At 38.2% G+C, this 52,450-nt stretch overlaps 1 long non-coding RNA gene across 1 annotated transcript; it reads left to right on the plus strand.

Moving 5' to 3' along the window:
* The first annotated feature begins 4,265 nt into the window (after positions 1 to 4,265).
* Positions 4,266 to 19,101, plus strand: LOC125122247 (uncharacterized). The gene is made up of 3 exons (XR_007133741.1): positions 4,266 to 4,507; positions 17,786 to 17,977; positions 18,497 to 19,101. It is a non-coding gene; the product is annotated as an uncharacterized LOC125122247 (long non-coding RNA).
* Positions 19,102 to 52,450: the final 33,349 nt, after the last annotated feature.

Here is a 52,450-nt window from a genome sequence, read left to right on the forward strand (position 1 = left end):
TAGTCGGATTTGTTAACCACTGCACCACGACGGGAACTTCTTGTTGGCGTTTTTTTAAAGCTGGTATCAACACTTTATTTTTCCAGGTGAATCTTAGAATCGTTTAGACAAGTTAAAAAATTTCTTGGGTATTTAAATTTGAAATTTGCAATAAATCTCTAAATTAATTTGGAAAGAATGGCATCTTTTTAATATAAGCTCTTATCAGAGAAGAACATAATATGTTTTTGCATTTATAAAAATTAAAAATATTTCTATAGCATTTTCTAGATTGGAGTTCCCATTGTGGCTCAGCAGTAACAAACCTGGCTAATATCCATGAGGATGTGGGTTCGATCCCTGGCCTCGCTCAGTGGGTTAAGGATCTGGCATTGCCATGAGCTGTGGTGTAGGTTACAGACACTGCTTGGATCCCACGCTGCTGTAGCTGTGGCCAGCAGCTGCAGCTCCAGTTCAACCCCTAGCCTTGGAACTTTCATATGCCACATGTGCAGCCCTAAAAAGCAAAAACAACAACCCAAGAAAAGGTTTATAGATTTATTGATGTAATCTCAGATGTTAGTAAATAAAATTAGTTTTTGGCATTTTGTATGTTTTGTTTCTTTGAGAATTAGAATGTTTTTTCCATGGTACTTACTGATTGTAGCTGATGTAGTGGGAAGCTCTCTGTTTTTGAATATATATCTTCTTTATTGAACTTTACTAATTATGAATTTTTCAGTTGATTCTTTTTGTTTTTTTTAGGTATCTAATTTTATCATGTGAAAATGCTGTTGATTTTATTTCCTACATCCTAAAAATCAACTTTTTTGATTTCTGATTTTTAAAGTATTGACCAGACCTTCCAGAACCATGTTGTATGTTAACAGTAACAGGATGTGTCTTCAACTTACTCATACCTTAAATAATAATGTCTCAAGTAGTTCATATTCAGTATGGCTTCCACTATTAAAAATTTAAAAGCAGCCTTATTTTTCTTGTTAAAGTAGTATTCTCTTCCTAGGCAAAAGCATGGATCGAATTTGTTTCACTTTTCTAACTGAATCTATTGAATTAATATATTATATGAATTATTTTCTGAATAATAAACTCAGTTTGTGTTTCTAGGATATACTCTGTTTTGCTTGGGCATTCTTTGCAATATGCTGTAGAATTTAGTTGGCTAGATTGTTTATTAGGATTATTGAATCTATATTTACAAATGAGACAAGGCTATAGTTTTAATATTTTTCTCTATCAGATTTGGCATTGGGGTGGGATATAGTTTCCTAAAGTATTTTTGGTGCTTTAAGTTTCTTTTCTATTTCCTGAAGCATATGATTGCATGGAGATTTGAAAGAACTCAGATGTCCATCTAATGGCTTTGGATCATTTTGGAGGTCATTTTTAAAGCTTTTCAATTTCTTTTACTATTTCTTCTAAACAATTTCTTCTGCTTATGTCATCTTCAGTAATTTATATTTTTTCACGGAATTGTCCTTTCGCTGAAATCTTAATGATTTAGTTTTCCAAAGAATTATTTATGTTTTCAGTTCTTCCATGGTGGTACATAATTACTACCATTCCAACTACATAGGAAAAAAGTTAATTCATTATATGCAATGGATGCCTTAGGGCTTAATTCTCTCCTGTAACTGGTTGAAAAGGGCTGGAATAGAGTTATACATAATACTTTAAAATAATTATAAATTTTTCCTTATTTGTTTTTATATTCTCTCCTTCATATATTTACTTAACATAAGGATTAAAATTTTTTTAGATTTGTATTTTTTTTTCCAAAGAACCAGCTCTTGATTCTCATTTACAATTTTAATATAATTCTGTTTACTAATTTGGTTATATTTGGTTTTATTTTTATTTTTTCCTTCTTTCAGATTTTGGTGGGTTTCTTTTGTTGAGTTTTTTTTTTTTTTTTTTTTTTAGGGCCACACATGCAGCATATGGAAGTTCCTAGGCTAGGGGTTGAATTGGAGCTACAGCTACCAGCCTAAACCACAGCACAACTTGGGATTGGAGCCACGTCTGTGACCTACACCACAGCTTATAGCAATGTCAGATCCTTAACCCACTGAGTGAAGCCAGGGAACCTGCATCCCCATGGATACTAGGTAGGTTTGTAACCTGCTGAGCCACAACCAGATCTCCCTGTTGAACTCTTTTTAATGGTTTGATTTGAGTAGCTAATAGGAACACTCTTGAGTAGAACTAAATGGCTAAGGTAAAGGACAGGGAGGAGGGAAAAGGAGGGCCAGGGATAGACAGAAATATCAGCTTGAAAGGCTGGTTTAGGTAGAATCAGGGAGGGCCATAAATGCAAAAACAAATGGCAGAATTGAGTATTAGTGGTTATAGATCTAGGAAAAAGTTATTTACCCTGTGGACAGTTTTACTCAAGAGGCTGCCCAAAGTCCACTCTCTCATAAAGACAGCCTGCGTTGATTAACCCATTTCTTGGTTATAAGGTATTTGTGGAGGGTCTACTATGAGTGCTACATATAGAGCACTGTCTTGGAGCAACACAAAGCATGAAAAAAAAGAAGAGCGAGTGTGACATTTTTGAGCATTTTGTTGCAAAAGCAAACTAAGTCTGTAATACCCATTCAAAGAAGGAAGGTCATAGTCAGGATCTAGAATAAACAGAGAAGACTTTCTGAAAAGGCAGAATTTGAACTGGATTTTAAAGAAGGAAAGTCAAGAATTTAAATATCACTGTTGGAGTGCAGTGCGAAAAGAACCTGATGGAGATTATCATGTGAATAGCGGATGAATAGAGAATGGGTTGCTAATCGCCAGAGCATACTGACTTTAGGGAGAATCTTTACAAGCCAGTGGAGTTGGTGTCTTAGTGCAGTAAAGGGTAGGGAGCCATTGAAGTTTCTTGCATAGGCAATATTATTTAGGCTGAAGGAGAGAGACCTGACCGACAATCAGGGAGGAAGTTACATAGTTCATGTGTACAGAGTTAAGGGTGTGAATTTAGTGTCCACTGGAATGCAGAAAAAGTGATTCTGAGAAGTGACGGAAAATTAGGAAAAACAAGGAAAGATTAATGACATCTCTCAGCTTTTGAGTCTTAAGTATTTGAAAGTGGATGGTTGTAAAGGGATTATATTTGAGGATGAATGTGTTACATTTTGGACTTTTTGAGTTGAGGTTATGGCTGGACATTCACTTGGATGGTGGCTGTACTTGGTTGGGAATATGAAACTAGTGTGCAGAGGTATAGGGGATTAGAGGTTTGGCCAGACCATGGACTTGGATAAGTCCATCAAAGGTTAAGTGCAAATAAAGACCAGAGGACAGAGACTTGTGGAGCTACAGCATAGTTTGGATATTGCTGGAAAATAAATTTAAGGTGTGTAAGTAAGCTGCAAAGGGGGTGGAAGGAGTTACGTGGAAATTGAAGCCAGTAGGTATCAAATAACATGTTGGATATATTGGACAGCAAAAGGAGAAACATGTGCTACTTAAAAGAAGGGAAAAAGTCAAGTGAGTAATAACATTAAAAATAAAAATAATAATGCTAGGAGAGATTTTATATAGTATAAACAATCAGATTATGCTTGAAGATATGCAGGGAAAGGCAGAAAAAAGTTTTACAGAGAAAAAGGATTAAGCACAGGAGCAAATCTCTGAACTATGTTAGCTATACTGATCCAAATACATTAATCAAATTGAACAAAAGATAGTTATCTTAGTAGAAGTTCGGATAGACTAAACTGGAGGTAGTCTAATCCCAGAAGAGTATGTTCAAGTCAGTGATAAAGAATAAAATACTATTCAATATTAGTTAGCATATAATATCTAAGAGCAAAGGAATTGACAATTGACAAATATGAGTGAAGTTCATGCTAAGAAGTTGTAGGAGAGTTAAAATTCAGGGTTAATCTATTAAAGAATGACTGGATGGTTTTATCAGTGTTGCTACTACTTGGCCCTTAAGTAAATGGATTCTGTGTCTTTGAAGTTTATAAATCAAAGTGACTTTGATATGAGCTTCTTTGGAATAATTGGAAAAAATACTTTTTTTTTCATTTTTCATTTCTCTTGAGCTGTTACTTGGAATTCGCATACTTCTCTCAGAGTAATAAAATTTAAAGTTCAAGGCAGCTATTTATATTTTATTCAACTCTTAAATTTAAGATAATATTTCTTGGAATAATGATTTACATATGCCTGAAAACTTTACAGGGGAAGGATTTGGTACATTTTTTTTTTTTTTTCTAAAGAGAAGGGTAGAAAGCCCTGAGAGTAACAAAGTAAAAAATAATTTTTGTTTCTGATCAGGGAAAGAAGATAAAAATGTGTATTTCAAGGTGTGACTTAAAAGACCTTTCTATTGCTTATGTTGAGGAGGAAGAAGAGAAGAATTGAGCTGGAAGATTGAAGTTGGAAACAAGGAGAGGATGCTTGGAAATGGGTCATCCAGCAGGGGACCAGTGTAAAGATCAGAGTGTACCGGGATGCCTAGATGAAAATGGAGAAGGTCTTGGCAAGAAAGAAAGAGGTGGGACGTAGGGAAAGTCTGCAGGAGCCCCCTGAACTGGTCTGAGAGTGTTCTTTTTGTGCACAACTGCCTCTGAAGTCCCAAGGTCTTGTCCTTACAGTTACCCTTCTGTAGAGTTAAAGACCCACCATGTTGAAGCCAGGATCTTTCTCTAGTTGCCAAAGAAACATGTTTTTTTCTTCCAGTAGAAATGTAGTTCCTCTTAAACACAGCATCACATTTTTTCTCTAAAAACCATTCCTATCAGGTTTAATTTTGCTCTCCACTCTGGAAGAAGTCCGTGCAGAAAATGATTTTGTTGGACTCCATACATATTCAGACAAACTCTCCCTATGCTGCTGGGAAGTTGGTTAGGGTAAGACTGTGCCAGAAAACTGGGGGGGCATATGTGCTGCTCCTCCAGTTCTGGGATATTCTCAAGTGAATCAAGGATCTGAGATTTGCTGCCCACTGTAGTTCCAATATGGTCATGAATCAGTAGGGAGAGGCATTTTCTACCATCTGTGGAAATCTGCAGAGAACTTTCTTAATGGATTTAGCCACTCCATTATCCTGACAATGAAAAGAGTTTGGCTTGCTTTAGATGAATAGAATATTTTGGAAAAACTAAAGAACCAACTGGAGAGGAAGGAGAGTGGAGTGGTTGTGGGCATGGACTCTGGAGCCAGAATGACTGAATTTACATCCCAGAGCTACCACCAACCAGCTGGGTGACCTTGGGCAAGGACTGGGTCTTTCTGTGCCTCATTTCCTCATCCATTAAGTGGAGATGATGGTAATAGGATAATATCTATCTCATAAAGTGATATATGATGATATATTAAAATGATAATACCTATAATCACTCTACTGATTAAATGAATTGGCATGTGTAAAGGATTTAGAACTGTATCTGGCACATGTGAAGCAGTTTGTGATTTAGTTGTTGTTATTAAATAATGCATTCAGTGTCAGAGACTGATCCTATGTTTTCTATAACAAGTAGATTATGCTTTGAGTCCAAGTTGTCTTACAAAGTATCCTCCCTCCCTAATATTGCCTTTGTTTTTGTAGAAACCAAATCATACTTTTCCTACTTTAAAATGACAGTAATCTTGTTTACTTACCATCTTGGTATTGTGTCCCATATTTTTGTTCTAGTGCCAAGATGAAACGAAGATCTTTGACTAACTGCTTCAATATAGCTCAATTGACTTAGTTCAGTGAGTTGCCGTTGGCTGCAGGTTTTTCCTTTTTTAAGGATATTGTGACAGTTTTAATGAGTCACTTGCTAATTTTTTTGAAAAAGAATTTCCTTATTAGAACTAGAACATGAAAACTTACTGTCTTATAAAGCAATCAAAATTATAAGTAAGGTGACTAATGTCAATAATAGAAAACTTCCAAAGGAACTGTTTATATTATCAGTCTTCCAAGAAAATACTGAGGATTGCCCATCCATTTGTCTGAAAAGAACCTTGAAGTTTGGGTTTCTTTTTCATTTCTCATAGTATATTTCTAGTGGTATAAATTTATAGATATATTTTTCATTCATTCAATTTGTTATAAAACTTAAGTCAAGTGTCCACTTCATGTCAGACAAACTGCTGTTCTAGGTGCTAGAAGTACAAAGATAAATGAGAAACAATTCTAGTCCTTTAACCATTTTATGGTGGGGATAAAATGACATATGGATAACCAAAATATATGAAATAATTTTCTAAATGGCATATCCAAAAAATGAAAGGAATGCCAGAAAGATTTGGAAGAGGGAAGCAGCAAAATTAATTTGAAAGATTAGCAAAATTTTCATAAATTAAATGATATTTGAGTTAGATATGGAAGGATAGATAGAATTCCAACGATAAATGGAACAGGGAAGTTTTGGCTCAGAGAAGAGCATGAGTAAATGTGGAGAGATGGGACAGAGTAGTGCACATTTTTAGGGAGATAACATTTTACCCAGTTTGGTAAGTAAGGTGTAAGTTGCAAACTTTATTTATTGTTTGTTTATTTATATTACATTTAAGACATTTATTGAATACATACCACGGGTGAAGCACTATGCTGCATATTTGAAAGCACAATATATACATACAATTATATATATATGAATACAATTTTATATTAAATATATACAATTTTATTTTTCACTTCTACTTTAATAAAGCTGGAAAAAATTTAAAAAATAAGGTCAGAATTGCTCTGGTAGATAGTACAAATCCATACTCACTCAAGAATTACAAAAGTGCTATGTGTCTTCTAACATGGACATGTACACAGGTATCTTTCCTGCACTGTCTTCCTAAATGTACAACAGAGATAATAATATAATAATTGGTTCTTTTGTTGAGTTCATGTTCTTTTTTTTTTGTTACTCAAATGAATTTATCATATCTGTAGTTGTATAACGATCATAACAATCTGATTTCACAGGATTTCCATCCCACAGCCCAAGCACATCCCCCCCACTCCCCAAACTGTCTCCTCTGGAGACCATAAGTTTTTCAATGTCTGTGAGTCAGTATCTGTTCTGCAAAGAAGTTCCGTCTGTCATTTTTTCAGATTCCACATGTCAATGAAAGCATTTGATGTTGGTGTCTCATTGTATGGCTGACTTCACTTAGCATGATAGTTTCTAGGTCCATCCATGTTGCAAAAAATGCTGGTATTTTGTTCTTTTTAATGTCTGAGTAATATTCCATTGTGTATATGTACCACCTCTTCTGGATCCACCCCTCTGTCGATGGACATTTAGGTTGTTTCCATGTCTTGGCTCTTGTAAATAGTGCTGCAATGAACATTGGAGTACATGTGTCTTTGCAAGTTGTGGTTTTCTCTGGGTAGATGCCCAGGAGTGGGATTGCTGAATCAAATGGTAGTTCTATTTTGAGTTTTCTGAGGCATCTCCGTACTGCTTTCCACAGTGGTTGCACCAGTTTACAATCCCACCAACAGTGTACTAGGGTTCCTTTTTCTCCACACCCTCTCCAGCACTTGTTGTTTGTAGACTTTTGGATGATGGCCATTCTGGCTGGTGTAAGGTGGTACCTCAGAGTGGTTTTGATTTGCATTTCTCTAGTAATGAGTGATGTTGAACATCTTTTCATGTGTTTCTCGGCCATCTGTATGTCTTCTTGGGAGAACTGTCTGTTTAGATCTTCTGCCCATTTTTGGATGGGGTCGTTTGTTTTTTTGGTATGGAGCTGCAGAAGTTGTTTATAAATTTTAGAGATGAATCCCTTGTCAGTCGATTCACTTGCAAATATTTTCTCCCATTCTGTGGGTTGTCTTTTCGTTTTGTTTAGGGTTTCCTTTGCTATGCAGAAACTTTGAAGTTTGATTAGGTCCCATTTGTTTATTTTTGTTTTTATTGTCAATACTCTAAGAGGTGGCTCTGAGAGGATGTTGCAGTCGTTTATGTCAGAGAGTGTTTGGCCTGTGTTTTCCTCTAGGAATTTGATAGTGTCTGGTCTTATATCTAGGTCTTTAATCCATTTGGAGTTTATTTTTGTGTATGGTGTTAGGGAGTGTTCTAATTTCATTCTTTTCCATGTGGCTGTCCAGTTTTCCCAGCACCACTTATTGAACAAGCTGTCCTTTCTTCATTGTATAGTCTTGCTTCCTTTTTAATAGATTAGTTGGCTGTAAGTGCATGGGTTTAATTCTGGGCTTTCTATCCTGTTCCACTGATCTATATGTCTGTCTTTGTGCCAGTACCATGCAGTTTTGACGACTGTTGCTTTGTAGTATAGTCTGAAGTCCGGGAGCCTGATTCCTCCAGCTCCATTTTTCTTTTTCAGGATGTCTTTGGCTATTCTGGGTCTTTTTTGCTTCCAAGCAAACTTTAAAATATTTTGTTCAAGTTCTGTGAAAAGTGTCCTTGGTAATTTGAGAGGGATTGCATTGAATCTGTAGATTGCCTTAGGTAATATAGTCATTTTGATAATATTAACTCTTCCAATCCACGAGCATGGTATGTCATTCCATCTCTTTGTGTCATCTTTGATTTCTTTCATCAGTGGCTTGTAGTTTTCAGAGTACAGGTCTTTTGTCTCTCTAGGTAGGTTAACTCCTAGGTATTTTATTCTTTTGGATGCGATGGTAAATGGGATTGCTTCCCTAATTCCTCTTTCTGCTCTTTCATCATTAGTGTATAGAGATGTCATCGATTTCTGTGTATTAATTTTGTATCCTGCAACTTTGCCAAATTCGTGGAATGAGCTGCAACAGTTTTCTGATAGAGTCTTTAGGATTCTTTAGATATAATATCATGTCATCTGCAAATAGGGATAGTTTTAATTCTTCCTTTCCAATTTGGATTCCTTTTATTTCTTTTACTTCTATGATTGCCATGGCTAGGACTTCCAAATCTATGTTGAAGAGTTGTGACGAGATAGGGCACCCTTGTCTTGTTCCCAATCTCAGCGGGAATTCTTTCAGCTTTTCACCATTGAGAGTGATGTTTGCTGTGGGTTTGTCATACATGGCCTTTATCATGTTGAGGTAGCTTTCCATTATTCCCACTTTCTGAAGGGTTTTTATCAGAAATGGGTGTTGGATTTTGTCAAAGGCTTTTTCCTCTTCTGTTGAGAGGATCATATGGTTTTTATTCTTCAGTTTGTTAATGTGGTGTATCACACTGATGGATTTGCGGATATTGAAGAACCCTTGCATCCCTGGGATAAATCCCACTTGATCATGATGTACAATCCTTTTAATGTATTGTTGGATGCAATTTGCTAGTATTTTGTTGAGGATTTTTGCATCAATGTTCATCAGTGAAATTGGCCTATAGTTTTCTTTTTTGTGGAATCTTTGTCTGGTTTTGGTACCAGGGTGATGGTGGCCTCATAGAATGAGTTTGGGAGTATCCCTTCCTCTGCAATTTTTTGAAATAGTTTCATAAGGAGAGGTGCTAGCTCTTCTCTAAATGTTTGATAGAATTTGCCTGTGAAGCCATCTGGTCCTGGACTTTTGTTTATTGGAACTTTTTTAATCACAGTTTCAATTTCAGTTCTTGTGACTGGTCCATTCATCTTTTCTATTTCATCTTCGTCTCATCTTGGAAGATTGTACTTTTCTAAGAATTTGTCCATTTCTTCTAGGTTTTCCATTTTATTGGCATGTAGTTGCATATAGTAGTCTCTTAAGATCCTTTGTATTTCTGTGATGTCCTTTGTTACTTCTCCTTTTTCATTTCTAATTTATTGATTTGAATCCTCTCTCTTTTTTGCTTGGTAAGTCTGGCTAGGGGTTTATCAATTTTGTTGATCTTTTCAAAGAACAAGCTTTTCATTTCATTGATACTTTCTATGGTTTTCTTTGTTTCTATTTCATTGATTTCTGCTCTGATTTTTATGATTTCTTTCCTTCTACTAACTTTAGGTCTTCTCTGTTCTTGTCTCTCAAGCTGCTCTAGATGTAAAGTTAGCTTGATTATTTGAACTTTTTCTTGTTTCCCGAGGTGGGCTTGTATTGCTATAAACTTTCCTCTTTGAATGGCTTTTGCGGCATCCCATAGGTTTTGGAGTGTCGTGTCTTTGTTGTCATTTGCTTCTAGGTATTTTTTAATTTCCTCTTTGATTTCTTCAGTGATCCATTGGTTGTTTAGTAGCATGTTGTTTAGTCTCCATGTGTTTGTGTGTTTTTCAGTTTTTTCTTGTTATTGATTTCCAGTCATATAGTGGTGTGGTCAGAAAAGATACTTGATATGATTTCAATTTTCTTAAAGTTAATGAGGTTGGATTTGTAGCCCAGGATATGATCAATCCTAGAGAATGTTCCATGTGCACTTGAGAAGAATGTGTATTCTGTTGCTTTTGGATGGAATGTCCTATAAATGTCTTATTAAGTCCATCTTTTCTAATGCATCATTCAGGGCCTGTGTCTAGTTACTGATTTTCTGTCTGGTTGATCTGTCCATTGCTGTAAGTGGGGTGTTAAAGTCCCTGACTATGATTGTGTTATTGTCGATTTCTCCTTTTAAGGTTGTTAGCATTTGCCTTATATATTGTGGAGAACCTATGTTGGGTGTGTAGATATTTAAAATTGTTATATCTTCTTCTTGGATTGATCCTTTGATCATTAGGTAATGTCCTTCTTTGTCCCTTAAAGTATTCTTCATTTTAAAGTCTGTTTTGTCAGATATGAGTATTGCTATTCCAGCTTTCTTTTGATCCCCGTTTGCACGAAATATTTTCTTCCATCCTCTCACTTTCAATTTGTATGTGTCCCTAGAAGTGAAGTGGGTCTCTTGAAGACAGCATATATATGGGTCTTGTTTTTGTATCCATTCAGCCAGTCTATGTCTTTTGGTTGGGGCATTTAGTCCATTAATATTTAAGGTAATTATTGATATGTATGTTCTTATTGCCATTTTATTAATTGCTTTGGATTTGTTTTTGTTGCTCTTTTTTCTTTCCTTCCTCTCTTGTTCTTTTCTGCCTAGAGAAGTTCCTTTAGTATTTGTTGTAAGGCTGGTTTAGTGTTGCTGAATTCTCTCAGCTTTTGCTTATCTGTGAAGCTTTTGATTTCTCCTTCAAATCTGAATGAGAGCCTTGCTGGGTAGAATAATCTTGGTTGGAGGTTTTTTTCCTTTCGTCACGTTAAGTATATCATGCCACTCCCTTCTGGCCTGCAGAGTATCTGCTGAAAAATCTGCCGATAGCCTTATTGGGGTTCCCTTGTGTGTTACTTGTTTCTTTTCCCTAGCTACTTTCAAGATTTTCTGTTTGTCTTTAATTTTGGTCAGTTTGATTAATATGTGTCTCGGGGTGTTCCTCCTTGGGTTTTTTTTTTTTTTGTCTTTTGTCTTTTGTTGTTGTTGTTGTTGCTATTTCTTGGGCCGCTCCCGTGGCATATGGAGGTTCCCAGGCTAGGGGTTGAATTGGAGCTGTAGCCACTGGCCTACGCCAGAGCCACAGCAACGCGGGATCCGAGCCGCGTCTGCAACCTACACCACAGCTCACGGCAACGCCGGATCGTTAACCCACTGAGCAAGGGCAGGGACCGAACCTGCAAACTCATGGTTCCTAGTCGGATTCGTTAACCACTGCGCCATGACGGGAACTCCGGTTTTTTTTTTATATGGTACTCGTTGTGCTTCCTGAATTTGAATGAGTGGTTCCCTTCCCATGTTAGAGAATTTTTTGGCTATTATCTCTTCAGTATTTCTCTGATTCCTTCTCTCTCTCTTCTCCTTCTGGCACCCCTATAATACAGGTGTTGGTGCATTTAACGTTGTCCCAGAGTTCTCTGAGACTCTCTTCATTTCTTTTCCATCTTTTTTCTCTTTTCTGTTCCACATCCGTAATTTCCGCTAATCTGTCCTCCACCTCGCTTATTCGTTCTTCTGCCTCCTGTATTCTGCTGTTGGCTGCTTCTAGTGAATTTTTTTTTTTTTTTTTTTGCTATTTCTTGGGCTGCTCCTGCGGCATGTGGAGGTTCCCAGGCTAGGGGTCGAGTCGGAGCTGTAGCTGCCAGTCTACACCAGAGCCACAGGAACGCGGGATCCAAGCCACGTCTGCAACCTACACCACAGCTCACGGCAATGCCGGACCGTTAACCCACTGAGCAAGGGCAGGGACCGAACCCGCAACCTCATGGTTCCTAGTCGGATTCATTAACCACTGTGCCACGACGGGAACTCCTCTAGTGAATTTTTTATTTCAGTTATTGTATTTTGCATCTCTTCTTGTTTGAGTTTTATATCCTGTATCTCTTTGGTCAGTGTTTCCTGTAAGTTATCCATTTTTGCCTCCAGTTTATTTCCAGTGTCTTGCATTATCTTCAGCATCAACAGTCTAAAGTCTTCTTCCTCAAGGCTAAGAATATCCTCCTCGCTTAGCTGTTTTTCTGGGTTTTTTCCTTTCTCCCTCATCTGAGTTATAGTTCTCTGTCTTTTCCTTTTTATAGGTTTTTGGTGTGGTGACCTTTTTACAGATAACAGAGTTGTAGTCTCTCTTACTTCTGATGTCTGCCCCCCTGTGGCTGAAGTCGGTATGGGGGGTTTGCTGTAGGCTTCCTGATTGGAGGGGCTGATGCTTGCCCACTGGTAGGTGGAGCTGATTCTAATCTCGCTGGTGGGTGGGGCTTAGTCTCTGGCTGGGATTAGAGGCAGCTGTGTGCCTGAGGGGTCTTTAGGTAGCCTGTTTACTGAGGGGCGGGGCTGTGATCCCACCTGGGTTCTTGTTTGCCCTGGAGCTTCTCAGCAGCTGACTGACAGGTGGGGCCAGATTTTCCCAAAATGGTCACCTTCAGAGAAAGGCATGGCTGCTGAATATTCCTGAGAGCTTTGCTTTCAATGTCCTTCCCTCACAGCAAGCCACGTTCACCCCTGTTTTCCCAGGATGTCTTCAAAGAACTGCAGTCAGATTTGACCCAGATTCCCATGGAGACTTTGCTTTGCCCTGGGACCCAGTGCACGTGAAAGTCTGTGTACGCCTTTTAAGAATGGGGTCTCCATTTCCCCTAGTCCTGTGGAGCTCCTGCACACAAGCCCCAATGGCCTTCAATGCCAGATGCTCTCGGGCTCTTTCTCCCCATGCCAGATCCCCACACGTGAGAGTTTGATGTGGGGCTCAGAACTCTCACTCCTGTAGGTGAGTTTCTGTGAACCAGTTAGTTTCCAGTCTGTGGAGCATCCCACCCTGGAGGTATGGGGTTGTTTATATCGTGAAATCTCCCCTCCTCCCTCTTGATGTGTCCTCCTCTTTTTCTTCTGGAGTAGGATTTCTTTTTTAAGATTTCCAGTCCATTTGGGTGAAGAGTGCTCAGTCTTTAGTTGTGAATTTTGTTGTTTTTAGGAGAGAAGTTGAGCTCCAGTCCTTCTATTCTGCCATCTTAATCCTGTCCTGCAAACTTTATAAAATGAACTTCTACTATGTGCCTTGACCTGCTCTAGTGCCTGGAGATACTGACCTGAATGAACAGACTAGGTACCCAAGCTCAATAGAGCAAGCATATTAGTGAGTGGTGGCAGATAATATATAAATTAAAAAAATAAGATAATCTAATAGTGAAAGATGCTATAAAATAAAAATGAAATAACTAAAGACAGTTGGCAAGGCTGAGAGGAGAAGTTAATTTAGAATGGGTATGACAGAGAAGACTTTTCTTAAGAGGTGATATTTGCTGTGAGACCAGAATAATGAGAAGGGTCCAGGCTTTCTGAGGCTTAAAGTTAGGGAACTGCCAGAGTTAGTGATAAAACAAGCTTGTTTGATGAACAAAAAGGCCAGTGTGTTTGGAGAATCATGACCAGTGATGAGAATAATAAATGATGAGGCCAGAGAATTAAGTGAGATCTCATAGGATCTTAAATATTGTGGAAACTATTTTGAGTTTTATTCTAGATGCAGTTGGACACCATTGGGGGATTTCATGCAGATGAAGGATGCTGACTGAATTACATTTTAGAAAGAACATTAAGGCTGATGAGTAAAGAGTGGACTGTGGAGTATGGAGGGACAAGATGGAAATTAGGGAGTTTTCTTGGAGTTATTGCAGTACACAGGCAGCAGGCGCTGCTGCCTTACACTAGGGTGATAGCAGGGAGATGAGAGCTCATTCTGGAAAGATAGGGAGTCATAGCATGATGGCCTTTGAATCCTCTCAGTCTAAAGACTTGGAATTGATTCTGAAGGCAGAAAGGATAGTAAAATTATTTATAGATTTAGATTTTTTTGAGTGTCTGAACTTTGATTTTTTTTTCTGTGAAAGTTGCATTTTAAAAAATACTCATTAGTAATTGATCAGTACATTACATACTAACTACTGTGGTACCTTAGTGATCTGACAAAAATAACTGTCTTAAAAAGTTGTCTGGAGTTCCCATTGTGGCTCAGCAGGTTAAAAACCTGACATAGTATCCATGAGGATATAGGTTCAATCCTGGGCCTCACTCAGTGGGTTAAGGATCTGGCGCTGCTGTGAGCTGTGATGTAGGTCGCAGATGCAACTGGGATCCCACATTGCTGTGGCTGCGGTATAAACTGGCAGCTATAGCTCTGATTCAACCCCTAACCTGTGAATTTCCATATGCCACGAACGTGGCCATAAAAAGAAAAGAAAAGAAAAAAAAAGTTGTTCACTTTATAACTGTTGTAGAATCAAATTTCCTTGGGGACATCTTTAGGAAGACAGAATAGAGACACAGGTTTGTTCCTTTTTGGCTTTTGTTTGTTTTGAAGTCTAATGAATTCATATTATACTATGAAAAGTGGTCAGTAGTAAAAAGTTTTGCTGCTCTCATAGGTGCTCTAACCTGAGGAATCTGGACGTTCTAAGGCAGGAATGCCCAATACAGATGTTTAAAAAGACTGGAAGGGAAATGTAAATGATTTAAGTGGGGAGCTGTGTGGAATGGGGAAAACGGAAAAGCTTATCTTCGTCTAAAAGTGAGCAATGATTCCTCAACTATGGAAATGCGGATATTCTAATTTTTAAGGGAAGAATCCAGAAAGTTGACTTTTAAAAGGTGACAGCCAATTAAAAGAAATTAAGACACTGTGCGGGCCGCAGTTTGTGGACTTGTTTCAGCCTGAGAGCCACTAAATTGCAAGTTCCAAAATGAAGTCTTCTTTAGCCACTCACAAAGCTCTGCTTTGGCTCATATATGATGGAGCCAGAAACAAAGCTCAGTGCCTTGAGAATGGGGGCCCAATGAGGAGGGAATAGAGGCAGTAAAACACCCCCGAAATGTGTCCTATTTACAAGATAACAAAATATTGAGTTGAAGAGCAGAAAATAAAAGCCAACCACACTGCCTGAGATTTACCAAAAAAACAAGCAAACAAAAAAGCCACCTTTTTTTCCCCTCCCTCACTAGATTGATAATTGATTTTTTAAAAAATGTGTTCTGGAGGAGTTCCCATTGTGGCGCAGTGGTTAACAAATCCAACTAGGAACCATGAGGTTGTGGGTTCGATCCCTGGCCTCGCTCAGTGGGTTAAGGATCCGGCGTTGCCGTGAGCTGTGGTGTAGGTTGCAAACGCAGCTTGGATCCCTCTTTGCTGTGGCTCTGGCATAGGCCAGTGGCTACAGTTCCGATTAGGCCCCTAGCCTGGGAATCTCCATATGGCGAGAGAGTGACCCTAGAAAAGGCAAAAAGACAAGTAACAAAATCAAAAACAAAACAACACAAAACAAAAAATCTGTTATGGAGCCCAGGAGTACCTCTATCCAAAGCAGAAGATGGTAACAGTTCATGAAACTGGAGTTTACCCAGTCTGTTTAATTAGCAAACATTTAATGAGGTTTTGTTTTTTCTGTTTTTTTCTTTTTTTGTTTTTGCCAATTTTTAGAATTGTGGCTGCTTTGTGGCTCAGTGTCTACCATTGTTACAGCATTGCCATTTGGATTTTGGATCAAGGATTATCAGAGAAAGGCATAGCCAAGGAAATCTGCAGTTGCAGAGCACATTAGAGAAAAGGGGTATTGTCTTTCTTTCCCCACTGTATGGTGCTAACTGAAGGAATTGCCTTGCAGTCTGGTTAGAGAAGCCATGAAAACTTCCATGAGCGTTTGAAAATAAATCTTCATATCATATGGAAAACAATGCCAGCAAATTAAAAAAAAAAAAAAAAAGAGGCAGTACATCAGGTACCACTTTGTTTAGGTTCTATTATAAAGCATTTGCATATTACCAAATATTCCTTGGGGAAGGATGTGGAGGAAGAAAACTTCTAAAAGAAGAAGACCAGCCGAGCAACAATGCAGAGGTAGCAGAGTGTTGTGAACCTGTAGGATTGTGGATTGTCCTGAATGGTTGGAGGAGAGGATTTCTGCCAAGACTGTGTTTGGGATAAAAGGTGGCATGCATGGGGCAATTGAAAGTAGAATAGAACTAGCCCCTTCTTCAGGATTTACTTGTGTGTCTGCCTCCCAGGTTGATGAGAACTTCTAAAGAGAACCATATTTTTTTTTTCTCTGAAGACAAATAAATGCTTAATATTCTTGCTACTTTCTGTAACCTCAGTATTTACATGAATGCCTGGTAATTGAGGCCCTTTATGAACGCTGAATCTGGTAATCATGGGACTCAGCTATGTATGGTTTTAAAAGCTGAGTGAGGAAGTTCAGGTTTGGTTCTATGTGCGGTGAGGAGTCTTTGAAACTTTTTGAGAAAGGAAATCATATGATCAAAGCTGTGCTTTCTGAAGGTAACATAAACAATGGTCTGAAAGAGAACAAATTAGAGAGAGGAAAAACCCAAGGCGAGAAGACCTGTCAGCAGTTGTCACAAAAATATAGGTGAGGGGGGCAGAACCCTGACCAAGGGGTAGAAGCCGTAAGAGTGGAACAGAGAAATAAACTCAGATTTGGCAATATTTTGATGTAGAGAATGCACAAAATGAAAGTGAGGGCCTGGAGTTATAGTTACCTGTCAAACTCAAGTTACTTAAAAACCTTTCAACCCTTCTACATGATTCAGTGGGCTGCCTCTGTTCTCTTATTTCGCTCTCGTTGGTGAAGTTCAGCATGAAATGTTAGCCTTCAGAAACAAAAGCTGGATGGAGCCAACAGCTGAATAATATCCCTAAATTATTGCAGCTGATGAAAACTTTCGAGGAACCTTGAATGCAGGAGCCATTCACATAAAATATGAGGGGCTCCCGAGAAAGGATTAGGGGTTAGTGAACACGGTGGTTCCTGTCAAATTTGTCAGATAAGGGATAAAAGTGTCAGTTATGCCTCAGAGATTTTGCTTAATGATTCGGAGGTGTCTTCAATATGACAGGTTCATGCAGCTAGATTCAGTTGTTTCTTGAAAGCATTTGCCTAGTTGAAGATTGTGATGATGAGGAATATGCTGTCTACTTTTGGAACATCCTATTTTATTGACTTGAAAAAGTTTGTATGAAATCAATAAAATGTTCTTCACAATAAATTGTTTTTTTCTAGTGGGGCAATATTTTGGCTGCTGTCTTCAGCATCATGTTTATATGAACTGAAAGAAAACATTCATAGCAAATGTATGCCATCACTTGTCAAATTGAGAATGGCTTCCAAAACAATAAATGTAAAGAAACCCATGAATTTACCAAGGTTTTCATGTTTGTTCATGAAATGATAAAATTTCAAGAAAGCACCTTCTGACAGCCTTTGAAAGTTGGGTAGAATTATTCAGTACCCACAGGTAAGCTACTAGTTAAAAGAATTGCCACAGATGTCAACAGCTGAGGCATCAAAACAACAATACCCATTACCTGTGGAGTGTCAAAATCCAGTGATGTCAGAAAGAAGGAAATATGCAATTTATCACTTACAAGGTAGTTTTTTTTTTTTTTTTTAAAGGATGGATGTATCAGGAGCATCATGAAGGACTTCTAAAGTGAAATATGCAGTAGCAAAGTAGCAGGCATCGTCTACCAGAGAGAAAAGAGTATTCTTGAGTCCTTGGTGTTTGCAACCCAAAACAAGGATGTGGCCACTCTTTCTTGGACTGAATATTGAGTAGACTGTGGAGGAGGAATTGGCATAAAACTGGTAAGAATCAATATTCATTAGATGAGAGATGTCCTATTATCAGAGAGCGGCAAAAATTAATTCATTCCAAATGATGCTAATTGAACATTTGCTTTATAAAAGATTAAAATAACACAAAAATTTACTTATTTTATTTTTTAAAAACTCACGGCATATGGAAGTTCCCAGGCTAGGGGTTGAATCGGCGCTACAGATGCTGGCCCATGCCACAGCCATAGCAATGTCAGATCCCAGCCACATCTGTGACCTACACCACAGCTCATAGCAATGCTGGATCCTTAACACACTGAGCGAGGCCAGGGATTGAACCCACCTCCTCATGGATACTAGTCGGTTTGTTACTGCTAAGCCACAACAGGAACTCCTAAAATAATACAGAAATTTAAAAGAACAAATGTGCTTTCCAAGAGTCACTAGTAATAACTAAATCAGTATTGATTAGAGGCAGCCTATCCTTTGGCAAAATTGCAGTGGAATGGCTTTTAATGTCCTTTGTTTCCTGCTTCTTTCTCTTTTCAGTTCCTTCCTTTTCTTGTCCTGCATCTGCTCCTATCTGTTTTCCCAGACCTGTAAGAGAGGAATGTAAGAGAAAAAGCTAATTCACCCTATGGCAGTGGTTCTCAACTCTGGCTCATGTGAGTATCATGAGGGTGAGTGGGGTAGGGAAGATACTCCTAGAGTTCTGACTTCATTTTTTCTGGATGGGTTCTGGGCATTTATGGCTTCGATTCAAGCAGAGTTGAGAACCAACTGGTCTACATACTTTCCCCCTCACATCATACACTTGACATTTTGAAAAATTCTGTATCACTTCACATTTTTAGGTTGCCATATAAAATATTTCGGCATAAGTTTAAGTAGCTTCAATAATGTACTCTTCTACGTATTACAAATGTCGATATTTTAAAATAAAGCAAATAAATAATCACATGAGTCTGTGAAACCAGAGACTAGGGGATTGGATACCTGTCTACCGTTACCCATTTAAGAAATAGATGAATAAGCCTTCTTTTAACTCTTGGACATTTTACATTATTCCTTTTCCTCCTCGAACTCCTACTTCTATTCAGTTTCTCTCACAGAACTTTTGGTTTATTGATTATTTCATCATTTTTCTCTGTAACAAAAATATGTTTACCAATAGAAATTTACCATTAAAACTTTTTCCATAAAGCTCCAAGTTAAAATTATTCCCTTTCTCAGCTGCATTACCATTAGAAATACTATTAGCATGGACTTGACATAAATATATGACAAATTTTGATAACTGTGAAACTTGAAAAGTATAGTTTTGTTGGAAATGAATTTTTAATGAGATGTATGGGGCTTTAAAAAATAAGTTGGTATTCTTTAATGCATAATACCTAGTGGTAAAATGAAACAGGGTTCAGCATCAGTAATACCCCCTTTTTCATTTTTGTAGTTGCAAATGCTGACAAACATCATTCATGTAAATAGATTGGCCTTGGAAAGAACAATGTTATCATGCTGTTACTCATTATTTTAAGACTTCTTCTGAATTGTGTGCAGAAAAAAAGATGTTTACCTAGTAATTTCTCCTTAAAAGCATTTAAAAATATCAGTGAAAAACTAGATTTGATTATTCCTTCAATTTTGTTAGGAAGCAAAAAAAAAAAAAACCAAAAACAAAAACTGAGTAACTTGCAAAAGAATTTCATATCTGTTTCTTAAACTATTTACTTTCTTAGCACCAACACCAAATGGACCCACTATTAGATATCCCCCCAATGCCACACTAAGAAATGTTCCACTGTAATATTTGTATGCTATTTACTTATTTTAAAGTGGTTGGAGTACTATTACAGAAAGAAAAGTGAGGAGTTCCCATTGTGGCTCAGTGAAAACGAATCTGACTAGGAACCATGAGGTTGCAGGTTTGATCCCTGGCCTTGCTCAGTGGGTTAAGGATCTGGCATTGTCGTGAGCTGTGGTGTAGGTCGAAGACACGGCTCGGATTCTGTGTGGCTCTGGCTGTGGCTGTGGCCAGCCACTACAGCTCCAGTTAGACCCCTACCCAGGGAACTTCCATGTGCCACAGTTGTGGCCCGAAAAAGCAAAAAAACAAAAAAAAACAAAAACAAAAAAACCCACAAAAACCTGAGAACCTGGAACTGGGTTAACATCTTGACTGCACTTGATCTTGAGCAAAAGATTTTTTTTTAGGAAAGGGAAGAAATGGAAATTGGAGATCTTGGAAAGTATTTTCCAGTCCCCATGTTAGGTATATTTATGTTAGTCCCATCAAGAGAATACTTACATTATAAGCTCTTACATTGTAAGAGTATACTTAAATATTATAACCTTTGGGAAGAATGGTTAATTTGAAGACATTGATTCTTGGAGGTAATAAAGAACTTATGGATGGGATTATTTTCCCACAAGACTCTCTCAAATCCTATGTCATTTGCAACCACAAATCTTTCTTTTTTTTTTTTGGTCTTTTCTAGGGTCGCACCCATGGCATATGGAGGTTCCTAGGCTAGGGGTCTAATCGAAGCTGCAGCTGCTGGCCTACGCTACTGCCACAGCAATGCCAGATCCAAGCTGCGTCTGCGACCTACACCATGGCTCATGGCAACGCCGGATCCTCAGCCCACTGAGCAAGGCCAGGGATTGAACCCGCAACCTCATGGTTACTAGTCGGTTTCGTTAATCACTGTGCCACGATGGGAACTCCTGCAACCATAAATCTTACCTGTTTCTTTTTTACTTCATTGGTATTTTTCAAAGTTCTCATGTCCAATTGAAGTAGATTTGCTACATCAAATATATAAACTATCAGCGTTATTTAATAGAAATATAATGAAAACCACATGTAATTTTATTTTATTTTATTTTATTTCTGTCTTTTTAGGGTCCCACTTGCAGCTATGGAGGTTCCCAGGCTAGGGGTAGAACTGTAACTGTTGGCCTACATCACAGCCACAGCCACAAGGGATCCCAGCCATGTCTGAGTCCTATACCACAGCTCACGGCAACACCAGGTCCTTAACCCACTGAGCAAGGCCAGGATTCGAACCTGTGTCCTAATGGATACTGATCATATTCGTTTCCACTGAGCCACAATGGGAACTCCCCACATGTAATTTTAAATGTAGTAGCAGCACAAAAAAGGAAAAAGAAAAAAGGAGAAAATAATTTTAATATTTTTTAGCCCAGTATATCACAATGATATCATTTCAATGTTATCAATATGAAAATGTTTAGTGGTATATTTTACATTCTTATTTTTGTGCCGAGTCTTTGAAACCCAGTGTCTATTTCATACTTATAGCACAGCTCAGTTAGCACTAGTCACAGGTCATATGCTCAATAGCCACATGTTCCTAGTGGCTACAATATGGGCATCAAGGCTTTAGAAAGTAATCGGTGCACATTCTCTAATACTGTTTCGAAGATATAAAATAAATTCTTCAAAAGTAGGAAGAAATGCAAACCCACTAAATTGCATTTTGTTAAACGACATTCTTTACCCCATCTCACACTCCCTATGAAATCTGGCACTTTACTGAAGTTCTAATTAACTACTGATTTTTGCAGCATGTATCATTTATTGGCAAATGTGCATGGTATAGTACTTATCACACTCTAAAGTACATTTGAAGTAGAATAATCAAGTCTGTTTTTCATTAGAAAACTTATTTCTTCCAGCTTTTTATTGTATTGGTTCCCTTTAAACAGCAAAAGTCAATAATTTTAGATACTTCTCAAGAAATAAACTCAGTCCAAGTTGAGATCTACTTCTAGGGTGATTGGGGCCCCCTTGCTCCTACTTTTCCTCTTCCTCCTCTTTTTTTTTCCCATTTCCACTCCTCACCTCTGCTTTCCTCTCTTCCCTTTCTGCCCTCAGAAACTCAATTTTAATACAAGCCCCCTGTCCCCCTATAGAACAGTGGATGAATAATGATTGGTAAATGATCTGGTTTTCCTTTGTCACTGATTGGGGCAGTGGATCTTAAGCCTTAGCATGAATCAGAATCACCTGGAGAACTTGTTACAACCCAGAAGTCTGGGCCCTAACTCTGGAGTTTTTGATTCAGTAGTCTGGGATAGGACCTAGAATTCATATTTTTAATGAGTTTGCAGGTGGCATTGCTGCTGCTGGTCTGAGGAATACACTTTAAGAAGGTATAGGCATGTGATCCATTTTGGTCAATAAGCTGTAAGGACAACTGGGAAACTTTGTCCTTTCTAATGAGAAACCATCCAGGAAAAAAAAGGCATTATTTTTTTCTCTCCCTTCCTCTATCTCTTCACTTTCTGCTTTGGATGCTGTCATGTAAGGTCAAAGTTGTTAGAGCTACTGCAGCCATCCTGTTGCAATTAAAGGGAACCAAGAGAATTTCAAGGATGCCTTCCACATTCTGACATTATAAAACCCTGAAACACCTAATTCCATGGTCTTGTGTGAAAAAAATAAAATCTTTATTTTCAAGCCACAGTCTATCATTTTTCTGTCGTTTGCAGCCAAAAGCATACCCCGCAGTTACATTGACTACTCCTCTCAAACCACTATGTATGAGTGAAATGGTGACATAGACTCAAAATGATATCATCATAGAATTATGGCACTAAAACCATAATGTCTTTTCCTAAAATAACACCAAGTGTCTTTTTGTTTTTGTTTTTGTTTTTAGGGCCTCACCTGCGGCTTATGGAGGTTTCCAGGTTAGGGGTTGAATTGGAGCTGTAGCTGCCAGCCTACGCCACAGCAACAAGGGATCTGAGCCACGACTGCAACTATACCACAGCTCACAGCAACGCCGGATCCTTAACCTATTGAGTGAGGCCAGGGATTGATTCCACAACCTCGTGGTTCCTAGTTGGATTTGTTTCCATTGCACCACCATGGGAAATCCCAAGTCTTTTTTTGATAAACATGTACCTCTGGGTGTAGTATCTCTGGGCTGGGGTTAGAGGAAGCTATGTACACTGTCTCTGTGTAGGTTGGGTCTCAAAAGTCGAAATACAGTATCTAGAGTGCTGTTTCATGGATAAAGTATGGCAACTGTCCTAATCAGAAAGACTGGAGAATGTGTGCGATGTCCAGGACTTTGGTGGGAGGGGGAGATGACTTACTTTGGGTAGCTTCAGAGAGAACTAGTTCAAATGGGTTGAATTTATAAAAAGGCACATCTTGGCTCTCTGTAAGGAGATAATAAATTTCCCAATGCCTAGAGCATGTACATAAAGAAACTTGCACTATGCAGTGGTAAGTTCTGTTCATTGAGAGGTTGAGAAACCACTTGCAGTCCTGTGGTTTTATCTTTCAGCAAAAAGCATCAGAACAAACTGAAAATTTCCCATAACATACATTAGGTTTAATCATACAAAACTTCTGGTATTCAGTCGTTCTTGAGTTATAAAAATGGCAATTTCATATGATTCTATCTGATGGAAATACAGTAATGCCCTGGGATAGAATATGAAGTCTGTTTTAGGTCATTGATTAGAAGGGCAACATTAAGCCACTGACCTTCACCTTCATAAAGGGAGTTTGGCTTGAGTAAACCACAAAGTTGTATTGAGTTCCTGGAACCTGCTAATTTGATAAAAAGAGTTACTGACTGAAGGAACCCTTGCTGTAACTAGCCCAGAGGTGTTTTTGTTTTTTTTTGTTTTTGCAGTAGTAGGGAAGGTGGCACCAGCTTTAGAAGTAGGGCTATATCTCCAGAATATCCCAGACTTTTCCAAGAAGCCACTTCATGTTGAATCTGTGTCACTTCATTGGAAAATTAACTTCAAAAATTTACAGAGAATTGGCAGCACTTCTTTTTATTAGTGGTATATTTACTTTTCCAAATATCTAAGGAATCTTCTGAATTTTAATATTTTAGGATATTCTGTTTTATTCATGTTTATAATTTTCTACATTATCATTGTTATATAACCTCTTTGGTAGGTGGCAGTTTTTTTAAAAATGATTTTTATTTTTTCCATTATAGTTGGTTTACAGTGTTCTGTCAGTTTTCTGCTGTACAGCAAAGTGACCGAGTCACACATACATAATACATTCTTTTTCTCACATTATCCTCCATCACGCTCCATCATAAATGACTAAATATAGTTCTCAGTGCTATACACCAGGATCTCATTGCTTATCCATTCCAAAGCAATAGTTTGCATCCATTAACCTCAGATTCTCAGTCCATCTCACTCCCTCCCACTTCCCCTTGGCAACCACAAGTCTGTTCTCCAAGTCCACGAGTATCTTTTCTGTGGAAAGGTTCATTTGTGCCGTATATTAGATTCCAGATATGTCATATCATGTGGTATTTGTCTTCCTATTTCTGACTTACTTCACTTAGTATGAGAGCCTCTAGTTCCATCCATGTTGCTGCAAATGTCATTATCTTGTTCTTTTTATGGCTGAGTGGTATTCCATTGTGTATATATACCACATCTTCTTAATCCATTCATTTGTCAGTGGACATTTAGGTTGTTTCCATGTCTAGGCTGTAGTGAATAGTGTTGCAGTGAACATACTGGTGCATGTATCTTTTTCAAGGGGAGTTTTGTCCAGATGTATGCCCAAAAGGGGGATTGAGGAGGATTGCTGGGTCATATGGTAGTTCTATATACAGTTTTCTAAGGTACCTCCATACTGTTTTCCATAGTGGTTGTACCAATTTACATCCCCACCAACAGCGTAGGAGGGTTGTATTTTCTCCACACCCTCTCCAGCATTTGTTATTTGTGGACTTATTAATGATGGTCATTCTGACTGGTGTGAGTTGCTATCTCATAATAGTTTTGATTTGCATTTCTCCAATAATCAGTGATGTATAGCATCTTTTCATGTGCTTGTTGGCCATCTGTATATCTTCTTTGGAGAAATGTCTATTGAAGTCTTTTGCCCATTTTTTCAATTGGTTTGTTGGTTTTTTTTTTTTTTGCTGTTGAGTTGTATGAGTTGTTTGTATATTTTAGAGATTAAGCCCTTGTCATTTGCATCGCTTGAAACTCTTTTCTCCCATTCTGTAGGTTATCTTTTTGGTCTTTTTTTAATGGTTTCCTTTTCCCTGCAAAAGTTTGTCAGTTTGATTAGATCCCTTTGGTTTATTTTTGCTTTTATTTCTGTTGCCTTGGGTGACTGACCTAAGAAAACATTTGTAATGTTGATGTCAGAGAATGTTTTGCCTATGTTCTCTTCTAGGAGTTTGATGGTGACTTGTCTTACATTTAAGTCTTCAAGCCATTTGTGTATAATGTAACCTTCTTGATTTCTGGCTTTCTGGAAGTCAAAGTTCAGATTGGTTATTAAACTGTTAACCTTAATATTTTTAGTTGTCTTTTTTTTTTTGTCTTTTTTCCATTTCTTGGGCCGCTCCTGCGGCATATGGAGGTTCCCAGGGTAGGGGTCTAATCGGGGCTGTAGCCGCCAGCCTACGCCAGAGCCATAGCAATATGGGATCCGAGCCGTGTCTGCAACCTACACCACAGCTCATGGCAACGCCAGATCCTTAACCCACTGAGCAAGGCCAGGGACTGAACCCGCAACCTCATGGTTCCTAGTCGGATAACCACTGCGCCACAATGGGAACTCCTTTTTAGTTGTCTTTAATTGAATTTTTTTTTTTTTTTTTTGGTCATGCCAGCCACATGTGGAAGATCCCGGGCTAGGAATCAAGCCCACACCACAGCAGTGACCTGAGCCGCTGCAGTGACAATGCTGGATCCTTAACCTACTGTGCCACCAGAAAACTCCTTTAATTGACTTATTTAGGTTCTTTCTATAAAGATACCACTCTAGTTCCTTTCTGTTAACCTTTTCTGTGGTTAGTCCTACTCCTTCTTCAGATCTCAGCTTCTTCTAAGTGTTCTGTGACTTCTCCTGAACTAGCTTAACACACCTGCAGTCATCTCACCAAGCAGTAGGTACTACTTGCCACATCACAGTGCTGCCCTACAATGTGTTATTTATATTTAATTTTCTGAATAGTTCTGTAGTACTTTTTGTGTGCCAGACGTTGTTTTAAGTGATTAATTTATTTGATCTTCATAGTAAGACTTGGAGATACAACTATTACTGCTGCCACTTATGGATGAGACAAATGAGGCACAGCGAGATTAAGTAACTTGCCCATGGACATATCTAGTCAGTGATGGAGCAGGATTTGAACCATACTGTCTGGCTCCTGCATCCATCCTCTTTAACACCATGCTATGCTGCCTCTCATTTTATTATTATTCTTTGTTTAATGGTAATATTGTAACTCCCCCACTCCTCACCACAGCAATCACGTCTATCTTGTTAACCATAGTATGTCCCCACAAATGGTAAGCCCTTCAGAAAGACAGTGACAATGCTACTTTGTTTCTTGTTGGATTCTAGTACCTTTTAAGACAGTGCTTAACACATAATTGGTATTCGATGCATTTTTATTGAATAAATGGACACATGTATATTCACTGTAAATGAACTAACAGCAATGTCTCTTAAATACGATATAAATGTGATCCAGTTATACTGGAGGAAAAGGGAACTTATACTGACAAGTGGTATTTTGAAAATTTCAAATGTCTAAAAAAGATTAAAGCTAAAGGGGATTTCAAGGCTTGTAACAGGTGCTTCAATTTGAAGCAGAGCTGCTGCTATTCAAACCTTCCCCACTCCCAGCCACAGGAACAGGCAGTTATGAAAGCTTGCAGGCTGGAAGGAAATTCTAATTCCTTGGAATGCCCTGAAGAAGGAGGTAGAGCTATAGACTCTGACTACTTTACTCCAAGACCTGATAACCCTTAAAAAATAGAAAAAAAAAAAAAAACACATAAAAGAGTCCACAAGCCAGATTAGAGTGCCAAGTTGGAGCTGTGTTATCACAGGTCCTCAAGAAATCAGCAGGGCCAGAAATAAGGCAGGCTGCAGGCAATTACAGATTGTCATTAAAGTTAAAAATATGACCCACAGCACTGTTTCTGTATTGCTTTAGGCTACCAAACCTCCACACTGTCAGTTGGAGACACGAAGTATGGGAAAGGACAGTAAAAAGTCTATCTTATTTTGTTACAAAAGTAAAAATCTGTTCATTTTTATGTAATTAAAATAGGTAAGCACAGACTGATTTTCATGACATAAAGAAAGTGTAGGAAGGGAGAGAGGAGGTATTCAGTAAACTTAAAGAAATGCATTCAAATGGCTACTTCACAATTGCTTAGTTTACATGGTAGTGTAATCAGTAACAAGGATGACTCTGCCCCACTGGTCCTCTTAAACAGTTTGCAAAGTCAGGAATTGCAGACAAAAGGCAATATAGGTATTGTGTCTGATGAATTAAAAAAATGCATGAGGATTATGGATAGGCAGATAACATTTCAAGTAGGTGTTTAATGTGCTGAAAAAATTTACAATAATGAAAAGACTTAGATGAAAGAAGATTCAACTGAGTAAGGGCACAAGGATTAAGTGAATGTCAAGATGAACTTCCCAGTATGGATCCATTACTTATATAACAAGTGAACCCTTACTTCACAGCATGGTAGAGTGTAATTTGACTTAAGAAGGGTAAATGTGCTAAATAGGAATGATTTGGTAAAGAAGGAAGGATTTTTAATGTCAAGGACAAAGCAATTTGTAATTTGGTGTTTAATCTGCAGACAGTAGGTAGTATCAAGTCATCAAACAGTCCAAAGAATAGGCTGCTAATTGAAACAGAACGTGGAAACATTAATGAAATTGATTAGAAGTCACAAAGCAGCTGGATTTGTCAGCATTTCAGCAGATGGAATAGCTCTGATTGATGAAATGACAAGGCTCTGAAACAAAACTGAAAATTAAATGTACAGCCAGATAGTCCTGGCACCAAAAATGTACAATTGCATAAAATTTGTGGAACAGACCACAAAGAGATTTTGAGAAATGCTCCTGAATGGCATTTGAGAATACAGTTGTTTGTCACTTAGTTTGAACCTGCCACTGTGGATGCCTGCTAGGAGTCTGAGTTGGTGTAGTGAAATACTTGATGCTATTGCTTGGGTTTAGATGGCGATATCACAGGGAATGGGATTGCTTTAGAATGACCATCTCTTCACTCATTTTGTAACTACTGCTCCATGGGCTTTGTCACATTACACAAATGCAGCACTTTCCCAGCTGTGTACCTTGAAGCACTGGGGACCCAATGAGATGCTAATAGATGTTCAGTGAAGAGATTGCTTGGTCAAATAAGTCTGGAGAAATCTGTATAATATGATTCATTCTAGAGAGTCCCAACACACATTAGCATAGCAAAGGTGAAGTTTTATAGTAAAGTGAGAGCTTGCTAAGCTTCAATGACTACTGAAATGAATTTTTATGAAACACGTATACTATCTCAGAGGGACTCTTGCTCCTTGAAGCAAACTTTGGAAAATGTTATCCTGGTGTCCTCCAAGCATACATATACCTAGGCCCTTCTATTATACCTACTTTCTGCACTCTGGGAGAATGAGGGAACTCCTGGGAAGAGTCCAGCTCACCATGAAGTGTTTGCTTAACAGTTGACATTCTCTGTGTATTTGATTATATTTGGAAAGATGCTGCCTTACTTTTCATGCATAAATTTATGTGAGTTATAGACTCTGTTCCTATAGGTGATCACAGACAAGCTGCAGTTCTCTTATGCTGAAAGTATTTGTCAAGTGCAGCACCTCTTTTTAAGGTGTCAATTCTGGGTAAGGAAAGCAAACCTAGTTGTCAGTGATATCAAGTTCTGTGGTATACAAGAGAATCACTTTAGGTTTTTCTTAAAATCTACCTCTGACTAGATCAAACATTTCTTCTTTCACTGCCTTATTTTTTTTAATTAAGGCAGTTGTCTAAAGGCTGTTTTGAATATTACTCTAAGTTCATAGAATAGACCCACCTTGAAATTACCTTAATTTAAAAATGAATAATATATGTCCACAGTGTGTAAAAATTATGACTTTTTTTAACATCAAAAAATCAATGTGAAAAACTATATTAATAGACTAAAGGACAAAAACCATGTGGAAAGGGGAATGATTAGGAATTGACGAAGAAGACCAGCAGTTGTTTTTACAAATTCTGTGCCCCAACGTGGAAGAAAAATGGAGTACAACATTTCTCATCAAAAGTGAACAAAATGGGGGAGTTCCCGTCGTGGCACAGTGGTTAACGAATCTGACTAGGAACCATGAGGTTGCAGGTTCCATCCCTGGCCTTGCTCAGGGATCCGGTGTTGCCGTGAGCTGTGGTGTAGGTTGCAGACGCGGCTCGGATCCTACGTTGCTGTGGCTCTGGCGTAGGCCGGTGGCTACAGCTCCGATTAGACCCCTAGCCTGGGAACCTCCGTATGCTGCAGGAGCAGCCCTAGATAAAACAAAACAAAACAAAAACAAACAAAAACAACAGCAAAAAATAAAGTCTCTATAAAAAATGAACAAAATGGGGAGTTCCTATAGTGGCAGAGTGGTTAACGAATCCAACTAGGAACCATGAGGTTGCGGGTTCGGTCCCTGCCCTTGCTCAGTGGGTTAGCGATCCCGCGTTGCTGTGAGCTGTGGTGTAGGTTGCAGACGCGGCTCGGATCCCGCGTTGCTGTGGCTCTGGCGTAGGCTGGTGGCTACAGCTCCGATTGGACCCCTAGCCTGGGAACCTCCATATGCCAAGGGAGCGGCCCAAGAAATAGCAAAAAGACAAAAAAAAAAAAAAAAAGAACAAAATGAATCAGGCACACATAGTATAGCTTGAAGTTATTTCTACTCAAATTTCTGTGACCCATTTATAAAGGAGAGCCCTGAAAGTCATGTTTTTTTTGTGGAATATTTAGCTAAGAGTACAACTTTTACAACTCTTGAGCATTTTAACCATAACTGTTTACAGATGTGTGGATGTAGTTCCTCAGAAGGTTAACCATGTGAGTCCCTGGGGATTTCTGTATTCTGTCTGCCTCAGCCTGATTGCAGCACATCTTCTCTTTCTTAGCAAACTCACTCACTGCTCTAGTTTCACACATTTCATCTGCAAGTGAACATTATGTTTTTGAAATGATTCTTTCTGCTGTTCTGATTTTTCCCAAGGCTTTAATCTTAACAATTAAAATCGAGATTGAGAGATAGAAGCAATCAGAAGTATACTGTCAAGAAAGCGTTATCTCCAGAATGGGATTCAGTTAGTGAAATATTTTCATTTGGTTCAGTTTTCTTTCAAGAAGGAGAGAGTTCTTCCTGTAATTCCTACAATGTGTGGATTCTGTTTTTTAAGTGTGAATGGATATAACACACAGAATGTCAGCAGTATTCTTCATTGGTGCCGTATGTATTGAAGATGTTTATTGGAAGAACCAGGAAGAGCACCTCATCTTAAAGAGGGCTCGGATGGACCACTTCTTGGGCAGCCATTTAGAGAGGATAACACCACTGAAATTTTGGATATTGGTATTGCTGATTTGCTTAAATTTGTGTTCATTTAAACTCTGCCTTTTGGACGAAAGATGAACAAGTATGGTTTGCGCCATTTCTTTGTTTTGTATTTCTTCTTGTAAAGAGCAAGAAAAAAAAAAATGGAGAGGGAAATAGGGAAAGGTAGATATTTTACTATTTAAAAACTTATTTATATGCATTCGCAGAAGTTAAATTTATAAAGCTGATGTGCGATTTACATGAATATCAAAGTTCAAAATGTTGCTTGGCTTCAGGAAGTAAAGATTGCCATTGGCTAAAATGGCAAGAGAAGTGGGCTCAAGTTAGAGTGCAGTCTAGGATGAGTGATGCACTGGTGGGTGAATCCTCACCAGTTTTTCTCATGGGCCTAGAACTGTAGCCTATCATTAGTTAGTGCTTTGAGAGACTGTAGGATGGATGTTCATCAGGATCCAATAAGTATAACATGACTTCAGGTAGTGATTCCAAGGATTGGGAAATGCCTATTGCATTGTTGGGAATTGACTCTTGGGACATGGTCAGATGTTTTCATTTGTCTTGAGAAACCATATATTCTGGATGTCTTGCATAAATAAAATATTATAAAGATCTTAGTGGACTGTATCTCTATAAGTACAGTTTTCCAGAACTCAGAACTGAGTAACTTTAAAGTCGTAGGGCATGTCAGGACAGACTCAGTATCTGGTGTCCTGAAACTGCCTAAGCAGAGTCATTTCTCTTGGAAAGTGACAAGCTGTCAATAGAAAGTGAACTGTTCTCCTTTATTGGTTTCTGAGTTTGGCCTTTTAGAGAGTTTCTATATCTAACTGAACTTTTGGTGACATATTTTATTCTTCTACCAACTTTTCACAGGATGAAATATTATCTTAACTAGGTCAGCTGGCTCTCCCATGAACTAACTCTTACCTCCTGGATAATTTTACCTTAGGGAATGACTGGAATCCAGGAACCTGATTCTGGACTGCTATAGGATGATGAAGAATCCTCGTGTATGCCATAGTCACATCCTGGGTATGGGTTTGGTGAAAATAGCGGCTGTGTCCCAAATGAAAGCTTGAGGCAAGGTGAAATAAAATAGCATTTTGGGACTGCTTTGGAAGGATTTTGTTTCACTCCATTTCTCTACAAGTCCTCCTCGCTTTCTTTAGCCATAAAACCTGTATGTTTGCTTATTTGGAAGATTCTTACATCAGCTTACTTGATGAACACTCATTGCCTCTTGGGAAATTCCTTCCTTCTTGCCAGATGACTAAATCAAGAAATGTTAATAAGAAGGAGGACATCAAGGGCTCCTCCCCAAATTCTCTTCTCTTTTTCTTTTTTTATTACTCCTTTCCCTATGCAAGTTGTATTAAATTCTCTTTAGAATTTAATTCTTGAAAGAATTAGAGTGCATCTTAGGATCATGACAATGAGAGTAGAAAACTTTGTCACTTGGCGTCCTTTTTTCAAATGGGATTGACAGGAATGGGAATGGATTGTAGAGGAAGGTAAAGGAAGTAGAAGAGTCACAGGCATCTAGCCTCAACCTAGAAGATAGGCTAGATAAAAGACCATGAAGGATAGTGTGGGAGATGAGCCAGAGTGGGGAAGAGGATGATAAGTTGAGTTTTGGACATGTTGTATTGGGATTGTTAGTAGCAATCTGACATGGAGATGCTAACAGCCTGATTCAGGTTCATGAATTAAGTTTGGGAGAAGTGTTAGTTTCTTATAACTGCTGTAAAAATTGTCCCAAACTTAGAGCCTTGAAACTACACACATTTATTTTTTTATAGTGCTAGAGGTCAGAAGTCTGAAATGGATCTTGCTGGGCTAAAATCAAGGAGCTGGTGAGGGAATAATCTGTTTCCTGGCCTTTTCCAGCTTATAGATGTCACTTGTGTTCATTTGTTTGTGGACCCTTCTTCCACATTCAAGACACAAAGTATAGATAGCATCTTCAAATATTTCTCTTATTGTTACTCTTCTGCCTCCCTCTTTCACTTATAAGGACCCTTGCAATTACATTAGGTCCATCCAGAAAATCCACATACCTGAAAAGTCCCTTTGACCATGGAAAGTAATTAGGTTCCAATGATTAAGATGTGGGCCTCTTTAGCAGGGGCATTATTCTGCCTATCACAGGAGGCATTCGTAGGGAGGGAATAATTGGGTTTACGTATTTATATTCCCAAGGGAGTGTGTGTATATGTGTGTGTGTGTGTGTGTGTGTGCACGTGTGTGTAGTGGAGAGAGAGAGAAGCTGAGAGAAGTGAAGAAAAAACTTCCTCCTTTTAGTTTTCTTTCCTCTTCTTTCCCTAGCCCCCTCCCCGCTTTCTCCTCTCAGTATCAAGGGTAATTCTCTTCTACTTTGTTTTCCTCCCCACACTTTTAACTACTCAAGAGTCTTCTCAAACAGTGCTTTAACCATTTCTCATAGAGACAGCATGATTTTATTCCTTTTTTATTCTCACTTATAGCCTTGCAGAGCCCTGGAATTTTTAAAAAAGTAAAGGGAGAGCTTATTTTCCTTTGTTTAGTCTTAGTAGCTTTTAGTCTGAAGGCCACTAAGTCTGAATTTTATAAAATAGCGTTGTAGTTGTACTACTGCTAAGTAAGCCACATGTAGTTCATCTTTTCCCTCCATTTAAATAATGAGGAAATAATTGTGTTTTCAATACTAGGACTAAACTGCTGTGTTATTGACGAAGTCTTAATTGATTTGAAATATGAGAAAGCTCATGCCCTTCTCTGATATAGTTGGCTTAGACCCTTGGGTACTCTACCTGAATTTAACTACTGAGAATGCTTACCGAATGCAGCCTTCCCGTTGGGCCCTTTGCCACCACACACTTAATCTAATAGGCAGTGTGTTTCAGACTGAGAAGACACTGAACTTGTGGCAGCAGAGTATGTGGGCTTTGGAGTCTAGATCCATTCATTTGCCCATTGATTTTTTAATTCTGCGTTAAACATTGGAGTACCTCTGGTGTGCAGGCACTGTGTAGACCCCAGGGATAAATCCTCAATAAACCAAAGTCCCTAGCAATTAAGATACTTATAGTCAGTGGTTCAGGATGGGAGGGGAAGTTCTACAAGAAAATAGGCAACTATATTGTAGCATGAAAAGTGTGTGATGGAGGGTGTTATGCCTACAGTACTTTGGGAACACACATAAGAGGTGTTCTTCCATCAGGCAGCCACAAGTCTATTTTCCAAGTCCATGATTTTCTTTTCTGTGGAGATGTTCATTTGTGCTGGATATTAGATTCCAGTTAGGGAGTGGGAGGGATGGGGAGCTTGGGGTTATCAGACACAACTTAGAATAGATTTACAAGGAGATCCTGCTGAGTAGCATTGAGAACTATGTCCAGGTACTCATATTGCAACAGAACAAAGGGTGGGGGAAAAAAATGTATACATGTGAGGATAACTTGATCCCCTTGCTGTATAGTGGGGGGGGGGGGGAAGGTGTTCTAATCTAGACCTGGGGTTTCAGGGACTGCTGCCTATAGCAAATAACATCTAAGTTGAGTCTCGAAAGACCCGTAAGAATTATCCAGGCAAATATAGAGATGAAGAGAGGGCATTATGATCTCTTCTGAGAGAAGTGCTAGCAGGCAAGAGAGAACACGGTTAAAGGCCTTACCATACTCCTTCTGTCCCGGTATCCTTGGGGAATTACTTAAGCTGTCCAAGTCTGAGTTCCTTCATTTGTAATGTCTCAGTCATGTCAGTAGTGTGTCAGGTAGTTGGTAGAGTTCAGGGATAATATATTTCTTAATTTTGTTGATGTTGTTGTCTTTTGTTTTTCATTATTAATAATTAATCAATGGTCCTCCCTATTCCACAAAAGAACTAAAAAGCAAAATAAAAAAAAATTAAATCCCAACCTGAATATGCTCTAGATTTCTTAGCCTGAATTGGGTTACTTATTTTGACAGCATCAATATAATTTTGAATATTAAATTGTTAATAATGATATTAATTTGTCACTCACAATTGCTTATCTCCAGCATATATATGTGTATATAATTAATCATATACATATATATGATTTTTAAAAATATATTTTATATATTATATATATTTTTTGCTACAGCCTTATCCTTTACTTTTCAAAATACTTCGACATATCAGATGAACATATGCCCACATGGCTTAAACTAGACCAATCATGGACCTAAAAAAGACCATGTATTTTCTTTGATTTCTGTAATGCATCTTCATAGGAAGTTTTCTTCCAGGGAAACCTGGAGTTTGTTAAGCTGGAGATACTCTTTCAGATGTTGGTAACAGTTGGGGACAATGGGCATGACTAAAAGGGAGTGAAAAGCATTATATTAAGTGAGGACAGTTCAATCATGCTGCCTGCAATTTAGAACAATTTGTCCTTTCTATGCAAGTCTGCATTATCATCATTTGTCATCATTCTTGTTATAAATATATTAATAAGCACATTGGGATTCTGGGCAATACTTATTTTGTCAGGGCAGGATTTATAAAAATTACTATTGTTCAATAGTTAAATAGACATCCCAAATTCATAGAAAATTGAGAGAAGACATGTCGTCACGGAGTGTCAGTGAAGAGGTTAAGACCAGGGGATTTTTTTTTTGCCTTTTTTGTTGTTGTTGTTGTTGCTATTTCTTGGGCCGCTCCCGCGGCATATGGAGGTTCCCAGGCCAGGGGTCGAATCGGAGCTGTAGCCACCGGCCTACGCCAGAGTCACAGCAACGCAGGATCCAAGCCGCGTCTGCAACCTACACCACAGCTCACGGCAACGCCGGATCGTTAACCCACTGAGCAAGGGCAGGGACCGAACCCGCAACCTCATGGTTCCTAGTCGGATTCGTTAACCACTGCGCCACGACGGGAACTCCATGACCAGGGGATTTTTAATGTGAGAAAGACCTTAGTTTAAATTCAGGCCTTACTACATGGCCTTGAAAAAGTATCACTCTCTCTATCCCTCAGTTTTCTCATCTGTAAAATGGAAGTATAACAGTGCCTTCTTCAAAGCATATTTAAAAGAAGTGAAACCGTCTGTTAGAAGTGATTATGTTTCATACATATAGCTTCATGATAGATAAATATTAAATATCATTATCCAAGTTGTGTTTTTTTCCAAGTTTAGCTCATGTCGTAGTTGCCTAACCAAAGAGTCAAGGATTAGGAGGGAGTCAGTAACCCTGGAAATCTTTTCCAATGAGAGAATCAAAGGAGGGCAGTGAAATGTGGGCCAGAGTGGCAAAGGACATGAAGCTCAAGATCTCAAAGCTCAGTTTTCACAGGTTGGCGTATCGTCATGCATTCATGGATCTGCATCCATCATCTGGATAATTATACAAGGAATGAGGTATAAGTAAATCAAGTCAAGGTCCAAGTTGGAGTGAGATGATTGGGAAAGTTGGCCCCCAAAGATTTTGTAAGGTGTTGCCTTTTGAATATAATTTTTCCCTTATAAGCTAATTAAATCTAAAAGTGTGAAAGTGAGACTGAAATGGACTTATCATTGACTCTTGTCTTATTTTTTTTTAATAAGCATGGTACTTAACTTTCAATTCCTCTCTCTTGAGATGAATTTCCCAGCTAGAATACTTCAAAATAGATTGCTCAGGCCACCTCCATTAACACCACACCTCTTCCCACTGCAGGTGCAGGCCTGATCTAGGCACACTTGGATTAATGGAGCCTCATTCCCAGTCACACAGGCAACTTGCTAAGTGGCCCTCGTCTCTCCCTCTGCTCTATAGAGGGCACCGCTCAATGCTTGTGAATAGGCATGCTTAATTAAGTAGGGGTCCCTACTTTTAATAACATTCTATTTTTAATTTTGCGATGTTCTTAATTCTAATGACAATTCCACTCTTAAAATAACCTGGACAGCAGGCCAGAAATGCTCTTTGGTGCATTTATTAGACATTATTTAGGCTGATAACAGTCTGCTTTGTAAATCAGAAGAAATTGAACAATTACCCAGATGTCCTCTGAGCAAGGATCACATTGGGTCTGAACAGATTGCTGCCTTTTTTTTATTCCTCCAGTGCTTCATATCACCTTTCTGTCTTTAAGAGTTTGCTTGATGGTAAAAGAAGGAATATAAACATGAATCTATGTGACAATATGCTACATGACCCACATCTAACACACTTTGGCTTTCCGTGAATAAAGGCTTCATGACAAGCCATTGCAGGAAATACTTCAGGGCTTTATAAGCCTAATTAGAATTTCATTAACTCAATCATAAATTACCCCTGGCTCATGTCTCCTTGTTACCTTTTCCCTCTCAGTTTGGATTTTGACCTGTGGGCTTCCTGTTTAATGTGGCAGCTGCTTAGATCCTTTGTGAAGGGTAGGCTGAAATGCATGCAGTCAAGGGGCTATCTTTCTTAGTCTGTTTGAAGTGCACCTGGAAACTGTAGGCTTAGCAGGAAGAGAAAAAGCTCAAATGCCAAAAGACACTGTAGCTTGAAGCATTAAATGGGCAGCATTCTAAGGGAACTTGGAGACATGCTGCCTCTGTACCAAGGGTGTTTTGGTGTTTTTTTTTTAAAAAAAAAATCCGGATCTCCTTTGAAAAGACTGCATGTGGTTTTTTAAGTTTCAGGATTCACTTAGAATTAAAATCAGGCAACAGTAAAATATCAGAAGTTTGAAATGTCACACATAAACTCATCAGTGTGTGGAAATGGAAGAATACTGAGGAGGGTGCATCTGGAATGTAGTCCAGTAGCTGTAAGAGTTATGTGCAGCTCGAAGGTGTGAATCTTGTATCACTTAAGACAATCTGCCGGCTGCTCCAAGTCTGACAGTTCACAGCACATTGTAAATTCACCTGAGTCTGATTTATGTGCATGCAAACACTATAATGAGAAGAATTACTGTGACTGTTAGTGGTGGATGCTATCCGAATGGGTGCCAAGATGTGCAATGCCAAGGTTTTTTTTTTTTTTCTCATGTGTGTGTGTGTGTGTGTGTGTGTGTGTGTGTGTGTGTGTGTTTTAATGTGGATAGATCATTCTGCACTTTAAATTGTTCAAGGTTTTAATTGGTAAGATGTGTGGCATCTTGTTTGGTTTGATCTGCTTCTCTGTGCATCCAAGGATACTAGAGTTGACTGTCTCTGATGGAAGTTACAAGATTGCATTGTATCTATCTATACGTCTTTTTAAAAAATACAGCGGTAATTTTTTTTTTTTTTTTTTTTTTTTTTTTAGGGTTGCACCTGCAGCATATGGAAGTTCCCAGGCTAGAGGTCGAATTCCAACAATAGTTTGTTTTTTTTTTAAATGTTAGTGTGAGTAACTGGAATCTTTTATAGATTTACACAATTTCCTTTTAGTGTTCAAATTTTGATGACCTTAGGTGGAATTCTAATTGCACTTAACTTCTACCTCTTTACACATCTGGAAAATTTCAGGGGGGAGTTCTTAAACTGTTTAATTTCCCTAGCTCCTAAAGGAAAAATTCCTCTTTTATTACAATTCTCTGTTGAGATTATAGGAATGAATCCTCTGAAAATGAAGATTTTTCATGAAAATCTTTAAACTTTTTGAAAAACATATAGCTTATTTGAACATATAGCTTAATGGAAAACCATAGGTAAATCTTGTTGAAATCCAGATGTATAACCCAGGCAAGAATGCTGACAGCTACTTGACCATCCCTGGAGTATTTTCTTTTTGAGGGCCATGTAAGTTCCCACTCAAGATAGTGAAGGGAATCTGTCACTTCTAGTCTTATGAGGCCTGAGATCACTTCTTGTTAGATTGTACTCAACTAGCACTATACTTCAGCATCATGTACTCACTCTTCTACAATTTCACCTTAATAAGTACAGCTAAATCCAGATGTCAGAAACATTCCTCTTGTAACTTAAGCATATCTAAGACAAAGGATAAATAACTAGAGGTTTCAAACTAAGAAAAAGAATAATAGGGGACTGGCATTCTAAATACAATTAGTGCAAAAAGGCCAGAGTTGATCTTTCAATCAGACATTTAGACCCCAAATTTATACTGAGTGCCTGCTACAAACAGTACTATGTGAGGTATTATATTGTCAGGAAAAGATATGAAATACTGACATGAGCCAAAAAAAATAAAAAAAGGAAAAGAAAAGAAAAAAGAATATCAAATGTCTTACCTAGCATGACTTTCTGGGTTAGCTCTGATTTTCATTGTCTTTTAGCTATTTTATAACTCTCTAAGTCATAGAGAACCAATAATAATGCAAATGATTCTTGTCCCTGGGAATGTAAATTAATTGTGTCTGGTGGAATGGGATTGATTATAGCCCCGTGAATAGACCTGTTTGGCATCTATCTAGTTGTAAATTTATTTCAGAATTCCTCATCTAATTATGTAAGTATGGTACTTCAAATTCTCCTCTAAACAAGATGTAACATCTTATTGGTTCCCTCATTAATTATTGAGTTAAATAAGGTCTTTGACATGTTCATTTTATATTTGTTTAAGGGTCGTGATTATGCCCTCTTTTAAACACACTAACAATTTGGCAATAAAAAATATGACTCATACTTGTTCTTAAATTGTTTGCTTTTTAATTGGGGAGATAAGACAAATAACTACAAATTGACATGCAATTCTGAGCTCTCTCAGTCAGTGAGGTTGGTGTTACTATATATTTTTAGGACAGATTATACTAATCTTTGCACTTATTATTCTTTCATTTCCTTTAACAGCTGATTATGTACAAGTGAGAAGATTCATGTAAAGAAAATGAAAGGGTTATTATCTTTTATAGGCTACTGTAGCCACAGGGATTAAAAAAAGGTTTTCTTGGCTAAGACTTATTTTTTCATTATCAAAATAAGAATTTTGATTAATATCTAGAAAATAGTAAATCATGGAAAATAGTAAAACTTGGAAATCATGGAAAGTTAAGGAGAATGAAAACAATAACCCATAGCTCTACAAATTAATGCAAATATGTTGGTATGTTTTCATTTAGAAGTTCTATGCTGTTTTGTGGTTTTTATTTTTCATTTTGTTTGGTTGTTTGGTTTGTTTCTCTTGCATAGTGTATATAGGCTGAATGATAGTCCCCCCCAAATATCCACATCCTAATCTAGGGAACCCAGATTAGGTTCCCTAATGTATATATATATGAGGATACATGGCAAAGGGGAAGTAAAGCTGCAGATGAAATTAAGGTTGCTAATCAGCTGACCTTAAAATATGTAGATAATCCTGGATTATTTAGGTGGGCCCAGTTTAACTTCAAGAGTCCTTAAAAGTAGAAAAAGGAGACAGAAAAGGGAAAGCCAGAAAGATAGCAGCTTGCTAGAGAAGAGGACTGCATGCCAAGAAATGTGCAGGTGGCCTCTAGAATTTGTAAAAACCAAGGAAATAGATTTTCCCCTCGAATATCCGGTAGCAATGCCAACTGCCTGCAGACATCTTGACTTTAGCTCACTGAGATGCAGTTCAGACTTCTGACCTCTAAAACTGTGAAATGATATACACATGCGCATGCGTGTGTGCACACGTGCACTCGCGCACACACATATATATTGTTTAAGCTACCAAACTTGTAATTTTTTTTTTTACAGCAGCTGTACAAAATGAATACAGTGCACATACATAGGTTTTAAAAACCTATAATATATCATAATACACCTACATTAAAAAATTTTGCAAACATAATTTGTAATGGACATCTCAGGTTACTTAGTCATTCTTTTAGTATTGTCTATTTAGAATGTTTGTTTTTCTATTAAAATGATATAATTTGGCATAAACCTTATTGTGTATTTTACAATATTTACCTAAGATAGAATCACAAAAATAGAATTATTGCATCAAAAGGTAGAAGCGTTTTTAGAGCAAAAAGTTATGAGGAAAGGCAGGGGAAGATTATAGAATTCACATTTTTGACCAGTGGGGGGGTTGTATTTCCAGCTCTTACCAAACCCACTCAAAAGAACTGAGTAAATAATCCTCCTAGCCTCCATTTCCACCTTCCTCAGTTGCCCAGTGTGACACAACTCAAAAAGAAGAATGAGGCACATTCCAAAGATCTGGGTGACAGTCTTATAGACTGAGGTACAGAAAATAGCAGAGTGACATCATTAACCCTGAACATAAAAAACTGGTGAAAAGTACAGAATTGAGCCGAGCTTCTTAAAGAAAAACAATCTCCAAGTACATTTAGAGTGACAGTTTTTTGTACAGTTAGGATTTATACAAAATGGTGATCATCTGGGGATGGCACCTCAGAGGGTGATCACAGTTTTCAGACTATAAAGGTATTTTGAGAATGGACAAGAGATGCTTCCTTTGGTACTATGGCTCAAATTTTTGCTAATTCTTTGTAAGGGAGAAACTAAAATACATGTTAGAATGAACTATATTGTTTTAATGTTATTTTTAATCAGCTGCATGGTACCGACCTGTAATTCTTAGTCTTCATGGGAGGCTCCTTGATTTCCAATAAATCCTATTATTATTTTCCTAAATGGTTATAGTAACAAATCTCTCTAGCTATTGTCATAGTGAAGTATCTTGGCAAAGTTGACACAGTTGACACTTGTAGCCAGAATTCCTCTATCTGGAGTGTGCAGACCAGGTAAACAGTGCCTTCTTCCTCTCTCTCTACCCTAGCCCATACAGAATATTCCCTTTGTCTGGGCATGCTATGTAACAAGCTCTCTATCACCTTTTGACTTTGTACTTTCAGAGGTTATCCTTGAACAAGATAAAATGTTGGGAGTCATTTGGAAAAGAGAAGAATGAGGAATCTTTCAATAAGCTATTTTTGGGGTTCCCTAGTTAACTAGCAGAAGAGAGGTTTTAAGCTCTTAAGCCTGTCTTCATGAAATAAAGACTTCATTCCTAGATATGCAGGAAAAAGTGAAACTGGGTAAAAGAAATGAACTCAAAGTTTTAAGCATAATGTTAATTATTTAATTTTTCCATTTATTAAAGATTTCTTAACTGTCACTTTATCATCTTTCTCTTTTTTGGGGGTTGGGGGGGAGCCGCATCCACGGTATATGGAAATTCCCAGGCTAGGGGTTGAATTGGAGCTACAACCTCTGGCCTATGCCACAGCCACAGCAACGTGGGATCTGAGCTGTGTCTGCAACCTTCATCACAGTTCACAGCAATGCCAGATCCTTAACCCACTGAGCAGGGCCAGGGATTGAACCCACATCCTGATAGTCGGATTCTTAATCTGCTGAGTCACAATGGGAACTCCCATCACTTCATCTATTTGACTTATTTTATAGATAATTTCATTTAACATGCTATGAGAAGGTGAATCAGGGCATGCTTGATTGTTGATTAGGAGTTTTTAAGGGCTGGGGAGATGACCTTATGGGAGACTTACTGTAGGAATGTTGCTCAAATTAGATAGTAGGTAGACAGCTGTGTGGAAAACTGTGTCATTCCAGAATGGAGTTGCACCTTGACTCTGCTATAGCTGGTATAAAATTAGAAAAGCAGAGCATTAAGTGTTGACCTAAAAAGACTGAAGGAAAGTTATAATTTCATTAAATTTTTTTTTTGTCTTTTTGTCTTTTTAGGGCCATACCCACAGCATATGGAGGTTCCCAGGCTAGGGGTCTAATCTGAGCTGTTGCCACCGGCCTGCACCACAGCCACAGCAACGCCAGATCCAAGTCTTGTCTGTGACCTACACTACAGCTCACAGCAATGCCAGATCCTTAACCTGCTGAGTGAGGCCAGGAATCGAACCCGCAACCTCATGGTTCCTAGTGGGATTCGTTTCCACTGCGCCATGACGGGAACTCCTCATTAGAATAATTTTTTTTTTGAATGAGCTAAGTTTTATATGGGACTGTAAGAAGGATGGGGAACTATTATAGATACTTAGTTTAACTTTTTGGAGTATAGTCTGTCCTCTGTATTCATGGGTTCTGCTTCCACAGATTCAGTCAACCATGGATTGAAAATATTCAGAAGAAAAGATTCCAGAAAGTTCCAGAAAGTATGACTTGAATTTACATAGCATTTACATTGTATATACAATTATTTACATAGCATTTGGATTGTATTAGGTATTATAAGTAATCTAGAGATAGCTTAAAAGTATATGGGAGGATGTGCTGCGTAGGTTATATGCAGATACTATGCTATTTTATATACAGGACTTGAGGACCAGTGCATTTTGATATCTGCACGTGGCTCCTAGAACCAATCCTCTTTGTATACTGAAGGACAATTGTAATAGGAGAAATACCGAATAAAATGGCAACAGTTGCTCAAGAGCCAGCCCACATTCCTCTGTTTTATTTTCTGTGGTTAGAGACATTTGCTTAGAATGTAATAGATTTCAAAATAATCACATTCATCCTAAATGAGCCTCTCCAGGAAGAAAAAGCTATTATGCCATCAGTGTAGCCCCCTTCCCTGTTCCTCACCTAGGTATTAAAACAAAATCTTTGCAGACCAAGGATCTCGTTTTTAAGAGAGGCCTATAAATTAAGAACCTTGCTTATGGAATATCAATTTACCAACATATTCCAAATATTTACCTAAAAACTTATGTTCCTAAAATATCAGTTGTTTGGAGATAAGATATTGGGGACTCATGATTCTACTATGTAAAGAAGGCTATTATAAGGCCATTTAGAAGAAGGAATTTACAAAAATTGTATCCGAATCTGTAGTTGTTTCAGCATTCAATTGTGTGAATAAATTAAGTATTCTAATTCCTCATTCTTACTTTGCATATGTAAATATGGTATTTTGTGCTTGTGGTATTATTTAGATAATTAGAGAGTTGGATTCTGAGCTCAAAAATCAAATCTTTCAAAGGCACATTTGGCTGAGAAAAGAGTGGGACAATTTTTTTCATCTTTGCTTTTTTGTGTTATGAGAAAAGGAAAATTCTTTAGGTCAACTTAAGTTATGTTGCTACCAACTTCTCAGAGTGAAATGGCAGTTTGTGTGTGGAAATCAACTTAAGTTATGTTGCTACCAACTTCTCAGAGTGAAATGGCAGTTTGTGTGTGGAAATCAATGAGTTGAGACAAAAAAATAATGGTGAATTAACAAAAATAGAGTGAGATTAATGTGGAAAGAATTCAAACGGTGCATAGGTGCCAAATGTTTATGCTACTGGACAGTTGCAGGAGTCTTTATATCCAAATATCTGTTGAGCATCCAGTAGGTGGCAGGTGGTTGGTTAGGTGCTGGTGATTCAGGAGTGAACACGCAGATGAAAAGTCAGGCCCAATTGGAAAAGCCCCAGAGAAAGGACCATTGAAGAGTCTTAAGGCCGGGAGAGTGCAGTTTGAGGTGCTGACCATGGGGAAGCACATTTCTCAGTTTCTATCTCATTGCTCCCATTAGCTCCTATTAACCAGGAAAGAGTCTGAAAAAGTCTTTGGAACATTACGTACCTCACAGGTTCCCTGGACTTTGCAAGGCAAGGGGTGTGGCTGGAGACCCCACTCAGAAGTGGAGACCCCACTTCTAAGTATACTTTGATGATCCAGGTCTGGGGTAATAGTTAACAGGTAGTAGTTATTTAGCTTCTAAGTTCCAGACACCATAGAGATACAGTGGTGACAAAATATTCACAGACTCTGCCTCATATACTTTTAAGGCTAGTGAGAGAGACAGACATTAATCAAATAATAGAAAAAACAAAAATAATATTACAAACAGAGATCAGCAGTTCAAGGCTCTGCAAGAACACAGAATGGAGGCCCCACAACTGTGCTGGAATTTGAAGAGTGAGTAGAGTTTATCGGGGGAGTGGGAGAGGCTTATTCCAGAAAGAGGCCAGCTTATGAGAATTTCTGGGGTTGCAGAGGAAGAAGGTCATTAGAGTGTTGGCAACCTTGTTAAGATTATCGGCAGAGTCGGCAAGGAAGATAGATACAAAGAGATAGAGAATCCTCTTGATGCCAGTTGGGCTGCCGGTTATTTCCAGCAAGTACAGAGAGAAACACTCTACTTCTGGTCTAGAAATTGGTGAGGGTAGAGGGGAGTGGGGATGAGTGAGGGTTGGAAGTGGTGTGGAGAGGCATTAGGTACATTTTTTCAAGTTAGGCTGACATTAGACAGATTTACTAAATGGCTTGTTATAACATTCTAAGATCAAATGCAGTAAGATACTATTATGAAATACCAATATACTATTGTTTTACCTGTATCTAGTTACTTTCTCTATTTCATAGGCATTAAGGAGGGATTTGATAACATATTTCCTACAGTCTAGCACAGTGCCTACCTAGAATATGCATTAAGAAATTTTACCAGGGAGTTCTCATCGTGGTGCAGTGGTTAGCGAATCCGACTAGGAACCATGAGGTTGTAGGTTCGATCCCTGGCCTTGCTCAGTGTGTTAAGGATCCGGCGTTGCGGTGAGCTGTGGTGTAGGCTGGCGGCTACAGCTCCGATTCAACCCCTAGCCTGGGAACCTCCATATGCCAAGGGTGCTGCCCTAGAAAAGGCAAAAAGACAAAAGAAAAAATAAAGGTTACAATTTATAAAAAAATAAAATAAAAAAAAAATAAATTTTACTGGTAGATTAAGTTCAGTTTAATCACAGTAACCACTACCCTATAGACTACAGCCTAAAGAAGGCCTTATGTATATGATGGAAATCCAAGCAGGAGGATTAGGGAAAGACAAATTGGGATTGTAACTAAATAATTTACATCTCCATCCCAAAAGCTGAATTTCCCAAGTCTTGAAGAAGAGACTTTAAAAAAAAAAAAAAAATCTCTAGAATTTGGAGATAATTCAGAGACATTTTCTTATGTTAAATAATGAGACTATGATTTTGAGATTTTTGTTAACACGGTTTACCTTCAAAAGGTGCATCATACCTGCAACAAAACTTCAAAAGTAATTTAAAGAAGTGATCCTGTACATTCTCCAGAGTATTTTGTACTGTAATTATTAGTTTATAAGCTCTATTATTAAGGCTGGTATTCTGACAATACATCCATTTCTATTTTTACTTGGATGAAAAATTTTTGTTTATCTTGTTTATATTTAAAACAGCAGTTTTTCTATGAAATGGGTGGTCCATAGGAACCTGCTGTAGAGCACAGGGAAATCTACTCAGTATTATGTGATAACCTGTATGGGAATGGGTATGTGTATACGTATAACTGAATCACTTTGTTGTACAGCAGAAATTAACACAACATTGTAAATCAACTGTACTTCAGTAAAATAAAAAAGAAAACCAGCAGTTTTCAAGCAAGGGTTCATACAAACCTGAAAGTACACAGAGTTTGCAGGAGCTACAAAGTCATGGATACCTTTAAGGAAATCATTTCCTTCTATATGGACTCTTTCCTAAAACTAATCTCCCAGAGAGAGTGGCTGGAAAGAATCCTTTCCCACTGCCCTTTTACAATCATTCTCCATTATCCTGTATAAGAAAACCATGTGTCTAACCCATCTCTCATCTTAACTGTAGTGTGTAGCCGTGATATTTGAGATTGTTTAACTTTGAGGGAGGCTTCTATAAGAGCAAAACAGAGAAAACTTTGATAAGTATTGCTGCTACACCTTATTTCTGTATCATTCCAGCAACAAACTCATGTCTTTCTATCTTGGTCTCTCTCACAATGAATTTGAATTTATAGATAATAAATAAAGTAAAATTTTGGAGTTCCTGTCATGGCACAGTGGAAATGAATCCGACTAGGAACCATGGGGTTGTGGATTTGATCCCTGGCCTTGCTCATTGGGTTGGGGATCCGGTCTTGCCATGAGCTGTGGTGTAGGTTGCAGACATGTCTCGGATCTGGCATTGCTGTGGCTATGGCTGTGGCTGGCAGTCACAGCTCAGATTGGACCCCTAGCCTGGGAACCTCCACATGCCGTGGGTGCAGCCCTAAAAAGACAAAATTTTTTTCATCTCTGTAGTTTTGACAAATGCATGTTTAAATGTATCAGTGTGAACTGTGTTGGTTAAGTCCTCTGCAGTAATTTAACCTTATAGGAAAAGTTTTAGAGGTTAATTTAAAATTATGAAAGGAAACAACCCAAATGTCCATCTACAGATGATTGTATTAGGAAGATGTGGTATATATGCACAGTGGAGTACTACTCAGCCATAAAAAAAGAATGAAATAATGCCATTTGCAGCAATATGGATGGAACTAGAGACTCTCATACTGAGTGAAGTTAGAAAGAGAAAGACAAAAACCATATGATATCACATATCTGGAATCTACTATACGGCACAAATGAAGCTTTCCACAGGAAAGAAAATCATGGACTTGGAGAATAGACTTGTGGTTGCCAAGGGGGAGAGGGAGGGAGTGGGGTAGATTGGGAGCTTGGGGTTAATAGATGCAGACTGTTGCCTTTGGAATGGATTAGCAATGAGATCCTGCTGTGTAGCACTGGGAACTATGTCTGGTCACTTATAATGGAGCTTGATAATGTGAGAAAAAAGAATGTATACATGTATGTGTAACTGGGTCACCATGCTGTACAGTAGAAAAAAATTGTATTGGGGAAATAATAATTTAAAAAATTAAAAAATAAAAAGATGAAAGGGGATATATAGTTTTTCAAAATCTCACAGATATAAAATATTAGTTTATGGAAATAAGAGAATGTGCGGCATCCCAGTGAATGGAAACTCCCAAACCTCTCATTAGGAAAATGATTTAAATAATTTAAACATTAAGTAAAGAGGTTTCCTGAAGAATGATTATATATACATATATGTGTATATGTGTGTCTATGTATACTTCTCACAGTTGTTCGGGGGCGGGGGGTCGATGCTAGATACGTTGTTTTTTCATTGGCACTCTGCTCTTCTTCTAGGGGAGCTTAAGACATTTTGTTCAGAAGAATTGTCTTCTAGGGGTTGAGAAGTGAATCTGTCATTTCAATTTCTAAATACTCTGGAGCCAGGGCCAAGAGAAGAATGTTTTAACCCCAGATTTACTTGGTCCATTTTCTCACTGTGAAAGTAGTATTTGTTGTAGAAATTTCTTATTTTTTATTTTTTTTGTCCTTATCCCTTTTCTAGGGCCACACCAGAGGCATATGGAGGTTCCCAGGCTAGGGGTCTAATCGGAGCTGTAGCTGCCAGCCTACGCCAGAGCCACAGCAACTTGGGATCTGAGCTGCGTCTGTGACCCACACCACAGCTCATGGCAACGCCGGATCCTTCACCCACTGAGCAAGGCCAGGGATCAAACCCGCAACCTCATGGTTCCTAGTCGGATTCGTTAACCACTGTGCCATGACGGGAACTCCCTGTTGTAGAAATTTCTGAAAAATACCAAAAAGTATAAAACCCCCTCTCTCCCCAGCAATGCATTGCCATTTAGTTGTATATGTATCCTTCTTATATTCTATGTATAGAAATTACTTTCTTTTTAAACGTTGGAATCTTACTTCTACAGTTTGCAACTATTTTTAAAGTTTAAGTTTTGATCCTTTCCCTATTTCATCAAATGTTATTCTCCAAAGTCATTTCCTATGATTGAGTAGCATTCCATTGGAAAGACATACTATCATTAATTAACTCTACCTTTCTCAGGCTTGAGCAAATATATGGATCCTTTTCAAGGGAAAAAATAAATTCTCATGCTTCCTCCTGGGTTGACTTATGTTATTTTTATTATGTAGTTACTCTCCATATATAAATATAAAATTGGTATTAATTATTCACAATCCTAACTTGTGTACAACTATAAGATCAACACAAATTTACATTTAAATTTAGATATAAAATCAATATAATTAAAATGCCAACAGTCATTTATGGTGATAGTTGATGTTTAATAGTAGGATGATAAATATTTTGTATTTTCTTTCTTGGCATGGTTCACTTGATTTTGAGCTTGATGGACCAACATCTGAGTTAGCTTAAATATCATCATTATTATTTTTCCTTATAATATACTCATTTTAAAATAGCAATCTATTATTTTCATGGGTCAGTCAGCCAATGGTGTACCTCAAAATACATCAACAAAAATTTAAGCAAAAATTATTTTATTACTAAACCAGTTCTTGTTAGATACAAAGACAGCTACTCACAGGGACATTGACAGCTGTTTGCCAGTGATAACTCAGTTCTCCCACAACTCTACTCAAAACAGCCATGTCGATTCTGTTCTTAGAGTATTCTGTGGAGTTAGCCTTCACTTGGCACTACTAATGTGACTATAAACACAAACACAAACTTGGGCATTGAAATCATAGCATAGCTGTTAGTTATAAGTTGGTCTACCAGATGGTCCAGAATATCTTTACATGAACATTTTGTAGATTATCATCAAAATAAAAACACTGGATTTAAAAAAAAAAAAAACCTTCTTTCATAACTCATATCCACAAGTATAAGGCTTTTGGAGCCCTAAATTGACCAGATTCTCTACTATCTGTTATCCTGGATATTAGTTTTTCATTGGTGCTGCAACAAATGACCACAATTTAGTGCTTTAAAACAGCACCAACTTTTTAGTCTTAGAGGTCTGAAGGTCAGAAGGCCTAAAACTGTGGTGTTAGTATGACTTCGTCCCTTTCCTAGGGGAAAGTCTGTTTCCTTGCCTTATCCACCTTCTAGAGACTACCACATTCTTGGCTCCCAGGCCCATTCTCCATCCTCAAAGACCTTACTCCAACTCCTGCATCCATTGTCCCTTCAGCTTCTATGTTGTTGGCACATTTGCCTTCCTCTTACAAAAAATTTTGTGGTTATATTGAGCCCATCCAGATAGTTCAGGATAATCTCAAGATCCTTAATTGAATCATATCTGCAGAATCCTTTTTGCATATATGGTAATGTATTCAGAGGTTCTGGGGATAAAGATGTGGACATCTTTGGGAGGCCATTATTCAGCCTATCATATCCGAATACTATAAACTTCCCTTATTGTAAGCAAGGTTGTGATGTTGTATGTAAATTACAAACAAGGCTGTGATGTCATATTGTATTCATGAGCCATGATTATTCTTTAGGGATAAATTTCTAGTGCTGGGATGTATAAATTACAGGTATGTACAATTTTTAAAAAGGATTTTTTAAATAATATCAGATTACCTTCTGGAAGAGTTGTACCAAATTGTTCTCCTGACAGTTGTGCATAGAGTACTTTTCCTGTCTCCTGACCACAGTGGGTATTATTATTTGTTAAAAAGCCTTTGCTATTTGATAAGAAAAAAACCATTGTTATTTTATTTTAGGGTAATTTGATGTTATTTGTTTTGATGACATTGGACATTAAAAAATATATTCATTGATCATTTGTATAAAAGAAAATAAGTGAAAATTTTAGTCAAGGCTTCACTGCTTATAGGGCTTTCCTTTTTACATAGAAATCACCGAACATGTAAGTGGTATCTTTCTGAAACTGCAGCATCAAGAAGAAAATGTAGGATGCCTGTGAACTAAAGTTCATGTCTCAGGATGTTTGCAAGAGTGAGCAGACTGTTTAGATGGAGGCAAGGACGATACTGTTCAAGAGGAAATGAATCCAGCCCAGTGTGTTTGGCGTATGGGGCATTATGCCCTTCTAACCAGGCTAGCTTGGTCACACACAGAGCTGGAGAGCATGTCAGAGCTGGAGAGCATCACTTGTTGCTGCCTCACTAGGCTGTGGTTATCTCTCCAGGGAAAACATCTTGTGATGTATTTACACCATTGCTCAATAAGAACTAGATAGTTTGAGAGCAATCATTATCTCATTATAATTATAAAAATATGATTGACGGAGAAGCTTTCTAAAATAGATGGACTATTAGAAAGTGTTTTATTATGCAATCATTACATGCCCAATGAATAAACATTTAAAATTCAGGTAAGGAAAAGAAAAAAAGTCATGGTAAGAAAGAAATATTTCCTAAAGCTTTCTTTCATCCTCAGAATGGTTGAGAAGTCAGAGGTCCAGGATAGGAGTCACAGAGTCTAGATAAAGTGGGCAGGGTGTTACAGGTGGCTAGATTTTATTTGCATAAAGACCCTAGCCTTTCTCCCTCCAAAGAATTCCTGACCTTGCCAAATTAGAACAAAACAGGCACAACACAAGGTATTTAACCTTGTGGAAATCTTCCTAAAATATTGCTCTCAGAGTGTAGGGAGCCAGGGGTATCCTCTTTTTCTTTGTTGAATCACGCTGGAGCTTTGCTTTCCTTGGGAAAGACAAATGTCAGTGGTTTTCTTCCTTTAAGATCTCCAGGAGGAGGCTGTTTTTAGCTAAGAGCTGCTGCTTTGCCTATCACTGTAGTGCTGTGTAGGATGCCTGGTAGAGAAGACAGCTGGAGAGGAGGAAGTCTGAAAGTGAGCACGTGTGTAAGGAGGGAGCTGGGGAATCAAGAGGATGAGCTGGGATGCAAGCACCCAGCAAGTGCAGCTTTTTAGGGATGCAGACCAGGGTGCCTTACACAATATCTGGCCTTCCATCTAGCCTTCTCGGCTCTTTCATTTTTTTGGTGTTCTAGGAGGGGCTGATTTATTTGTATCATTTTAATGATATGGTGAGGTTAAAAATGTTTCCTTGTGCATAGTAATTAACAGCAGGCCGTGGAGAATGGAATGTTCCAGGACTTGGAAAATGCTAGGCATTTTATCAGCTACAGCCAGCAGATGGTGGTAATGTACCACAAAAAGCAATCCTATTGAGCTTGGTGAAGCTGGAGGCTCAGTTTTGTTTTGCTTTGTTATTTAAGCTTGACAGTACCCATCTATATATTCTTTGGGCACAGAGTGTTTGAGCCCAGTCTGATCTTAAACTTGTTTTATGATGATATCATTATTTTTTGCTGCTACAAATTAACTGTCGGTTTCAATCTACCCCATGTTTCAACTGCCTTCCGGGATCATCTTATCAGTTATGCAGCTTTCCAATTTTATGGCTGAGATCAAGAATGATTCCTTAAAGACACATGGGAAACACAATGTGTCTTTAGACTGAGAAGTGGTAAAGTGGATGTGAGCTTTGCTACATGGCGCATACTGTAGGTGTGCAGGAAAGACAGATAAGTGCAAACCACTAAGGCCCCTTTCAGTTTGAAATTTGAGTGTCTTGACATTTACTCAGGTGCAATCATTCATGTAAGTATCCATAGTGACCTGCTATCAATGGAGTGAAATGGAGCTAGATGAGTTCCAACATTATCTTACAGAATTAAGTTCAAATTTATAAATATGTAAAGAGGAAACTGTGGGCAACACTAGTGCTTCCAGATCTATAGGAAATTCTTTGACTAGGACATAGAGTATCCCTTGAAGTCTTTCATTCATTCTTACTTACATCCAATTGAGTTCCTACTAGGTGCCTGCTCTTGTTCCAGGTTCTGGGGAGTCCTTGCAAACTTACTGGGCAGAAACTTGGTTGCTGTATATATCTTTTCTTGATGTGTAAGGGCAAAAAGAGATTAAGATCCTCTTTATAGAATTGGCAGGGCACCATTGATTGATGATAAACTTGAAGGAGAAAGGGGTCATATTCCAGCTTGCCCCAGTCAAAGATTTCCATCAGCAACACACTGTCATAAATCTATCACTGAATTCTGCTACTAGCTATCACACTGTCCAAGGATGTACTGAGAGACAGGGAGAAATCCCCAAAGCCAGTAAAAAAAGGCCAGCCTGTTTTTGAATGTCAGATGGTCAGAGTGGGCCTGAGTTCAAGCTCCCTGCCAAATTATCTGGAGTCTACAGAATATTTTTTACTCTAGCTTCCTAAGTAATGTGATACATGCTTCTAGAACTTGCTGGTTTTTATCAGAATTGAATAACAGTAGCTATCCTATAGTACACTCAATATGGGCCAGGCACTTTCCAGGTATTATTTCAATCTTTATAACACTTACTTAAGGTAGGCATTATTGGAGTTCCCGCAGTGGTTAACGAATCCGACTAGGAACCATGAGGTTGCGGGTTCGGTCCCTGCCCTTGCTCAGTGGGTTAACGATCCGGTGTCGCCGTGAGCTGTGGTGTAGGTCGCAGATGCGGCTCGGATCCTGCATTGCTGTGGCTCTGGTGTAGGCCAGTGGCTACAGCTCCGATTGGACCCCTAGCCTAGGAACCTGCATATGCCGTGGGAGCGGCCCAAGAAATAGCAAAAAGACAAAAAAGAAAAAAAAGAAAAGCTTA

The sequence above is a fragment of the Phacochoerus africanus genome, chromosome 3 (genome assembly GCF_016906955.1).
Source record: "Phacochoerus africanus isolate WHEZ1 chromosome 3, ROS_Pafr_v1, whole genome shotgun sequence".
Lineage (NCBI taxonomy): Eukaryota > Metazoa > Chordata > Mammalia > Artiodactyla > Suidae > Phacochoerus > Phacochoerus africanus.